This window comes from Hyla sarda, unplaced genomic scaffold, assembly GCF_029499605.1.
Source record: "Hyla sarda isolate aHylSar1 unplaced genomic scaffold, aHylSar1.hap1 scaffold_1125, whole genome shotgun sequence".
In the NCBI taxonomy this organism is placed as follows: domain Eukaryota; kingdom Metazoa; phylum Chordata; class Amphibia; order Anura; family Hylidae; genus Hyla; species Hyla sarda.
Genome location: NW_026607746.1, coordinates 45698 through 117786, shown reverse-complemented (window position 1 = coordinate 117786; position 72089 = coordinate 45698). Strand labels below are relative to the sequence as shown.

General features: G+C 46.0%; 1 protein-coding gene across 1 annotated transcript; it reads left to right on the top strand.

Annotated features, from left to right (window-relative positions):
- The first annotated feature begins 14934 nt into the window (after positions 1 to 14934).
- On the top strand, positions 14935 to 40721 carry LOC130301387 (zinc finger protein ZFP2-like). The gene is made up of 6 exons (XM_056551618.1): positions 14935 to 15056; positions 17388 to 17567; positions 18389 to 18515; positions 18613 to 18704; positions 18822 to 18930; positions 38688 to 40721. The coding sequence occupies exons 1-6, from the start codon at positions 14979 to 14981 to the stop codon at positions 40394 to 40396; spliced, it is 2295 nt and encodes a 764-aa protein (XP_056407593.1). The 5' UTR covers positions 14935 to 14978; the 3' UTR covers positions 40397 to 40721.
- The last annotated feature ends 31368 nt before the right edge of the window (positions 40722 to 72089 follow it).

The window sequence follows — 72089 nt, the reverse complement described above, 5'->3', positions numbered from 1 at the left end:
ACCACCTGACCGGTACGTCCTCCTCCTCCACCACCTGACCGGTACGTCCTCCTCCTCCACCACCTGACCGGTACGTCCTCCTCCTCCACCACCTGACCGGTACGTCCTCCTCCTCCACCACCTGACCGGTACGTCCTCCTCCTCCACCACCTGACCGGTACGTCCTCCTCCTCCACCACCTGACCGGTACGTCCTCCTCCTCCACCACCTGACCGGTACGTCCTCCTCCTCCACCACCTGACCGGTACGTCCTCCTCCTCCACCACCTGACCGGTACGTCCTCCTCCTCCACCACCTGACCGGTACGTCCTCCTCCTCCACCACCTGACCGGTACGTCCTCCTCCTCCACCACCTGACCGGTACGTCCTCCTCCTCCACCACCTGACCGGTACGTCCTCCTCCTCCACCACCTGACCGGTACGTCCTCCTCCTCCACCACCTGACCGGTACGTCCTCCTCCTCCACCACCTGACCGGTACGTCCTCCTCCTCCACCACCTGACCGGTACGTCCTCCTCCTCCACCACCTGACCGGTACGTCCTCCTCCTCCACCACCTGACCGGTACGTCCTCCTCCTCCACCACCTGACCGGTACGTCCTCCTCCACCTGACGGTACGTCCTCCTCCTCCACCACCTGACCGGTACGTCCTCCTCCTCCACCACCTGACCGGTACGTCCTCCTCCTCCACCACCTGACCGGTACGTCCTCCTCCTCCACCACCTGACCGGTACGTCCTCCTCCTCCACCACCTGACCGGTACGTCCTCCTCCTCCACCACCTGACCGGTACGTCCTCCTCCTCCACCACCTGACCGGTACGTCCTCCTCCTCCACCACCTGACCGGTACGTCCTCCTCCTCCACCACCTGACCGGTACGTCCTCCTCCTCCACCACCTGACCGGTACGTCCTCCTCCTCCACCACCTGACCGGTACGTCCTCCTCCTCCACCACCTGACCGGTACGTCCTCCTCCTCCACCACCTGACCGGTACGTCCTCCTCCTCCACCACCTGACCGGTACGTCCTCCTCCTCCACCACCTGACCGGTACGTCCTCCTCCTCCACCACCTGACCGGTACGTCCTCCTCCTCCACCACCTGACCGGTACGTCCTCCTCCTCCACCACCTGACCGGTACGTCCTCCTCCTCCACCACCTGACCGGTACGTCCTCCTCCTCCACCACCTGACCGGTACGTCCTCCTCCTCCACCACCTGACCGGTACGTCCTCCTCCTCCACCACCTGACCGGTACGTCCTCCTCCTCCACCACCTGACCGGTACGTCCTCCTCCTCCACCACCTGACCGGTACGTCCTCCTCCTCCACCACCTGACCGGTACGTCCTCCTCCTCCACCACCTGACCGGTACGTCCTCCTCCTCCACCACCTGACCGGTACGTCCTCCTCCTCCACCACCTGACCGGTACGTCCTCCTCCCTCCACCACCTGACCGGTACGTCCTCCTCCTCCACCACCTGACCGGTACGTCCTCCTCCTCCACCACCTGACCGGTACGTCCTCCTCCTCCACCACCTGACCGGTACGTCCTCCTCCTCCACCACCTGACCGGTACGTCCTCCTCCTCCACCACCTGACCGGTACGTCCTCCTCCTCCACCACCTGACCGGTACGTCCTCCTCCTCCACCACCTGACCGGTACGTCCTCCTCCTCCACCACCTGACCGGTACGTCCTCCTCCTCCACCACCTGACCGGTACGTCCTCCTCCTCCACCACCTGACCGGTACGTCCTCCTCCTCCACCACCTGACCGGTACGTCCTCCTCCTCCACCACCTGACCGGTACGTCCTCCTCCTCCACCACCTGACCGGTACGTCCTCCTCCTCCACCACCTGACCGGTACGTCCTCCTCCTCCACCACCTGACCGGTACGTCCTCCTCCTCCACCACCTGACCGGTACGTCCTCCTCCTCCACCACCTGACCGGTACGTCCTCCTCCTCCACCACCTGACCGGTACGTCCTCCTCCTCCACCACCTGACCGGTACGTCCTCCTCCTCCACCACCTGACCGGTACGTCCTCCTCCTCCACCACCTGACCGGTACGTCCTCCTCCTCCACCACCTGACCGGTACGTCCTCCTCCTCCACCACCTGACCGGTACGTCCTCCTCCTCCACCACCTGACCGGTACGTCCTCCTCCTCCACCACCTGACCGGTACGTCCTCCTCCTCCACCACCTGACCGGTACGTCCTCCTCCTCCACCACCTGACCGGTACGTCCTCCTCCTCCACCACCTGACCGGTACGTCCTCCTCCTCCACCACCTGACCGGTACGTCCTCCTCCTCCACCACCTGACCGGTACGTCCTCCTCCTCCACCACCTGACCGGTACGTCCTCCTCCTCCACCACCTGACCGGTACGTCCTCCTCCTCCACCACCTGACCGGTACGTCCTCCTCCTCCACCACCTGACCGGTACGTCCTCCTCCTCCACCACCTGACCGGTACGTCCTCCTCCTCCACCACCTGACCGGTACGGCCTCCTCCTCCACCACCTGACCGGTACGGCCTCCTCCTCCACCACCTGACCGGTACGTCCTCCTCCTCCACCACCTGACCGGTACGTCCTCCTCCTCCACCACCTGACCGGTACGTCCTCCTCCTCCACCACCTGACCGGTACGTCCTCCTCCTCCACCACCTGACCGGTACGTCCTCCTCCTCCACCACCTGACCGGTACGTCCTCCTCCTCCACCACCTGACCGGTACGTCCTCCTCCTCCACCACCTGACCGGTACGTCCTCCTCCTCCACCACCTGACCGGTACGTCCTCCTCCTCCACCACCTGACCGGTACGTCCTCCTCCTCCACCACCTGACCGGTACGTCCTCCTCCTCCACCACCTGACCGTACGTCCTCCTCCTCCACCACCTGACCGGTACGTCCTCCTCCTCCACCACCTGACCGGTACGTCCTCCTCCTCCACCACCTGACCGGTACGTCCTCCTCCTCCACCACCTGACCGGTACGTCCTCCTCCTCCACCACCTGACCGGTACGTCCTCCTCCTCCACCACCTGACCGGTACGTCCTCCTCCTCCACCACCTGACCGGTACGTCCTCCTCCTCCACCACCTGACCGGTACGTCCTCCTCCTCCACCACCTGACCGGTACGTCCTCCTCCTCCACCACCTGACCGGTACGTCCTCCTCCTCCACCACCTGACCGGTACGTCCTCCTCCTCCACCACCTGACCGGTACGGCCTCCTCCTCCACCACCTGACCGGTACGGCCTCCTCCTCCACCACCTGACCGGTACGGCCTCCTCCACCACCTGACCGGTACGGCCTCCTCCACCACCTGACCGGTACGGCCTCCTCCACCACCTGACCGGTACGGCCTCCTCCACCACCTGACCGGTACGTCCTCCTCCACCACCTGACCGGTACGTCCTCCTCCACCACCTGACCGGTACGTCCTCCTCCACCACCTGACCGGTACGTCCTCCTCCACCACCTGACCGGTACGTCCTCCTCCACCACCTGACCGGTACGTCCTCCTCCTCCTCCTCCTCCACCACCTGACCAGTATGTCCTCCTCCTCCTCCTCCACCACCTGACCAGTATGTCCTCCTCCTCCTCCTCCACCACCTGACCAGTATGTCCTCCTCCTCCTCCACCACCTGACCAGTATGTCCTCCTCCTCCACCACCACCTGACCAGTATGTCCTCCTCCTCCACCACCTGACCAGTATGTCCTCCTCCTCCACCAAGACCTGACCAGTATGTCCTCCTCCTCCACCACTACCACCTGACCAGTATGTCCTCCACCTCCACCACCTGACCAGTATGTCCTCCTCCTCCTCCTCCACCACCACCTGACCAGTATGTCCTCCTCCTCCACCACCACCTGACCAGTATGTCCTCCTCCTCCACCACCACCTGACCAGTATGTCCTCCTCCTCCACCACCTGACCAGTATGTCCTCCTCCTCCTCCACCACCACCTGACCAGTATGTCCTCCTCCTCCTCCACCACCTGACCAGTATGTCCTCCTCCACCACCACCACCACCACCAGTATGTCCTCCTCCTCCACCACCTGACCAGTATGTCCTCCTCCTCCTCCACCTGACCAGTATGTCCTCCTCCTCCTCCACCTGACCAGTATGTCCTCCTCCTCCTCCACCACCACCTGACCAGTATGTCCTCCTCCTCCACCACCACCTGACCAGTATGTCCTCCTCCTCCACCACCACCTGACCAGTATGTCCTCCACCTCCACCACCACCTGACCAGTATGTCCTCCACCTCCACCACCTGACCAGTATGTCCTCCTCCTCCACCACCACCTGACCAGTATGTCCTCCTCCTCCACCACCACCTGACCAGTATGTCCTCCTCCTCCACCACCACCTGACCAGTATGTCCTCCTCCTCCACCACCTGACCAGTATGTCCTCCTCCTCCTCCACCACCACCTGACCAGTATGTCCTCCTCCTCCTCCACCACCTGACCAGTATGTCCTCCTCCACCACCACCAGTATGTCCTCCTCCTCCTCCACCACCTGACCAGTATGTCCTCCTCCTCCACCACCTGACCAGTATGTCCTCCTCCTCCTCCTCCACCACCACCTGACCAGTATGTCCTCCTCCTCCACCACCACCTGACCAGTATGTCCTCCTCCTCCACCACCACCTGACCAGTATGTCCTCCACCTCCTCCACCACCTGACCAGTATGTCCTCCTCCTCCTCCACCACCTGACCAGTATGTCCTCCTCCTCCACCACCTGACCAGTATGTCCTCCTCCTCCACCACCACCTGACCGGTATGTCCTCCTCCACCTCCACCACCTGACCGGTATGTCCTCCTCCACCTCCACCACCTGACCGGTATGTCCTCCTCCACCTCCACCACCTGACCGGTATGTCCTCCTCCACCTCCACCACCTGACCAGTATGTCCTCCTCCTCCACCACCACCTGACCAGTATGTCCTCCTCCTCCTCCTCCTCCACCACCACCTGACCAGTATGTCCTCCACCACCACCACCTGACCAGTATGTCCTCCTCCTCCTCCACCACCTGACCAGTATGTCCTCCTCCTCCTCCACCACCACCTGACCAGTATGTCCTCCTCCACCACCACCTGACCAGTATGTCCTCCTCCACCACCTGACCAGTATGTCCTCCTCCTCCTCCACCACCTGACCAGTATGTCCTCCTCCTCCACCACCACCTGACCAGTATGTCCTCCACCTCCTCCACCACCTGACCAGTATGTCCTCCTCCTCCTCCACCACCTGACCAGTATGTCCTCCTCCTCCTCCACCACCTGACCAGTATGTCCTCCTCCTCCACCACCTGACCAGTATGTCCTCCTCCACCACCACCAGTATGTCCTCCTCCTCCACCACCTGACCAGTATGTCCTCCTCCTCCACCACCTGACCAGTATGTCCTCCTCCTCCACCACCTGACCAGTATGTCCTCCTCCTCCTCCTCCACCACCACCTGACCAGTATGTCCTCCTCCTCCACCACCACCTGACCAGTATGTCCTCCACCTCCTCCACCACCTGACCAGTATGTCCTCCACCTCCTCCACCACCTGACCAGTATGTCCTCCTCCTCCTCCACCACCTGACCAGTATGTCCTCCTCCTCCACCACCTGACCAGTATGTCCTCCTCCTCCACCACCACCTGACCAGTATGTCCTCCTCCTCCACCACCACCACCTGACCAGTATGTCCTCCTCCTCCACCACCTGAATAGTATGTCCTCCACCTCCACCACCTGACCAGTATGTCCTCCTCCACCACCACCACCTGACCAGTATGTCCTCCACCACCACCACCTGACCAGTATGTCCTCCTCCACCACCACCTGACCAGTATGTCCTCCTCCTCCTCCACCACCACCTGACCAGTATGTCCTCCTCCTCCTCCACCACCACCTGACCAGTATGTCCTCCTCCTCCTCCACCACCACCTGACCAGTATGTCCTCCTCCTCCTCCACCACCTGACCAGTATGTCCTCCTCCTCCACCACCTGACCAGTATGTCCTCCTCCTCCACCACCTGACCAGTATGTCCTCCTCCTCCTCCACCTGACCAGTATGTCCTCCTCCTCCTCCACCACCACCTGACCAGTATGTCCTCCTCCACCACCACCTGACCAGTATGTCCTCCTCCACCACCTGACCAGTATGTCCTCCTCCTCCTCCACCACCTGACCAGTATGTCCTCCTCCTCCACCACCACCTGACCAGTATGTCCTCCACCTCCTCCACCACCTGACCAGTATGTCCTCCTCCTCCTCCACCACCTGACCAGTATGTCCTCCTCCTCCTCCACCACCTGACCAGTATGTCCTCCTCCTCCACCACCTGACCAGTATGTCCTCCTCCACCACCACCAGTATGTCCTCCTCCTCCACCACCTGACCAGTATGTCCTCCTCCTCCACCACCTGACCAGTATGTCCTCCTCCTCCACCACCTGACCAGTATGTCCTCCTCCTCCTCCTCCACCACCACCTGACCAGTATGTCCTCCTCCTCCACCACCACCTGACCAGTATGTCCTCCACCTCCTCCACCACCTGACCAGTATGTCCTCCACCTCCTCCACCACCTGACCAGTATGTCCTCCTCCTCCTCCACCACCTGACCAGTATGTCCTCCTCCTCCACCACCACCTGACCAGTATGTCCTCCTCCTCCACCACCTGACCAGTATGTCCTCCTCCTCCTCCTCCACCACCACCACCTGACCAGTATGTCCTCCTCCTCCACCACCTGAATAGTATGTCCTCCACCTCCACCACCTGACCAGTATGTCCTCCTCCACCACCACCACCTGACCAGTATGTCCTCCACCACCACCACCTGACCAGTATGTCCTCCTCCACCACCACCTGACCAGTATGTCCTCCTCCTCCTCCACCACCACCTGACCAGTATGTCCTCCTCCTCCTCCACCACCACCTGACCAGTATGTCCTCCTCCTCCTCCACCACCACCTGACCAGTATGTCCTCCTCCTCCTCCACCACCTGACCAGTATGTCCTCCTCCTCCACCACCTGACCAGTATGTCCTCCTCCTCCACCACCTGACCAGTATGTCCTCCTCCTCCTCCACCTGACCAGTATGTCCTCCTCCTCCTCCACCACCACCTGACCAGTATGTCCTCCTCCTCCACCACCACCTGAATAGTATGTCCTCCTCCACCACCACCACCACCTGACCAGTATGTCCTCCACCACCTGACCAGTATGTCCTCCACCACCACCACCTGACCAGTATGTCCTCCACCACCACCACCTGACCAGTATGTCCTCCTCCTCCACCACCTGACCAGTATGTCCTCCTCCACCACCTGACCACTATGTCCTCCTCCACCACCACCTGACCAGTATGTCCTCCTCCACCACCACCTGACCAGTATGTCCTCCTCCACCACCACCTGACCAGTATGTCCTCCTCCACCACCACCTGACCAGTATGTCCTCCTCCACCACCACCTGACCAGTATGTCCTCCTCCACCACCACCTGACCAGTATGTCCTCCTCCACCACCACCTGACCAGTATGTCCTCCTCCACCACCACCTGACCAGTATGTCCTCCTCCTCCTCCTCCACCACCTGACCAGTATGTCCTCCTCCACCACCACCTGACCAGTATGTCCTCCTCCACCACCACCTGACCAGTATGTCCTCCACTACCTGACCAGTATGTCCTCCACCACCACCTGACCAGTATGTCCTCCTCCTCCACCACCACCACCTGACCAGTATGTCCTCCTCCTCCACCACCACCACCTGACCAGTATGTCCTCCTCCTCCACCACCACCTGACCAGTATGTCCTCCTCCACCACCACCACCTGACCAGTATGTCCTCCTCCACCACCTGACCAGTATGTCCTCCTCCACCACCTGACCAGTATGTCCTCCTCCACCACCTGACCAGTATGTCCTCCTCCACCACCTGACCAGTATGTCCTCCTCCACCACCTGACCAGTATGTCCTCCACCACCACCTGACCAGTATGTCCTCCACCACCACCTGACCAGTATGTCCTCCTCCACCACCTGACCAGTATGTCCTCCTCCACCACCTGACCAGTATGTCCTCCTCCACCACCTGACCAGTATGTCCTCCACCACCACCTGACCAGTATGTCCTCCACCACCACCTGACCAGTATGTCCTCCTCCACCACCTGACCAGTATGTCCTCCTCCACCACCTGACCAGTATGTCCCTCCACCACCACCTGACCAGTATGTCCTCCTCCACCACCACCTGACCAGTATGTCCTCCTCCACCACCACCTGACCAGTATGTCCTCCTCCTCCTCCTCCACCACCTGACCAGTATGTCCTCCTCCACCACCACCTGACCAGTATGTCCTCCTCCACCACCACCTGACCAGTATGTCCTCCACTACCTGACCAGTATGTCCTCCACCACCACCTGACCAGTATGTCCTCCTCCTCCACCACCACCACCTGACCAGTATGTCCTCCTCCTCCACCACCACCACCTGACCAGTATGTCCTCCTCCTCCACCACCACCTGACCAGTATGTCCTCCTCCACCACCACCACCTGACCAGTATGTCCTCCTCCACCACCTGACCAGTATGTCCTCCTCCACCACCTGACCAGTATGTCCTCCTCCACCACCTGACCAGTATGTCCTCCTCCACCACCTGACCAGTATGTCCTCCTCCACCACCTGACCAGTATGTCCTCCACCACCACCTGACCAGTATGTCCTCCACCACCACCTGACCAGTATGTCCTCCTCCACCACCTGACCAGTATGTCCTCCTCCACCACCTGACCAGTATGTCCTCCTCCACCACCTGACCAGTATGTCCTCCACTACCTGACCAGTATGTCCTCCTCCACCACTTGACCAGTATGTCCTCCTCCACCACCTGACCAGTATGTCCTCCTCCACCACCTGACCAGTATGTCCTCCTCCACCACCTGACCAGTATGTCCTCCTCCACCACCTGACCAGTATGTCCTCCTCCACCACCTGACCAGTATGTCCTCCTCCACCACCTGACCAGTATGTCCTCCTCCACCACCTGACCAGTATGTCCTCCTCCACCACCTGACCAGTATGTCCTCCTCCACCACCTGACCAGTATGTCCTCCACCACCACCTGACCAGTATGTCCTCCTCCACCACCTGACCAGTATGTCCTCCACCACCTGACCAGTATGTCCTCCTCCACCACCTGACCAGTATGTCCTCCACCACCACCTGACCAGTATGTCCTCCACCACCACCTGACCAGTATGTCCTCCTCCACCACCTGAACAGTATGTCCTCCTCCTCCTCCACCACCTGACCAGTATGTCCTCCTCCTCCACCACCTGACCAGTATGTCCTCCTCCTCCACCACCTGACCAGTATGTCCTCCACTACCTGACCAGTATGTCCTCCTCCTCCACCACCTGACCAGTATGTCCTCCTCCTCCTCCTCCACCACCTGACCAGTATGTCCTCCTCCACCACCTGACCAGTATGTCCTCCTCCACCACCTGACCAGTATGTCCTCCTCCACCACCACCTGACCAGTATGTCCTCCTCCACCACCACCTGACCAGTATGTCCTCCTCCACCACCACCTGACCAGTATGTCCTCCTCCACCACCACCTGACCAGTATGTCCTCCTCCTCCACCACCTGACCAGTATGTCCTCCTCCTCCACCACCTGACCAGTATGTCCTCCTCCTCCACCACCTGACCAGTATGTCCTCCATTACCTGACCAGTATGTCCTCCTCCTCCACCACCTGACCAGTATGTCCTCCACTACCTGACCAGTATGTCCTCCTCCACCACCTGACCAGTATGTCCTCCTCCTCCTCCACCACCTGACCAGTATGTCCTCCTCCACCACCACCTGACCAGTATGTCCTCCTCCTCCACCACCACCTGACCAGTATGTCCTCCTCCACCACCTGACCAGTATGTCCTCCTCCACCACCTGACCAGTATGTCCTCCTCCACCACCTGACCAGTATGTCCTCCTCCACCACCTGACCAGTATGTCCTCCTCCACCACCTGACCAGTATGTCCTCCTCCACCACCTGACCAATATGTCCTCCTCCACCACCTGACCAGTATGTCCTCCTCCACCACCTGACCAGTATGTCCTCCTCCACCACCTGACCAGTATGTCCTCCTCCTCCTCCACCACCTGACCAGTATGTCCTCCTCCTCCACCACCTGACCAGTATGTCCTCCTCCTCCTCCTCCACCACCACCTGACCAGTGTGTCGTCCTCCTCCTCCTCCTCCACCACCACCACCTGACCAGTATGTCCTCCTCCACCACCTGACCAGTATGTCCTCCTCCACCACCTGACCAGTATGTCCTCCTCCTCCTCCACCACCTGACCAGTATGTCCTCCTCCTCCACCACCTGACCAGTATGTCCTCCTCCTCCTCCACCACCACCTGACCAGTATGTCCTCCTCCTCCACCACCTGACCAGTATGTCCTCCTCCTCCTCCTCCACCACCACCTGACCAGTGTGTCGTCCTCCTCCTCCTCCTCCACCACCACCACCTGACCAGTATGTCCTCCTCCTCCACCACCACCTGACCAGTATGTCCTCCTCCACCACCACCTGACCAGTATGTCCTCCTCCACCACCACCTGACCAGTATGTCCTCCTCCTCCACCACCTGACCAATATGTCCTCCTCCACCACCTGACCAGTATGTCCTCCTCCTCCTCCTCCACCACCTGACCAGTATGTCCTCCTCCACCACCTGACCATTATGTCCTCCACCACCACCTGACCAGTATGTCCTCCTCCTCCACCACCACCTGACCAGTATGTCCTCCTCCTCCACCACCACCTGACCAGTATGTCCTCCTCCTCCACCACCACCTGACCAGTATGTCCTCCTCCTCCACCACCACCTGACCAGTATGTCCTCCTCCTCCACCACCACCTGACCAGTATGTCCTCCTCCTCCACCACCACCTGACCAGTATGTCCTCCTCCTCCACCACCACCTGACCAGTATGTCCTCCTCCTCCACCACCACCTGACCAGTATGTCCTCCTCCTCCACCACCTGACCAGTATGTCCTCCTCCTCCACCACCTGACCAGTATGTCTTCCTCCTCCTCCACCACCTGACCAGTATGTCCTCCTCCTCCACCACCTGACCAGTATGTCCTCCTCCTCCACCACCACCTGACCAGTATGTCCTCCTCCTCCACCACCACCTGACCAGTATGTCCTCCTCCTCCACCACCACCTGACCAGTATGTCCTCCTCCTCCACCACCACCTGACCAGTATGTCCTCCTCCTCCACCACCACCTGACCAGTATGTCCTCCTCCTCCACCACCTGACCAGTATGTCCTCCTCCACCACCTGACCAGTATGTCCTCCTCCACCACCTGACCAGTATGTCCTCCTCCACCACCTGACCAGTATGTCCTCCTCCACCACCTGACCAGTATGTCCTCCTCCACCACCTGACCAGTATGTCCTCCTCCTCCTCCACCACCTGACCAGTATGTCCTCCTCCTCCACCACCTGACCAGTATGTCCTCCTCCACCACCTGACCAGTATGTCCTCCACCACCACCTGACCAGTATGTCCTCCTCCTCCACCACCACCTGACCAGTATGTCCTCCACCACCACCTGACCAGTATGACCCCGCCCCTATTCTGTCCCCATCACGTGATTCCGAACGTTTTGTACATGTTCCGGTCTCCGCTCTTTATCCGACAGAAACAAAGGGAAAAATACTCAACGAGCGACACATTGTAACAAATCCTCTACAGAGAGACCTACCTCCCTGCAGCAGCTCCATAGATAATCCCCACCCACTGCGAGCACATGACTATGACATCATCAAAGGTCCTTTATTGTCCTGCTAATCTCCGCCTACTCCCAAATAATTGACGGAAATAAAGGTCCTTCAACCAAAATAACTTCCGCTATAAAGAGCTCCGCCCACTACTATCACGTGACAATACTTACAGGTCCTTCAACCACCATGTCTTCTACCATACAGAGCTCCGCCCACTACTATCACATGACAATACTCACAGGTCCTTCACCGCAACAGCTTTTATCGTGCTGAGCTCCACCCCCACAGATACTGGTCACATGATTATGACATCTTCACAGGTCCTATATAACGCACGTCTATCACATATAGAGTAGATCCCAATCACCAGTCATTGATAAAGAGGAGGAGGATTGTTACAGTGTGTCACCCCAGTAGTAAGGAGATTACATGAGGAGGAGGATTGTTACAGTGTGTCACCCCAGTAGTAAGGAGATTACATGAGGAGGAGGTTTGTTACAGTGTGTCACCCCAGTAGTAAGGAAATTACATGAGGAGGAGGTTTGTTACAGTGTGTCACCCCAGTAGTAAGGAGATTACATGAGGAGGAGGTTTGTTACAGTGTGTCACCCCAGTAGTAAGGAGATTACATGAGGAGGAGGTTTGTTACAGTGTGTCACCCCAGTAGTAAGGAGATTACATGAGGAGGAGGATTGTTACAGTGTGTCACCCCAGTAGTAAGGAGATTACATGAGGAGGAGGTTTGTTACAGTGTGTCACCCCAGTAGTAAGGAGATTACATGAGGAGGAGGTTTGTTACAGTGTGTCACCCCAGTAGTAAGGAGATTACATGAGGAGGAGGTTTGTTACAGTGTGTCACCCCAGTAGTGAGGGGATTACATGGGGAGGAGGTTTGTTACAGTGTGTCACCCCAGTAGTAAGGAGATTACATGAGGAGGAGGTTTGTTACAGTGTGTCTCCCCAGTAGTAAGGAGATTACATGAGGAGGAGGTTTGTTACAGTGTGTCACCCCAGTAGTGAGGGGATTACATGGGGAGGAGGTTTGTTACAGTGTGTCACCCCAGTAGTAAGGAGATTACATGAGGAGGAGGTTTGTTACAGTGTGTCACCCCAGTAGTAAGGAGATTACATGAGGAGGAGGTTTGTTACAGTGTGTCACCCCAGTAGTAAGGAGATTACATGAGGAGGAGGTTTGTTACAGTGTGTCACCCCAGTAGTAAGGAGATTACATGCGGAGGAGGTTTGTTACAGTGTGTCACCCCAGTAGTAAGGAGATTACATGAGGAGGAGGTTTGTTACAGTGTGTCACCTCAGTAGTAAGGAGATTACATGAGGAGGAGGTTTGTTACAGTGTGTCACCCCAGTAGTAAGGAGATTACATGAGGAGGAGGTTTGTTACAGTGTGTCACCCCAGTAGTAAGGAGATTACATGAGGAGGTTTGTTACAGTGTGTCACCCCAGTAGTAAGGAGATTACATGAGGAGGAGGTTTGTTACAGTGTGTCACCCCAGTAGTGAGGAGATTACATGAGGAGGAGGTTTGTTACAGTGTGTCACCCCAGTAGTAAGGAGATTACATGAGGAGGTTTGTTACAGTGTGTCACCCCAGTAGTAAGGAGATTACATGAGGAGGTTTGTTACAGTGTGTCACCCCAGTAGTAAGGAGATTACATGAGGAGGAGGTTTGTTACAGTGTGTCACCCCAGTAGTAAGGAGATTACATGAGGAGGAGGTTTGTTACAGTGTGTCACCCCAGTAGTAAGATTACATGAGGAGGAGGTTTGTTACAGTGTGTCACCCCAGTAGTAAGGAGATTACATGAGGAGGAGGTTTGTTACAGTGTGTCACCCCAGTAGTGAGGAGATTACATGAGGAGGAGGTTTGTTACAGTGTGTCACCCCAGTAGTGAGGAGATTACATGAGGAGGAGGTTTGTTTCAGTGTGTCACCCCAGTAGTAGGGAGATTACATGAGGAGGAGGTTTGTTACAGTGTGTCACCCCAGTAGTAAGGAGATTACATGAGGAGGAGGTTTGTTACAGTGTGTCACCCCAGTACTAAGGAGATTACATGAGGAGGAGGTTTGTTACAGTGTATCACCCCAGTAGTAAGGAGATTACATGAGGAGGAGGATTGTTACAGTGTGTCACCCCAGTAATAAGGAGATTACATGAGGAGGAGGATTGTTACAGTGTGTCACCCCAGTAGTAAGGAGATTACATGAGGAGGAGGTTTGTTACAGTGTGTCACCCCAGTAGTAAGGAGATTACATGGGGAGGAGGTTTGTTACAGTGTGTCACCCCAGTAGTAAGGAGATTACATGGGGAGGAGGTTTGTTACAGTGTGTCACCACAGTAGTAAGGAAATTACATGGGGAGGAGGTTTGTTACAGTTTGTCACCCCAGTAGTAAGGAGATTACATGAGGAGGAGGTTTGTTACAGTGTGTCACCACAGTAGTAAGGAGATTACATGGGGAGGAGGTTTGTTACAGTGTGTCACCCCAGTAGTAAGGAGATTACATGAGGAGGAGGTTTGTTACAGTGTGTCATCCCAGTAGTAAGGAGATTACATGAGGAGGAGGTTTGTTACAGTGTGTCACCCCAGTAGTAAGGAGATTACATGAGGAGGAGGATTGTTACAGTGTGTCACCCCAGTAGTAAGGAGATTACATGAGGAGGAGGTTTGTTACAGTGTGTCACCACAGTAGTAAGGAAATTACATGGGGAGGAGGTTTGTTACAGTTTGTCACCCCAGTAGTAAGGAGATTACATGAGGAGGAGGTTTGTTACAGTGTGTCACCCCAGTAGTAAGGAGATTACATGAGGAGGAGGTTTGTTACAGTGTGTCACCCCAGTAGTAAGGAGATTACACGAGGAGGAGGTTTGTTACAGTGTGTCACCCCAGTAGTGAGGAGATTACATGAGGAGGAGGTTTGTTACTGTGTGTCACCCCAGTAGTAAGGAGATTACATGAGGAGGAGGTTTGTTACAGTGTGTCACCCCAGTAGTAAGGAGATTACATGGGGAGGAGGTTTGTTACAGTGTGTCACCCCAGTAGTAAGGAGATTACATGAGGAGGAGGTTTGTTACAGTGTGTCACCCTCTTATCCAGCTGACCCAGTTGTCTCCTCTTCTCCTGAATGACCCCTAAGGATGGACAAGGACAGGAATGAGATGACTAAGAGAATATTACACTTCACCTTGGAGATCCTCCACCTGCTGACCGGAGAGGTGAGGTGACCCATCTACATTTCCACCTTTGTTGTCCCCATCTACACTTCCACCATTGTTGTCCCCCCCATCTACATTTCCACCATTGTTGTCCCCCCCATCTACACTTCCACCATTGTTGTCCCCCCCATCTACATTTCCACCATTGTTGTCCCCATCTACATTTCCACCATTGTTGTCCCCCCCATCTACACTTCCACCATTGTTGTCCCCCCCATCTACATTTCCACCATTGTTGTCCCCCATCTACATTTCCACCATTGTTGTTCTCTTATCTACATTTCCACCATTGTTGCCCCCATCTACATTTCCACCATTGTTGTCCCCCATCTGCATTTTCACCATTGTTGTCCCCATCTACATTTCCACCATTGTTGTCCCCATCTACATTTCCACCATTGTTGTCCCCATCTACATTTCCACCATTGTTGTCCCCATCTACATTTCCACCATTGTTGTCCCCCCATCTACATTTCCACCATTGTTGTCCCCATCTACATTTCCACCATTGTTGTCCCCATCTACATTTCCACCATTGTTGTCTCCATCTACATTTCCACCATTGTTGTCCCCATCTACATTTCCACCATTGTTGTCCCCCATCTACATTTCCACCATTGTTGTCCCCATCTACATTTCCACCATTGTTGTCCCCATCTACATTTCCACCATTGTTGTCCCCCATCTGCATTTCCACCATTGTTGTCCCCATCTACATTTCCACCATTGTTGTCCCCATCTACATTTCCACCATTGTTGTCCCCATCTACATTTCCACCATTGTTGTCCCCCATCTGCATTTTCACCATTGTTGTCCCCCATCTGCATTTTCACCATTGTTGTCCCCCCATCTACATTTCCACCATTGTTGTCCCCCCATCTACATTTTCACCATTGTTGTCCCCATCTACATTTCCACCATTGTTGTCCCCATCTACATTTCCACCATTGTTGTCCCCATCTACATTTCCACCATTGTTGTCCCCCATCTACTTTTCCACCATTGTTGTCCCCCCATCTACATTTCCACCATTGTTGTCCCCATCTACATTTCCACCATTGTTGTCCCCCCATCTACATTTCCACCATTGTTGTTCTCATCTACATTTCCATCATTGTTGTCCCATCTACATTTCCACCATTGTTGTCCCCCATCTACATTTCCACCATTGTTGTCCCCATCTACATTTCCACCATTGTTGTCCCCCCATCTACATTTCCACCATTGTTGTCCCCCATCTACATTTCCATCATTGTTGTCCCATCTACATTTCCACCATTGTTGTCCCCCCATCTACATTTCCACCATTGTTGTCCCCATCTACATTTCCACCATTGTTGTCCCCATCTACATTTCCACCATTGTTGTCCCCATCTACATTTCCACCATTGTTGTCCCCATCTACATTTCCACCATTGTTGTCCCCATCTACATTTCCACCATTGTTGTCCCCATCTACATTTCCACCATTGTTGTCCCTCCATCTACATTTCCACCATTGTTGTCTCCATCTACATTTCCACCATTGTTGTCTCCATCTACATTTTCACCATTGTTGTCCCCATCTACATTTCCACCATTGTTGTCCCCCATCTACATTTCCACCATTGTTGTCCCCCATCTACATTTCCACCATTGTTGTGTCCCCATCTACATTTCCACCATTGTTGTCCCCATCTACATTTCCACCATTGTTGTTCTCATCTACATTTCCACCATTGTTGTGTCCCCATCTACATTTCCACCATTGTTGTCCCCATCTACATTTCCACCATTGTTGTCCCCCATCTACATTTCCACCATTGTTGTGTCCCCATCTACATTTCCACCATTGTTGTGTCCCCATCTACATTTCCACCATTGTTGTGTCCCCATCTACATTTCCACCATTGTTGTCCCCCCATCTACATTTCCACCATTGTTGTCCCCCCATCTACATTTCCACCATTATTGTCCCCCCATCTACATTTCCACCATTGTTGTCCCCCCATCTACATTTCCACCATTGTTGTCCCCCCATCTACATTTCCACCATTGTTGTCCCCCCATCTACATTTCCACCATTGTTGTCCCCCCATCTACATTTCCATCATTGTTGTCCCCATCTACATTTCCACCATTGTTGTCCCCATCTACATTTCCACCATTGTTGGCTCCCATCTTTGGCCCCGCTCTATGTTCTGGATGTCTCTTTGTAGGTGAGGTCTCCAGAACAGACCCCAGTATTCCAGATGTGCTCACTAGAGCTCTATACAGGGGGCACAATCTCCTCTTTGTAGTGGGGGAGGAATACTGGGGTCAGTCCCCTCATTGTCTCTCTCCATACACAGGATTACACCATAGTGAAGAAGACATGGGGGGAGTGTGTGGCCCCCAGCAGCCATCTCCATGAGTCAGGAGGACAGAACAGGGCCCGGGGCCCCATCACGGAGCCTCCACCTCACTCACTGATACATGAGGAGAAGATCCTAGAACTCACCCACAGGATCACTGAGCTGCTGACTAGAGAGGTGACCCTGCTGGACATTATACAGTAATGGAGGGGTCTGGTGATGAGAGGTGACCCTGCTGGGACATTATACAGTAATGGAGGGGTCTTGTGATGAGAAGTGACCCTGCTGGGACATTATACAGTAATGGAGGGGTCTGGTGATGATTAGATAGGTGACACTGCTGGGACATTATACTGTAATGGAGGGGTCTGGTGATGATTACAGAGGTGACACTGCTGGGACATTATACAGTAATGGAGGGGTCTGGTGATGACTGGAGAGGTGACACTGCTGGGACATTATACAGTAATGGAGGGGTCTGGTGATGATTAGAGAGGTGACACTGCTGGGACATTATACAGTAATGGAGGGGTCTGGTGATGATTAGAGAGGTGACACTGCTGGGACATTATACAGTAATGGAGGGGTCTGGTGATGATTAGAGAGGTGACACTGCTGGGACATTATACAGTAATGGAGGGGTCTGGTGATGATTAGAGAGGTGACACTGCTGGGACATTATACAGTAATGGGTCTGGTGATGATTAGAGAGGTGACACTGCTGGGACATTATACAGTAATGGAGGGGTCTGGTGATGACTGGAGAGGTGACACTGCTGGGACATTATACAGTAATGGAGGGGTCTGGTGATGACTGGAGAGGTGACACTGCTGGGACATTATACAGTAATGGAGGGGTCTGGTGATGATTAGAGAGGTGACACTGCTGGGACATTATACAGTAATGGAGGGGTCTGGTGATGATTAGAGAGGTGACACTGCTGGGACATTATACAGTAATGGAGGGGTCTGGTGATGACGGTATCATTGTGTGTCAGGTTCCTATAAGGTGTCAGGATGTGGCGGTCTATTTCTCCATGGAGGAGTGGGAGTATGTAGAAGGACACAAGGATCTGTACCAGGACATAGTCATGATGGAGGATCACCGGCCCCTCACATCACAAGGTAAGAGGAGACATATATATAGATATCACTCTCACTACCTAGTAACATAGAAATCTATCCAGCTCTGATGTATTCATTCCCTGTGTGTTCCCCACAGATGGAGTCATTGATAGAAATCCACCCGAGAGGTGTCCCCGCCCTCTGTATTCCCAGGACTGTCCAGAGGGAAATGTTCCAGAGAAGCATCAGGTAGATGAGGCTGATCCTATATCTCTATAGGGGGGTCCTGCAGTCATAGATTTTGGGGGTCTCTGTTGCTCCTCCTGTCTGCTGTATTGTAGTGAATTGTTCTATATGTCACATCAGGGGGGAGATCTGACTAATAATAAAGTGGAGGATGAAGAAGAGAGGATGAGGGGCCATCACCCGTGTATGAGGGAAGTGAAGGAGGAAATTCCAGGAGGTGTTACCCCAGGTATGTAATAATGCCAGGAGGTGTTACCCCAGGTGTGTAATAATACCAGGAGGTGTTACCCCAGGTATGTAATAATGCCAGGAGGTGTTACCCTGGGTATGTAATAATGCCAGGAGGTGTTACCCTGGGTATGTAATAATGCCAGGAGGTGTTACCCTGGGTATGTAATAATGCCAGGAGGTGTTACCCCAGGTATGTAATAATTCCAGGAGGTGTTACCCCAGGTATGTAATAATTCCAGGAGGTGTTACCCCAGGTGTGTAATAATGCCGGGAGGTATTACCCCAGGGATGTAATAATGCCAGGAGGTGTTACCCCAGGTATGTAATAATGCCAGGAGGTGTTACCCCAGGTATGTAATAATGCCAGGACGTGTTACCCCAGGTATGTAATAATGCCAGGAGGTGTTACCCCAGGTATGTAATAATGCCAGGAGGTGTTACCCCAGGTGTGTAATAATGCCAGGAGGTGTTACCCCTTTAAGGACCCAGCCAATTTTCACTGTAGGACACGGCCATTTTTTGCACATCCGACCACTGTCACTTTAAGCATTAATAACTCTGATGCTTTTACTTTTCATTCTGATTCCGAGATTGTTTTTTCGTGACATATTCTATGATCTCTTATACTGATCACTATTATCCCATAGAAGAGATCAGTGTGATCAGTGTTATAGTCTCCTATGGGATAATAATGATCAGTATAAGAGATCAGTGTGATCAGTATTATAGTCCCCTATGGGATAACAATGATCAGTATAAGAGATCAGTGTGATCAGTATTATAGTCCCCTATGGGATAATAATGATCAGTATAAGAGATCAGTGTGTGCAGTGTTATAGTCTCCTATGGGATAACAATGATCAGTATAAGAGATCAGTGTGTGCAGTGTTATAGTCTCCTATGGGATAATAATGATCAGTATAAGAGATCAGTGTGTGCAGTGTTATAGGTCCCTATGGGATAATAATGATCAGTATAAGAGATCAGTGTGATCAGTATTATAGTCTCCTATGGGATAATAATGATCAGTATAAGAGATCAGTGTGATCAGTATTATAGTCCCCTATGGGATAATAATGATCAGTATAAGAGATCAGTGTGTGCAGTGTTATAGTCTCCTATGGGATAATAATGATCAGTATAAGAGATCAGTGTGTGCAGTGTTATAGGTCCCTATGGGATAATTATGATCAGTATAAGAGATCAGTGTGTACAGTGTTATAGGTCCCTATGGGATAACAATGATCAGTATAAGAGATCAGTGTGATCAGTATTATAGTCTCCTATGGGATAATAATGATCAGTATAAGAGATCAGTGTGATCAGTATTATAGTCTCCCATGGGATAATAATGGTCAGTATAAGAGATCAGTGTGATCAGTGTTATAGTCTCCTATGGGATAATAATGATCAGTATAAGAGATCAGTGTTATAGTCTCCTATGGGATAATAATGATCAGTATAAGAGATCAGTGTGATCAGTGTTATAGTCTCCTATGGGATAACAATGATCAGTATAAGAGATCAGTGTGTGCAGTGTTATAGTCTCCTATGGGATAATAATGATCAGTATAAGAGATCAGTGTGATCAGTATTATAGTGTCCTATGGGATAATAATGATCAGTATAAGAGATCAGTGTGTGCAGTATTATAGTCTCCTATGGGATAATAATGATCAGTATAAGAGATCAGTGTGTGCAGTGTTATAGGTCCCTATGGGATAACAATGATCAGTATAAGAGATCAGTGTGTGCAGTGTTATAGTCTCCTATGGGATAATAATGATCAGTATAAGAGATCAGTGTGATCAGTATTATAGTCTCCTATGGGATAATAATGATCAGTATAAGAGATCAGTGTGTGCAGTGTTATAGTCTCCTATGGGATAATAATGATCAGTATAAGAGATCAGTGTGTGCAGTGTTATAGTCTCCTATGGGATAATAATGATCAGTATAAGAGATCAGTGTGTGCAGTGTTATAGTCTCCTATGGGATAACAATGATCAGTGTGATCAGTGTTATAGTCTCCTATGGGATAATAATGATCAGTATAAGATCAGTGTGTACAGTGTTATAGTCTCCTATGGGATAATAATGATCAGTATAAGAGATCAGTGTGTGCAGTGTTATAGTCTCCTATGGGATAATAATGATCAGTATAAGAGATCAGTGTGATCAGTATTATAGTCTCCTATGGGATAATAATGATCAGTATAAGAGATCAGTGTGGGCAGTGTTATAGTCTCCTATGGGATAATAATGATCAGTATAAGAGATCAGTGTGTGCAGTGTTATAGTCTCCTATGGGATAATAATGATCAGTATAAGAGATCACTGTGTGCAGTGTTATAGTCTCCTATGGGATAATAATGATCAGTATAAGAGATCAGTGTGTGCAGTATTATAGTCTCCTATGGGATAATAATGATCAGTATAAGAGATCAGTGTGTGCAGTGTTATAGTCTCCTATGGGATAATAATGATCAGTATAAGAGATCAGTGTGATCAGTATTATAGTCTGCTATGGGATAATAATGATCAGTATAAGAGATCAGTGTGTGCAGTGTTATAGTCTCCTATGGGATAATAATGATCAGTATAAGAGATCAGTGTGTGCAGTGTTATAGTCTCCTATGGGATAATAATGATCAGTATAAGAGATCAGTGTGTGCAGTGTTATAGTCTCCTAAGGGATAATAATGATCAGTATAAGAGATCAGTGTGTGCAGTGTTATAGGTCCCTATGGGATAATAATGATCAGTATAAGAGATCAGTGTGTGCAGTGTTATAGTCTCCTATGGGATAATAATGATCAGTATAAGAGATCAGTGTGTGCAGTGTTATAGTCTCCTATGGGATAATAATGATCAGTATAAGAGATCAGTGTGTGCAGTGTTATAGGTCCCTATGGGATAATAATGATCAGTATAAGAGATCAGTGTGTGCAGTGTTATAGTCTCCTATGGGATAATAATGATCAGTATAAGAGATCAGTGTGTGCAGTGTTATAGTCTCCTATGGGATAATAATGATCAGTATAAGAGATCAGAGTGTGCAGTGTTATAGTCTCCTATGGGATAATAATGATCAGTGTGATCAGTGTTATAGTCTCCTATAAGATAATAATGATCAGTATAAGAGATCAGTGTGTGCAGTGTTATAGTCTCCTATGGGATAATAATGATCAGTATAAGAGATCAGTGTGTGCAGTGTTATAGTCTCCTATGGGATAATAATGATCAGTATAAGAGATCAGTGTGTGCAGTGTTATAGTCTCCTATGGGATAATAATGATCAGTATAAGAGATCAGTGTGTGCAGTGTTATAGGTCCCTATGGGATAATAATGATCAGTATAAGAGATCAGTGTGTGCAGTGTTATAGTCTCCTATGGGATAATAATGATCAGTGTAAGAGATCAGTGTGTGCAGTGTTATAGTCTCCTATGGGATAATAATGATCAGTATAAGAGATCAGTGTGTACAGTGTTATAGGTCCCTATGGGATAACAATGATCAGTATAAGAGATCAGTGTGTGCAGTGTTATGGTCTTCTATGGGATAATAATGATCAGTATAAGAGATCAGTGTGTACAGTGTTATAGGTCCCTATGGGATAACAATGATCAGTATAAGAGATCAGTGTTATAGTCTCCTATGGGATAATAATGATCAGTATAAGAGATCAGTGTGTGCAGTGTTATAGGTCCCTATGGGATAATAATGATCAGTATAAGAGATCAGTGTGTACAGTGTTATAGTCTCCTATGGAATAATAATGATCAGTATAAGAAATCAGTGTGATCAGTATTATAGTCTCCTATGGGATAATAATGGTCAGTATAAGAGATCAGTGTGTGCAGTGTTATAGGTCCCTATGGGATAACAATGATCAGTATAAGAGATCAGTGTGTGCAGTGTTATAGTCTCCTATGGGATAATAATGATCAGTATAAGAGATCAGTGTGTGCAGTGTTATAGGTCCCTATGGGATAATAATGATCAGTATAAGAGATCAGTGTGATCAGTATTATAGTCTCCTATGGGATAATAATGATCAGTATAAGAGATCAGTGTGATCAGTATTATAGTCTCCTATGGGATAATAATGATCAGTATAAGAGATCAGTGTGTGCAGTGTTATAGTCTCCTATGGGATAATAATGATCAGTATAAGAGATCAGTGTGTGCAGTGTTATAGTCTCCTATGGGATAATAATGATCAGTATAAGAGATCAGTGTGATCAGTATTATAGTCTCCTATGGGATAATAATGATCAGTATAAGAGATCAGTGTGTGCAGTGTTATAGTCTCCTATGGGATAACAATGATCAATATAAGAGATCAGTGTGATCAGTATTATAGTCTCCTATGGGATAATAATGATCAGTATAAGAGATCAGTGTGTGCAGTGTTATAGTCTCCTATGGGATAATAATGATCAGTATAAGAGATCAGTGTGTGCAGTGTTATAGGTCCCTATGGGATAATAATGATCAGTATAAGAGATCAGTGTGTGCAGTGTTATAGTCTCCTATGGGATAATAATGATCAGTATAAGAGATCAGTGTGTGCAGTGTTATAGTCTCCTATGGGATAATAATGATCAGTATAAGAGATCAGTGTGTGCAGTGTTATAGTCTCCTATGGGATAATAATGATCAGTATAAGAGATCAGTGTGTGCAGTGTTATAGTCTCCTATGGGATAATAATGATCAGTATAAGAGATCAGTGTGTGCAGTGTTATAGGTCCCTATGGGATAATAATGATCAGTATAAGAGATCAGTGTGTGCAGTGTTATAGGTCCCTATGGGATAATAATGATCAGTATAAGAGATCAGTGTGTGCAGTGTTATAGTCTCCTATGGGATAATAATGATCAGTATAAGAGATCAGTGTGTGCAGTGTTATAGGTCCCTATGGGATAATAATGATCAGTATAAGAGATCAGTGTGTGCAGTGTTATAGTCTCCTATGGGATAATAATGATCAGTATAAGAGATCAGTGTGTGCAGTATTATAGTCTCCTATGGGATAATAATGATCAGTATAAGAGATCAGTGTGATCAGTGTTATAGTCTCCTATGGGATAACAATGATCAGTATAAGAGATCAGTGTGTGCAGTGTTATAGTCTCCTATGGGATAATAATGATCAGTATAAGAGATCAGTGTGATCAGTATTATAGTCTCCTATAACACTGCAAAAAAAAAAGTTAATAAAAAAGTGTCATAGATCATTTAACCCCTTCCCTACTAAAGGTTTGAATCACCCCCCTTTTCCCATAAAAAATAAAAATAAACATATATGGTATCGCCGCGTGCGGAAATGTCCGAACTATAAACATATATCATTAATTAAACTGCACGGTCAATGGCGTAAATGCCAAAAAATTCCACAGTCCAAAAAAGCGTATTTTTGGTCACATTTTATACCATTAAAAAATGAATAAAAACTGATAAAAAAAATCCGATCAAAACAAAAATTATACCGATAAAAACTTCAGATCACGGCGCAAAAAATGAGCCCTCATACCGCCCTGTACGTGGAAAAATAAAAAAGTTATAGGGGTCAGAAGATGACCTTTTTAAACGTATACATTTTCCTTCATGTAGTTATGATTTTTTCCAACCTATATAATTCGGGGATCATTATAACCGTATGGACCTACAGAATAAAGAGAAGGGGGCATTGTTACCGAAATATGCACTGCGTAGAAACGGAAGCCCACAAAAGTTACAAAATGGCGTTTTTTCTTCAATTTTGTCTCACAATGATTTTTTTTCCGTTTTGCCGTAGATTTTTGGGTAAAATGACTGATGTCACCGCAAAGTAGAATTGGTGGCGCAAAAAATAAGCCATAATATGGAATTTAGGTGCAAAATTGAAAGGGTTACGATTTTTAAAAGGTAAGGAGGAAAACAAGAAAGTAAAAAAACTGAAAAACCCCGAGTCCTTAAGGGGTTAAACACCTGTGGGGTATTAAGGCTCACTATACCCCTTGTTACGTTCCGTGAGGGGTGTAGTTTCCAAAATGGGGTCACATGTGGGTGTTTCTTTTTTTGTGTTTATGTCAGAACCGCTGTAAAATCAGCCGCCCCTGTGCAAATCACCAGTTTAGGCCTCAAATGTACATAGTGCTCTCACTCCTGAGCCTTGTTGTCCGCCCGCAGAGCATTTTATGCCCACATATGGGGTATTTCCGTACTAAGGAGAAATTGCTTTACAAAGGTTGGGGGTCTTTACTTTTTATTTTCACAAGAGGTAAAAGGAAAAAAAAAGGGCAACACCAGCATGTTAGAGTAAACATTTTTCTTTTTTTTACACTAACAGGCTGGTGTAGACCCCAACTTTTCCTTTTCATAAGGGATAAAAGAAGAAAAAGCCCCCAAAATTTGTAGTGTAATTTCTCCCGAGTACGGAGATACCCCATATGTGGCCCTAAACTGTTTCCTTGAAATACGACAGGGCTCCAAAGTGAGAGAGCGTCATGCGCATTTGAGGACTACATTAGGGATTGCATAGGGGTGGACATAGGGGTATTCTACGCCAGTGATTCCCAAACAGGGTGCCTCCAGCTGTTGCTAAACTCCCAGCATGCCTGGACAGTAAGTGGCTGTCTGGAAATGCTGGGAGTTGTTGTTTTGCAACAGCTGGAGGCTCCGTTTGGGAAACACTTCCGTACAATACGTTTTTTATTTTTATTGGGGGGGGGGGGGGGACAGTGTAAGGGGGTGTATATGTAGTGTTTTACCCTTTATTATGTGTTAGTGTAGTGTATATGTAGTGTTTTACCCTTTATTATGTGGTAGTGTAGTGTATATGTAGTGTTTTACCCTTTATTATGTGTTAGTGTAGTGTATATGTAGTGTTTTACCCTTTATTATGTGTTAGTGTAGTGTATATGTAGTGTTTTACTCTTTATTATGTGTTAGTGTAGTGTAGTGTATATGTAGTGTTTTACCCTTTATTATGTGGTAGTGTAGTGTATATGTAGTGTTTTACCCTTTATTATGTGTTAGTGTAGTATAGTGTATATGTAGTGTTTTACCCTTTATTATGTGTTAGTGTAGTGTAGTGTATATGTAGTGTTTTACCCTTTATTATGTGTTAGTGTAGTGTAGTGTATATGTAGTGTTTTACCCTTTATTATGTGTTAGTGTAGTGTATATGTAGTGTTTTACCCTTTATTATGTGTTAGTGTAGTGTATATGTAGTGTTTTACCCTTTATTATGTGTTAGTGTAGTGTAGTGTATATGTAGTGTTTTACCCTTTATTATGTGGTAGTGTAGTGTATATGTAGTGTTTTACCCTTTATTATGTGGTAGTGTAGTGTAGTGTATATGTAGTGTTTTACCCTTTATTATGTGTTAGTGTAGTGTATATGTAGTGTTTTACCCTTTATTATGTGTTAGTGTAGTGTAGTGTATATGTAGTGTTTTACCCTTTATTATGTGTTAGTGTAGTGTAGTGTATATGTAGTGTTTTACCCTTTATTATGTGTTAGTGTAGTGTAGTGTATATGTAGTGTTTTACCCTTTATTATGTGTTAGTGTAGTGTAGTGTATATGTAGTGTTTTACCCTTTATTATGTGTTAGTGTAGTGTAGTGTATATGTAGTGTTTTACCCTTTATTATGTGTTAGTGTAGTGTAGTGTATATGTAGTGTTTTACCCTTTATTATGTGTTAGTGTAGTGTAGTGTATATGTAGTGTTTTACCCTTTATTATGTGTTAGTGTAGTGTAGTGTATATGTAGTGTTTTACCCTTTATTATGTGTTAGTGTAGTGTAGTGTATATGTAGTGTTTTACCCTTTATTATGTGTTAGTGTAGTGTATATGTAGTGTTTTACCCTTTATTATGTGTTAGTGTAGTGTAGTGTTTTACCCTTTATTATGTGGTAGTGTAGTGTATATGTAGTGTTTTACCCTTTATTATGTGTTAGTGTAGTGTAGTGTATATGTAGTGTTTTACCCTTTATTATGTGGTAGTGTAGTGTAGTGTATATGTAGTGTTTTACCCTTTATTATGTGTTAGTGTAGTGTATATGTAGTGTTTTACCCTTTATTATGTGTTAGTGTAGTGTATATGTAGTGTTTTACCCTTTATTATGTGTTAGTGTAGTGTATATGTAGTGTTTTATCCTTTATTATGTGTTAGTGTAGTGTATATGTAGTGTTTTACCCTTTATTATGTGTTAGTGTAGTGTAGATGTATATGTAGTGTTTTACCCTTTATTATGTGGTAGTGTAGTGTATATGTAGTGTTTTACCCTTTATTATGTGTTAGTGTAGTGTATATGTAGTGTTTTACCCTTTATTATGTGGTAGTGTAGTGTAGTGTATATGTAGTGTTTTACCCTTTATTATGTGTTAGTGTAGTGTAAATGTAGTGTTTTACCCTTTATTATGTGTTAGTGTAGTGTAGTGTATATGTAGTGTTTTACCCTTTATTATGTGTTAGTGTAGTGTAGTGTATATGTAGTGTTTTACCTTTTATTATGTGTTAGTGTAGTGTATATGTAGTGTTTTACCCTTTATTATGTGGTAGTGTAGTGTATATGTAGTGTTTTACCCTTTATTATGTGTTAGTGTAGTGTATATGTAGTGTTTTACCCTTTATTATGTGTTAGTGTAGTGTAGTGTATATGTAGTGTTTTACCCTTTATTATGTGTTAGTGTAGTGTAGTGTATATGTAGTGTTTTACCCTTTATTATGTGTTAGTGTAGTGTAGTGTAGTGTATATGTAGTGTTTTACACTTTATTATGTGTTAGTGTAGTGTAGTGTATATGTAGTGTTTTACCCTTTATTATGTGTTAGTGTAGTGTAGTGTATATGTAGTGTTTTACCCTTTATTATGTGTTAGTGTAGTGTAGTGTATATGTAGTGTTTTACCCTTTATTATGTGTTAGTGTAGTGTAGATGTATATGTAGTGTTTTACCCTTTATTATGTGTTAGTGTAGTGTATATGTAGTGTTTTATCCTTTATTATGTGTTAGTGTAGTGTAGTGTATATGTAGTGTTTTACCCTTTATTATGTGGTAGTGTAGTGTATATGTAGTGTTTTACCCTTTATTATGTGTTAGTGTAGTGTAGTGTATATGTAGTGTTTTACCCTTTATTATGTGTTAGTGTAGTGTATATGTAGTGTTTTACCCTTTATTATGTGGTAGTGTAGTGTATATGTAGTGTTTTACCCTTTATTATGTGGTAGTGTAGTGTATATGTAGTGTTTTACCCTTTATTATGTGTTAGTGTAGTGTAGTGTATATGTAGTGTTTTACCCTTTATTATGTGTTAGTGTAGTGTAGTGTATATGTAGTGTTTTACCCTTTATTATGTGTTAGTGTAGTGTATATGTAGTGTTTTACCCTTTATTATGTGTTAGTGTAGTGTAGTGTATATGTAGTGTTTTACCCTTTATTATGTGTTAGTGTAGTGTAGTGTATATGTAGTGTTTTACCCTTTATTATGTGTTAGTGTAGTGTAGTGTATATGTAGTGTTTTACCCTTTATTATGTGTTAGTGTAGTGTAGTGTATATGTAGTGTTTTACCCTTTATTATGTTGTAGTGTAGTGTAGTGTATATGTAGTGTTTTACCCTTTATTATGTGTTAGTGTAGTGTATATGTAGTGTTTTACCCTTTATTATGTGTTAGTGTAGTGTAGTGTATATGTAGTGTTTTACCCTTTATTATGTGTTAGTGTAGTGTATATGTATATGTAGTGTTTTACCCTTTATTATGTGTTAGTGTAGTGTAGTGTATATGTAGTGTTTTACCCTTTATTATGTGGTAGTGTAGTGTATATGTAGTGTTTTACCCTTTATTATGTGGTAGTGTAGTGTAGTGTTTTACCCTTTATTATGTGGTAGTGTAGTGTATATGTAGTGTTTTACCCTTTATTATGTGTTAGTGTAGTGTATATGTAGTGTTTTACCCTTTATTATGTGGTAGTGTAGTGTAGTGTTTTACCCTTTATTATGTGGTAGTGTAGTGTAGTGTTTTACCCTTTATTATGTGTTAGTGTAGTGTATATGTAGTGTTTTACCCTTTATTATGTGGTAGTGTAGTGTAGTGTTTTACCCTTTATTATGTGGTAGTGTAGTGTATATGTAGTGTTTTACCCTTTATTATGTGTTAGTGTAGTGTAGTGTATATGTAGTGTTTTACCCTTTATTATGTGTAGTGTAGTGTAGTGTAGTGTATATGTAGTGTTTTACCCTTTATTATGTGTTAGTGTAGTGTATATGTAGTGTTTTACCCTTTATTATGTGGTAGTGTAGTGTATATGTAGTGTTTTACCCTTTATTATGTGTTAGTGTAGTGTATATGTAGTGTTTTACCCTTTATTATGTGTTAGTGTAGTGTATATGTAGTGTTTTACCCTTTATTATGTGTTAGTGTAGTGTATTGTATATGTAGTGTTTTATCCTTTATTATGTGTTAGTGTAGTGTAGTGTATATGTAGTGTTTTACCCTTTATTATGTGTTAGTGTAGTGTAGGTGTATATGTAGTGTTTTACCCTTTATTATGTGTTAGTGTAGTGTAGTGTATATGTAGTGTTAACCCTTTATTATGTGTTAGTGTAGTGTAGTGTATATGTAGTGTTTTACCCTTTATTATGTGTTAGTGTAGTGTAGTGTAGTGTATATGTAGTGTTTTACCCTTTATTATGTGTTAGTGTAGTGTAGTGTATATATAGTGTTTTACCCTTTATTATGTGTTAGTGTAGTGTATATGTAGTGTTTTACCCTTTATTATGTGTTAGTGTAGTGTAGTGTATATGTAGTGTTTTACCCTTTATTATGTGTTAGTGTAGTGTAGTGTATATATAGTGTTTTACCCTTTATTATGTGTTAGTGTAGTGTATATGTAGTGTTTTACCCTTTATTATGTGTTAGTGTAGTGTATATGTAGTATTTTACCCTTTATTATGTGTTAGTGTAGTGTCGTGTATATGTAGTGTTTTACCCTTTATTATGTGTTAGTGTAGTGTAGTGTATATGTAGTGTTTTACCCTTTATTATGTGTTAGTGTAGTGTATATGTAGTGTTTTACCCTTTATTATGTGTTAGTGTAGTGTAGTGTATATGTAGTGTTTTACCCTTTATTATGTGTTAGTGTAGTGTATATGTAGTGTTTTACCCTTTATTATGTGTTAGTGTAGTGTATATGTAGTGTTTTACCCTTTATTATGTGTTAGTGTAGTGTATATGTAGTGTTTTACCCTTTATTATGTGTTAGTGTAGTGTATATGTAGTGTTTTACCCTTTATTATGTGTTAGTGTAGTGTAGTGTATATGTAGTGTTTTACCCTTTATTATGTGTTAGTGTAGTGTATATGTAGTGTTTTACCCTTTATTATGTCTTAGTGTAGTGTAGTGTATATGTAGTGTTTTACCCTTTATTATGTGTTAGTGTAGTGTAGTGTATATGTAGTGTTTTACCCTTTATTATGTGTTGGTGTAGTGTAGTGTATATGTAGTGTTTTACCCTTTATGTGTTAGTGTAGTGTATATGTAGTGTTTTACCCTTTATTATGTGTTAGTGTAGTGTAGTGTTTTACCCTTTATGTGTTAGTGTAGTGTATATGTAGTGTTTTACCCTTTATTATGTGTAGTGTAGTGTAGTGTAGTGTATATGTAGTGTTTTACCCTTTATTATGTGTTAGTGTAGTGTAGTGTTTTACCCTTTATTATGTGTTAGTGTAGTGTAGTGTATATGTAGTGTTTTACCCTTTATTATGTGTTAGTGTAGTGTATATGTAGTGTTTTACCCTTTATTATGTGTTAGTGTAGTGTAGTGTATATGTAGTGTTTTACCCTTTATTATGTGTTAGTGTAGTGTAGTGTATATGTAGTGTTTTACCCTTTATTATATGTTAGTGTAGTGTATATGTATATGTAGTGTTTTACCCTTTATTATGTGTTAGTGTAGTGTAGTGTATATGTAGTGTTTTACCCTTTATGTGTTAGTGTAGTGTATATGTAGTGTTTTACCCTTTATTATGTGGTAGTGTAGTGTAGTGTATATGTAGTGTTTTACCCTTTATTATGTGTTAGTGTAGTGTAGTGTATATGTAGTGTTTTACCCTTTATTATGTGGTAGTGTAGTGTATATGTAGTGTAGTGTTCTACCCTTTATTATGTGTTAGTGTAGTGTATATGTAGTGTTTTACCCTTTATTATGTGGTAGTGTAGTGTATATGTAGTGTTTTACCCTTTATTATGTGTTAGTGTAGTGTAGTGTATATGTAATGTTTTACCCTTTATTATGTGTTAGTGTAGTGTAGTGTATATGTAGTGTTTTACCCTTTATTATGTGTTAGTGTAGTGTATATGTAGTGTTTACCCTTTATTATGTGTTAGTGTAGTGTAGTGTATATGTAGTGTTTTACCCTTTATTATGTGGTAGTGTAGTGTATATGTAGTGTTTTACCCTTTATTATGTGTTAGTGTAGTGTAGTGTATATGTAGTGTTTTACCCTTTATTATGTGTTAGTGTAGTGTAGTGTAGATGTACTGTTTTACCCTTTATTATGTGTTAGTGTAGTGTAGTGTATATGTAGTATTTTACCCTTTATTATGTGGTAGTGTAGTGTAGTGTAGTGTATATGTAGTGTTTTACCCTTTATTATGTGTTAGTGTAGTGTAGTGTATATGTAGTGTTTTACCCTTTATTATGTGTTAGTGTAGTGTAGTGTATATGTAGTGTTTTACCCTTTATTATGTGTTAGTGTAGTGTAGTGTAGATGTACTGTTTTACCCTTTATTATGTGTTAGTGTAGTGTAGTGTATATGTAGTGTTTTACCCTTTATTATGTGTTAGTGTAGTGTAGGTGTATATGTAGTGTTTTACCCTTTATTATGTGTTAGTGTAGTGTAGTGTATATGTAGTGTTTTACCCTTTATTATGTGTTAGTGTAGTGTATATGTAGTGTTTTACCCTTTATTATGTGTTAGTGTAGTGTAGTGTATATGTAGTGTTTTACCCTTTATTATGTATTAGTGTAGTGTAGATGTATATGTAGTGTTTTACCCTTTATTATGTGTTAGTGTAGTGTAGTGTATATGTAGTGTTTTACCCTTTATTATGTGTTAGTGTAGTGTAGTGTAGATGTAGTGTTTTACCCTTTATTATGTGTTAGTGTAGTGTAGTGTATATGTAGTGTTTTACCCTTTATGTGTTAGTGTAGTGTATATGTAGTGTTTTACCCTTTATTATGTGTTAGTGTAGTGTATATGTAGTGTTTACCCTTTATTATGTGTTAGTGTAGTGTAGTGTATATGTAGTGTTTTACCCTTTATTATGTGGTAGTGTAGTGTATATGTAGTGTTTTACCCTTTATTATGTGTTAGTGTAGTGTAGTGTATATGTAGTGTTTTACCCTTTATTATGTGTTAGTGTAGTGTAGTGTAGATGTACTGTTTTACCCTTTATTATGTGTTAGTGTAGTGTAGTGTATATGTAGTATTTTACCCTTTATTATGTGGTAGTGTAGTGTAGTGTAGTGTATATGTAGTGTTTTACCCTTTATTATGTGTTAGTGTAGTGTAGTGTATATGTAGTGTTTTACCCTTTATTATGTGTTAGTGTAGTGTAGTGTAGATGTACTGTTTTACCCTTTATTATGTGTTAGTGTAGTGTAGTGTATATGTAGTGTTTTACCCTTTATTATGTGTTAGTGTAGTGTAGGTGTATATGTAGTGTTTTACCCTTTATTATGTGTTAGTGTAGTGTAGTGTATATGTAGTGTTTTACCCTTTATTATGTGTTAGTGTAGTGTATATGTAGTGTTTTACCCTTTATTATGTGTTAGTGTAGTGTAGTGTATATGTAGTGTTTTACCCTTTATTATGTATTAGTGTAGTGTAGATGTATATGTAGTGTTTTACCCTTTATTATGTGTTAGTGTAGTGTAGTGTATATGTAGTGTTTTACCCTTTATTATATGTTAGTGTAGTGTATATGTAGTGTTTTACCCTTTATTATGTGTTAGTGTAGTGTAGTGTAGATGTAGTGTTTTACCCTTTATTTTGTGTTAGTGTAGTGTAGTGTATATGTAGTGTTTTACCCTTTATGTGTTAGTGTAGTGTATATGTAGTGTTTTACCCTTTATTATGTGTTAGTGTAGTGTAGTGTTTTACCCTTTATTATGTGTTAGTGTAGTGTATATGTAGTGTTTTACCCTTTATTATGTGTTAGTGTAGTGTAAGTGTAGTGTAGTGTTTTACCCTTTATTATGTGTTAGTGTAGTGTATATGTAGTGTTTTACCCTTTATGTGTTAGTGTAGTGTATATGTAGTGTTTTACCCTTTATTATGTGTAGTGTAGTGTAGTGTATATGTAGTGTTTTACCCTTTATTATGTGTTTGTGTAGTGTAGTGTATATGTAGTGTTTTACACTTTATTATGTGTTAGTGTAGTGTATATGTAGTGTTTTACCCTTTATTATGTGGTAGTGTAGTGTATATGTAGTGTTTTACCCTTTATTATGTGTTAGTGTAGTGTAGTGTATATGTAGTGTTTTACCCTTTATTATGTTAGTGTAGTGTAGTGTATATGTAGTGTTTTACCCTTTATTATGTGTTAGTGTAGTGTAGTGTATATGTAGTGTTTTACCCTTTATTATGTGTTAGTGTAGTGTAGTGTATATGTAGTGTTTTACCCTTTATTATGTGTTAGTGTAGTGTAGTGTATATGTAGTGTTTTACCCTTTATTATGTGTTAGTGTAGTGTAGATGTATATGTAGTGTTTTACCCTTTATTATGTGTTAGTGTAGTGTAGTGTATATGTAGTGTTTTACCCTTTATTATGTGGTAGTGTAGTGTATATGTAGTGTTTTACCCTTTATTATGTGGTAGTGTAGTGTATATGTAGTGTTTTACCCTTTATTATGTGTTAGTGTAGTGTAGTGTATATGTAGTGTTTTACCCTTTATTATGTGTTAGTGTAGTGTAGTGTATATGTAGTGTTTTACCCTTTATTATGTGTTAGTGTAGTGTAGTGTATATGTAGTGTTTACCCTTTATTATGTGTTAGTGTAGTGTATATGTAGTGGTTTACCCTTTATTATGTGTTAGTGTAGTGTAGTGTATATGTAGTGTTTTACCCTTTATTATGTGGTAGTGTAGTGTTTTACCCTTTATTATGTGTTAGTGTAGTGTATATGTAGTGTTTTACCCTTTATTATGTGTTAGTGTAGTGTAGTGTATATGTAGTGTTAACCCTTTATTATGTGTTAGTGTAGTGTATATGTAGTGTTTTACCCTTTATTATGTGTTAGTGTAGTGTAGTGTATATGTAGTGTTTTACCATTTATTATGTGTTAGTGTAGTGTAGTGTAGTGTATATGTAGTGTTTTACCCTTTATTATGTGGTAGTGTAGTGTAGTGTATATGTAGTGTTTTACCCTTTATTATGTGTTAGTGTAGTGTAGTGTTTTACCCTTTATTATGTGTTAGTGTAGTGTATATGTAGTGTTTTACCCTTTATTATGTGGTAGTGTAGTGTAGTGTATATGTAGTGTTTTACCCTTTATTATGTGGTAGTGTAGTGTATATGTAGTGTTTTACCCTTTATTATGTGTTAGTGTAGTGTAGTGTATATGTAGTGTTTTACCCTTTATTATGTGTTAGTGTAGTGTATATGTAGTGTTTTACCCTTTATTATGTGTTAGTGTAGTGTATATGTAGTGTTTTACCCTTTATTATGTGTTAGTGTAGTGTATATGTAGTGTTTTACCCTTTATTATGTGTTAGTGTAGTGTATATGTAGTGTTTTACCCTTTATTATGTGTTAGTGTAGTGTAGTGTATATGTAGTGTTTTACCCTTTATTATGTGTTAGTGTAGTGTAGTGTATATGTAGTGTTTTACCCTTTGTTATGTGTTAGTGTAGTGTATATGTAGTGTTTACCCTTTATTATGTGTTAGTGTAGTGTAGTGTATATGTAGTGTTTTACCCTTTATTATGTGTTAGTGTAGTGTAGTGTATATGTAGTGTTTTACCCTTTATTATGTGTTAGTGTAGTGTATATGTAGTGTTTTACCCTTTATTATGTGTTAGTGTAGTATAGTGTATATGTAGTGTTTTACACTTTATTATGTGTTAGTGTAGTGTATATGTAGTTTTTTACCCTTTATTATGTGTTAGTGTAGTGTAGTGTATATGTAGTGTTTTACCCTTTATTATGTGTTAGTGTAGTGTATATGTAGTGTTTTACCCTTTATTATGTGTTAGTGTAGTGTAGTGTATATGTAGTGTTTTACCCTTTATTATGTGGTAGTGTAGTGTATATGTAGTGTTTTACCCTTTATTATGTGTAGTGTAGTGTAGTGTATATGTAGTGTTTTACCCTTTATTATGTGTTAGTGTAGTGTAGTGTATATGTAGTGTTTTACACTTTATTATGTGGTAGTGTAGTGTATATGTAGTGTTTTACCCTTTATTATGTGTTAGTGTAGTGTAGTGTATATGTAGTGTTTTACCCTTTATTATGTTAGTGTAGTGTAGTGTATATGTAGTGTTTTACCCTTTATTATGTGGTAGTGTAGTGTATATGTAGTGTTTTACCCTTTATTATGTGTTAGTGTAGTGTTTTACCCTTTATTATGTGGTAGTGTAGTGTATATGTAGTGTTTTACCCTTTATTATGTGTTAGTGTAGTGTATATGTAGTGTTTTACCCTTTATTATGTGTTAGTGTAGTGTATATGTAGTGTTTTACCCTTTATTATGTGTTAGTGTAGTGTAGTGTATATGTAGTGTTTTACCCTTTATTATGTGTTAGTGTAGTGTAGTGTATATGTAGTGTTTTACCCTTTATTATGTGTTAGTGTAGGTGTATATGTAGTGTTTTACCCTTTATTATGTGTTAGTGTAGTGTAGTGTATATGTAGTGTTTTACCCTTTATTATGTGGTAGTGTAGTGTAGTGTATATGTAGTGTTTTACCCTTTATTATGTGTTAGTGTAGTGTAGTGTATATGTAGTGTTTACCCTTTATTATGTGTTAGTGTAGTGCAGTGTTTTTAGGGTACATTCACACTGGCGGAGGTTTACTGTGAGTTTGCGCTGCGGCTAATACTTGAAGCAGGAAACTTGCTTTAAACCTGCATGTGTGAATGTACAGGGTACAGGGTACATTCATATGGGGGGGGCAAACCTCCAGCTGTTTCAAAACTACAACTCCCAGCATGTACTGACAGACCGTGCATGCTGGGAGTTGTACTTTTGCAACAGCTGGAGGCACACTGGTTGGAAAACCTTCAGTTACCTAACTCGGTATTTTCCAACCATTGTGCCTCCAGATGTTGCAAAACTACCAATCCCAGCATGTACTGATCTCCGAAGGGCATGCTGGGAGATGTAGTTATGCAACAGCTGGAGGGCTACAGTGTAGAGACCACTGTATAGTGGTCTCAAACTGTAGCCCTCTAGATGTTGCTAGGCAACTCACCGGCTTCCGTCGGATTCAGGGAGCCAGCCGGGTGACATTGCCCCTCACCGCAGCCTCCACCAACAGGTAAGTGGATCTTCGGTTTCCCCGTTCTGCCTCGCCTATTGTGGGTGTGCAGAATGGGGAAACCGAAAGTCAACCCCCCCGATCTGCTATTGGTCGTCGCTTTTGACGTAGGCACCCCAGCCACCTCACTCCTATCCCTTCAGGGGGATCGTAGGTGTCTTAGACAACCCCCATCCCCCTTATATTCCGGGTCACCATAGACCCGTATGACCCGGAATAGGCGCAAATCGTAAGGTAGAATTCACTTGCGACTTGCGCCGATCGCCGACATGGGGGGTGGTCTGATGACCCCCCCCCTGGGCATTTGCGCGGGATGCCTGCTGATCGACATCAGCAGGCATCCCGGTCCGGTCCCCGCCCGGCGCATGGCGGGGACCGAAATTCTCCATGACGTACGCGTACGCCCTGGGTCCTGTACGGGATAATAATGCCAGGAGGTGTTACCCCAGGTATTTAATAATTCCAGGAGGTGTTACCCCAGGTGTGTAATAATGCCAGGAGGTGTTGTCCCAGGTGTGTAATAATGCCAGGAGGTGTTGTCCCAGGTGTGTAATAATGCCAGGAGGTGTTGTCCCAGGGGTGTAATAATGCCGGGAGGTGTTACCCCAGGTATTTAATAATTCCAGGAGGTGTTACCCCAGGTATGTAATAATGCCAGGAGGTGTTGTCCCAGGTATGTAATAATTCCAGGAGGTGTTGTCCCAGGGGTGTAATAATGCCAGGAGGTGTTGTCCCAGGGGTGTAATAATGCCAGGAGGTGTTGTCCCAGGGGTGTAATAATGCCAGGAGGTGTTGTCCCAGGGGTGTAATAATGCCAGGAGGTGTTGTCCCAGGGGTGTAATAATGCCAGGAGGTGTTGTCCCAGGGGTGTAATAATGCCAGGAGGTGTTGTCCCAGGGGTGTAATAATGCCAGGAGGTGTTGTCCCAGGGGTGTAATAATGCCAGGAGGTGTTGTCCCAGGGGTGTAATAATGCCAGGAGGTGTTGTCCCAGGGGTGTAATAATGCCAGGAGGTGTTGTCCCAGGGGTGTAATAATGCCAGGAGGTGTTGTCCCAGGGGTGTAATAATGCCAGGAGGTGTTGTCCCAGGGGTGTAATAATATATTACAGAGGTAATTCAGAGGTTTCTTCAGGGGAGGCTCCACCTTAGATCTACATTACATTAACCCTTCAGGCCCCAGTGATCCCTGTGTTATGTATAGTCAGGACCTGAGGGAGGTCTATATACAGGACTGACGGGTTTCGGTTCCTCTGATCACATGGTTGTTATAGTAACTTCCTGCAGACATTTGATTATATTAGAAATGGCGCCATGATCACATGTTAGGAGGAGGCGGGGTCATGTTACATAGTAAATATTGTTAGCAAACAAAGGATTCCCTTTACACTCGTAATAACCCCGCGCTGCAAGGGAAATCTATGAACTGGCAAAAGAAAGCGTTTACCAGGGATCACAAAATATTAAAATACATCATTCCTGAGAACAGGAGTCAAAAGATTTAAAGCAGCAGAGACTGGAGCGTTAGTAAAGGCTCAAAACAAAAATATTACATAAGTGCATATAATAATGACATATATAGTAAAAAAGACAATGTAATAGTATATATATATATACCCTGTGATACACAGCCGACGTTTCGCCAGCAGGACCGGCTTCTTCTCAGAAGAGGAGGGAGGGGGCGCCCCAGAAGAAGCCGGTCCTGCTGGCGAAACGTCGGCTGTGTATCACAGGGTATATATATATATACTATTACATTGTCTTTTTTACTATATATGTCATTATTATATGCACTTATGTAATATTTTTGTTTTGAGCCTTTACTAACGCTCCAGTCTCTGCTGCTTTAAATCTTTTGACTCCTGTTCTCAGGAATGATGTATTTTAATATTTTGTGATCCCTGGTAAACGCTTTCTTTTGCCAGTTCATAGTATCGTAAATATTGGGAGTATAATCAGAACTCGGGTCTCTAGAAATAATCCTGGGAATGGATGTCAGACGTTCCAGCGGATCACAGGAGTTTGGCGCTAGTCTGGGGCAGCGGGCGATCCTGCCGTATCCAAAATCACGGTCATTATTATGTCCGGAATCACACGGATAATGATCGACCCCTCCTGGGCTCCAACCTAATAAACATGTTATAAAATGTATCTAAATGTATCATCTAAGTGTAGCTACAGTGTAACATATATAATACAAAAGTCTCATCATCCCTACAGGAAATCCCAGTGAGATCCGCGAGGGAAACGTCATGTTATCTGTGAGTGATAAAGATGGAGAGATCATGGAGCGCTGCTCAGGAGAAGATGGAGAGATCATGGAGCGCTGCTCAGGAGAAGATGGAGAGATCATGGAGCGCTCCTCAGGAGAAGATGGAGAAATCATGGAGCGCTCCTCAGGAGAAGATGGAGAGATCATGGAGCGCTCCTCAGGAGAAGATGGAGAGATCATGGAGCGCTCCTCAGGAGAAGATGGAGAGATCATGGAGCGCTCCTCAGGAGAAGATGGAGAGATCATGGAGCGCCCCTCAGGACAAGATGGGCAGATCAGGGAGCGCTCCTCAGCAGAAGATGGAGAGATCATGGAGCGCTCCTCAGGAGAAGATGGAGGGATCATGGAGCGCTCCTCAGGAGAAGACCTCCTTACCCCTAATGTCCATCCAGATCTATCATATAATAATCCCCCTGATCATCAGGAACCTTCTCCTCACCAATCACACATTGTTACCACAAGGACAGAGAAGAAAGGGATCCAATGTGATGAATGTGGGAAATGGTTTACACAAAGATCAGGTCTTTTTATTCACAGGCGAACTCACACAGGAGAGAAGCCGTATTCATGTTCAGAATGTGGGAAATGTTTTACATGTAAATCAACTCTTGTTGTACATCAGAGAAGTCACACAGGAGAGAAGCCATATTCATGTTCAGAATGTGGGAAATGTTTTGCACAAAATTCAGATCTTGTTGTACATAAGAGAATTCACACAGGAGAGAAGCCATATTCATGTTCACAATGTGGGAAATGTTTTACAGATAAATCAGGTCTTGTTAGACATGAGAGAAGTCACACAGGAGTGAAGCCATATTCATGTTCAGAATGTGAGAAATGTTTTGTACAAAATTCGTCTCTTGTTCAACATGAGAGAAGTCACACAGGAGAGACTGTATGTTCATGTTTAGAATGTGGGAAATGTTTTGCATATAAATCTGCTTTTGATATACATAAGAGAATACACACAGGAGAGAAGCCATATTCATGTTCAGAATGTGGGAAATGTTTTACAAGTAAATCAACTCTTGTTGTTCATCAGAGAAGTCACACAGGAGAGAGACCATATTCATGTTCAGAATGTGGGAAATGTTTTGCACAAAATTCAGATCTTGTTATACATAAGAGAATTCACACAGGAGAAAAGCCATATTCATGCTCACAATGTGGGAAATGTTTTACAAATAAATCAGCTCTTGTTATACATGAGAGAATTCACACATCAGTGAAGCCATATTCCTGTTCAGAATGTGGGAAATGTTTTGCACAAAATTCAGCTCTTGTTCAACATGAGAAAAGTCACACAGGAGAGAATGTATATTCATGTTCAGATTGTGGGAAATTGTTTACATGTAAATTACATTTTGTTATACACAAGAAAATTCACACAGGAGAGAAGCTATATTCTTGTTTAGAATGTGGGAAATGTTTTGCGTATAAATCTGCTCTTGATGTACACAACAGAATTCACACCGGAGAGAAGCCATATTCATGTGTAGAATGTGGGAAATGTTTTACAAATAAATCAACTCTTGTTGTACATAAGAGAATTCACACCGGAGAGAAGCCATATTCATGTTTAGAATGTGGGAAATGTTTTACAAATAAATCAGATCTTGTTAAACATAAGCGGATTCACATAAGAGGGAAACCATAATGTGAAAAAAAAATATATATACACACACACACACCTACCTATGTATACACCATATACACACACACAGAAGTTCTTACCTTCACAATGGGACAAGCACCGGATGGAATTTGGGGCGGACTTAGACCTGAGGCCTTCATTTTATTATCACCATAATGCTATATATTACTGTCTGTATACCCCTGTATATTGTCTGTATACACCTGTACATTACTGTCTGTATATACCTGTATATTGTCCGTATAGACCTGTACATTACTGTCTGTATACCCCTGTACATTGTCTGTATATACCTGTATACTGTCTGTACATCCTAAAAACTTCTCACAATGCAATAAACCTTCTTAATTATTAAAGGGGTACTCCGGTGAAAACCTTTTTTCTTTTAAATCAACTGGTGGCAGAAAGTTAAACATATTTGTAAATTACTTCTATTAAACAATCTTAATCCTTCCTGTACTTATTAGCTTCTGAATAGTACAGAGGAAATTCTTTTCTTTTTGGTATGCTCTCTGATGACATCACGACCACAGTTCTCTCTGCTGACGTTATTATTATAATAATAACGCTTTATTTATTGTTGTCCTTAGTGGGATTTGAACCCAAGTCCCAGCACTGCAAGGCAGCAGTGCTAACCACTAAGCCACCATGCTGCCCTTAGCATACATCTGCTATGCATGGTTGCTGAAATGGACAGAGATGTCAGCAGAGAGCACTGTGCTTGTGATGTCATCAGTGTTCCAAAAAGAAAGGAATTTTCTCTGTAGCATTCAGCAGCTAATAAGTACTGGAAGGATTAAGATTTTTTAATAGAAGTAATTTACAAATATGTTTAACTTTCTGCCACCAGTTGATTTAAAAGAAAAAAGGTTTTCACCGGAGTACCCCTTTAACTATTTTCTTTCGTCTATATGTGTCCTATATAGGGTTTTTTGGGGTGATGGGAGGAAGTTATGATGCCCCCCCCCCCTGCTGCCTACCTGCGAGCCGAAGCCTCAGATGTGTCTGGCAGGTCGGTCATCGCATTATAAGTCATGGAGAGATGGACTACAAGTCCCAGCCATGAGCGCTGCCTATAGCAGGACTGTAAATGTGCGCAGCCGAGATAGTGATCAGCACAACGCCTGGTGTGCATCTCTTAAAGGGGTACTCTGGTGAAAAACGAATTATTTTAAATTAACTGGTGCGAGGAAGTTAAATAGATTTGTAAATGACTTCTATATAAAAATCTTAACCCTTCCAGTACTTATCAGCTGCTGAATGCTCCACAGGAAGTTGTAGTTCTTTCCAGTCTGACCACAGTGCTCTCTGCTGACACTCTTTTTATTATAAAAATACAAAACTAATCCAATACAGAAAGAAAAAGAAAACAAGCTTAACCAGCTATAACCTAAATGAAAAACAAAACCCTGCCTAACCGGCCCGCCCAGCGTAACAGAAAACTAAATAAACCCACTTACCTAACCAAACTATCTCAACAGCTCACTGACACACACATAGCGGAAATGAACATAAAAATAGCACAACTTGGCTTAAAAAAAAATAAAATTAGCACTTCCCGGCTGTAACTCAAAAACATCCATACTCTGGAAACACACAAGAAGAAAACATAGCAAGTACACCACTGCAAAAAATATATATATATAAATTAAGCTGTAATAAACCACATATCAACTGAAATAAACCAAATTAACCACATATCAACCTAACTGTTCCGACTGCCAAAACAATCTAGAATATAAATAAACAAATATATTAACACATAAATAAACACATATATAAGCATATAAATAAACATATAAATAAACACATAAATAAACATATAAATAAACACATAAACATATAAATAAACATATAAATAAACACATAAATAAACACATAAATAAACATATAAATAAACATATAAATAAACACATATATAAGCATATAAATAAACATATAAATAAACACATAAATAAACACATAAATAAACATATAAATAAACACAAATAAGCATATAAATAAACATATAAATAAACACATAAATAAACATATAAATAAACACATAAATAAACATATAAATAAACATATAAATAAGCATATAAATAAACAAATATATAAACACATAAATAAACACATAAATAAACACATATATAAACATATAAATAAACATATGCACTACAGAAACCCTTTTTACAAAATCAGCAGAAAACCCTAGGAAAAAAAAATAGAAAAAACCCTACACTAAAAATGCCCTCGCCCACACCACCCCTCCTGCACATGGGTCAGAGTCCATACAGTTCACAAAGTCCTGTCCCTAACTGACCCATGTCAGGTCCCCCCCCCCCCCCAAAGCAAACAAATAATCAAAAACACCACCACCCACAAATACACCCTCCTACCTAGCACTCCTCCCAACCAACTTACACACAAACTTATGTACACTAAACCACAACCCACTTTAGGCCCAGGTTTGGTCGCCTGTAAGCCCTTCATAACATATTAGCTTAAAACAAAACAAAAAGCTAGCGTGCACATGCATTAGCCCACCACCGGGAAGAAAGATGGCAGACTATATACATTCAAAATAATTTTACACTCGTTCCCTAACTCCCCCTACAATTCTCCCTAATTCTATCCTTCCATTAAAACTGACCCTGCTCTCACCCTATCACTATCCCTATAACACTGTCCCTAACCAAAATAAAGGTACTCTACCCAAAAGGTCTAATACCTAGGGCACATCAAAAGAAAACCCTCTCCACAGGAGAGAAGCCCTACTGGTACCAAGACTGCCATACTCCAAAGACCTGATCTTCCCGAGGTCACCAGTGATATTCCTACAGACCTCCACCTCGGAGAGGATTTTCTGTTGGGTCGATATTAAACACTGTGCGTTCCACGTGTAGTACCTAACCACTAAGCTAAGAATAAAGTGCCCCGGTCTTGGCCACCCAGGGTCCTGAATGCCCCATAAGCCCACTCCGGATAGGTAAGGCTGGCAAGTTGACTCCAGCCGTTGGAAGCGCCCACCCTGTTGTAGACCCCTATATTAAAGGGACAATGAAGCAGGAAATGGTCCATGCTTTCCAGCGTGTCCCCGCACTCTTCTCGGGGACATCCCCGGTCATCAGATCTCCTACACTTCAGATTGTCCCTCACATATAACTTCCCCTGAAAGCAGCGCCAGGCCAAGTCCCAAAACTTCTGGTGGATCCTTTTCATGTTTAAAAGGTACAACCCCACCCTCAGATCCCGACCTGGGCAGTCTCTGAGCGCCAGAGGCTTTTGGAAGTGGGTCAACAGAACCCGTTTGTCAAGGAAACGCCTTGACTGGGTCCTGATCTCCCACACTCCCAGACCCCACCGACGTATCGCCTTCAGAGTCGGGGTAGCCTAAGCCGGAAGATATCCATGGGGCGTACGGAGGTCCTTCACTTGCCCTCCTGTCTCCCATTCCTGGAAGAAAGGCCGAAACCATTCCCTGCAGGAGAGTACCCACGGAGGAGCCCTCTCTGACCAGAGGTTTGAGATGTTGGCTTTCAAGAAGGTGTTCGTTAAGAACACCACAGGGTTTACCATAGATAAACCCCCTAGTCTCCTCGTGTGGTACGTAACCTCCCTCTTGACTAGGTTCATCCTGTTCCCCCATAACAGTTGGAAAAACAGGCTGTAGATCCTAGTATAGTAAGCCTCTGGTAAGATACATACACTGCCCAGATAGATAAACAAGGGGAGCAGGTACGATTTGATCAGGTGTACCCTTTCCCTGAGGGTCATAGACCAACCCTTCCACTGGTCCACCTTCTGAGTGGCATCATGGAGCTTACCGTCCCAGTTTTTGGTGGGATAATCATCTTGGCCGAATGTGATGCCTAAGACTTTTGCTGACTCTTGGGGCCCTGGAAGGGTGTCCGGGAGATCAAACGTGGGATCTCCCCGTCCCAGCCAAAGACTTTCACATTTATCCCGGTTGATCTTAGACCCGGATGCCTCCGAGTAGCGTTCCACCTCCGACATCACCACATCGATCTCCCCCTCGAGGACACGAAAATAGTGACATCATCAGCGTACGCCACCACTCTCTGGGCAACATTCAACTCCGCCAGACTCATCCCGACTCCCGCCAACGACCCACAATCTACCCTCCGGACGAAGGGATCGATTGCGAACACGTATAACAGCGGGCTCAAAGGACAACCCTGACGGACTCCGGACCCCACCTCAAAAGAGCGTCCAGACCACCCGTTCACCAGCGGGAAACTCTCTGCCCCTGCATACAAGATCTTAAGCCAATTAACAAAAGTACTCGGTAAGCCATATCTCTGGAGGACAGACCAGTGGTACTCATGGTTCACCCGATAAAACGCTTTGGCCTGATCCAGGGACAGCATGTACCCCCTCCAGAGACCCGCACTACTCCGCTCCACTGCCTCCCTGACACTGAGGACAGCACATAAGGTGCTTCGGCCTGAGACAGAGCAGTGCTGAGCCCCCAAAGGAGCCGGGGTGCAAACTTCACCAGCCGATTAAACAGTATCTTGGCCAGAAGCTTCCTGTCCGTATTGAGAAGAGCTATGGGTCTCCAATTCTCAATATGGCTGGGATCTTTACCCTTTGAGAGAAGAATTAGGGCTGACCTCCTCATTGACTTCGGCAGAGTGCCCGAGGAGAGACACTCAGTCAAGAGGGGAGCTAAAGACTCTTTAAAGGTTGTTACGCCGAGCGCTCCGGGTCCCTGCTCCTCCCCGTAGCGCTTGCGGCGTTCTTCTCTGTGCAGTGCCCCGGTCAGACCCGCTGACCGGGAGCACTGCACTGGTGTCACCGGCGGGGATGCGATCCACGTAGTGGGACGCGCCCGCCTGCGGGTCGCATCCCAATCTCCTCAGCTGCCCCGTCCTCTTGCTGTTCTGTCCCGGCGCGCGCGGCCCCACTCTCTATGGCGCAAGCGCCGGCTCTCTGAGATTTAAAGGGCCAGTGCACAATTAATTGGTGCCTGGCCCAATCAGTACCTACACCGGCGCCATGTGTATAAAAACCCACTTCCCCTTCCTATCCTTGCCGGATCTTGTTGCCTCGTGCCCTGTGAAAGCATTTAGTGTGTTCCCAAGCCTGTGTACCCAGACCTTCTGCTGTTGCCCCTGACTATGACTCTTGCTGCCTGCCCTGACCTTCTGCTACGTCCGACCTTGCTCTTGCCTTGTCCCTGTGTACCGCACCTGTCTCAGCTGTCAGCTGGGGTTGAGTCGCTATCGGGTGGAACAACCTGGGGGTTACCTGCCGCTGCAAGTCCATCCCGCTTTGCGGCAGGCTCTGGTGAAAAACAGTAACCCCTTAGACTCCGTTCCACTGGTACGGCCCACGCCATCACCCCACTGACACAGAGGATCCACCACCAGTGTCCTCGCTGCATACCAGTCCGGATCCTGACAGTAGATCCGGCCATGGATCCCGCTGAGGTCCCGCTGCCTAGTGTCGCTGACCTTACCACGGTGGTCGCCCAGCAATCACAACAGATCGCGCAACAAGGACAGCAGCTGACTCAACTGACCGTCATGCTGCAACAGCTTCTGCCGCAATTACAGCAATCATCTCCTCTGCAGCGAGTGGCCGCTCCCAGCTTCCGCCTGTCTCTACCGGACAAGTATGATGGGGACTCTAAACAGTGCCGTGGATTCCTGTCCCAGTGTTCCCTACACCTGGAGATGATGTCGGACCAATTCCCTACTGAACGGTCTAAGGTGGCTTTCGTGGTCAGTCTCCTGTCTGGAAAGGCCTTGTCACACAGCTCTGGGACCACAACGATCCCGCCACCGCTACTATCCAGTCCTTCTTCTCTGAAGTACGTAGTGTCTTTGAGGAGCCAGCCCGGGCCTCCTCAGCCGAGACTGCTTTGCTGAACCTCGTCCAAGGGAGTTCTTCTGTGGGTGAATACGCCATCCAGTTTCGTACCCTCGCCTCAGAGCTATCCTGGAACAATGAGGCCCTCTGCGCGACCTTCAAGAAAGGCTTATCCAGTAACATCAAAGATGTACTGGCCGCACAAGAAATTCCTGCAAATCTGTCTGAACTAATCCATTTGGCCACCCGCATCGACATGCGTTTCTCTGAAAGACGCCAGGAACTTCAACAGGAAAAGGATCTTGTTCGCACCAGGCGATTTCTCTCCCAGGCTCCTCTCTTCCAATGTCCTTTGCAATCTGTTCCTGAGCCTTCTGCCGAGGAGGCTATGCAGGTGGATCGGTCCCGCCTGACCCTACAAGAGAGGACTCGCCGCCGTAACGAAAATCTGTGCCTATACTGTGCTAGTACCGAACATTTCCTAAAAGACTGTCCTATCCGCCCTCCAGGTCAGGAGAAACGCACTCCATTACTTCACAAGGGTGAGACGACTCTTGGTGTGAATTCTGCCTCTCCACGTCTGACTGTACCTGTGTGGATTTCTCCTTCCGCCAATTCCTCCTTCTCAGCTGTGGCCTTCTTGGACTCTGGTTCTGCAGGAAACTTTATTTTGGCCTCTTTCGTTAATAGGTTCAGCATCCCAGTGACCCGTCTCGTCAAAACGCTCTATATCTCTTCTGTTAACGGAGAAAAATTGGACTGCACTGTGCGCTACCGCACTGAACCCCTGCCTATGAGCATTGGACTGCACCATGCAAAAATTGAATTTTTTGTTCTGCCCAACTGCACGTCTGAAGTTCTTCTCGGTCTGCCGTGGCTCCAACGTCATGCTCCTACCCTCGACTGGACCACCGGGGAGATCAAAAGTTGGGGTCCTTCTGGTCTCAAACGATGCCTCACATCTGCTCCCACTTGTCAAAACCCTGTGGCTCCACCTATATCGGGCCTTCCCAAGGCCTACCAGGACTTTTCAGATGTTTTCTGCAAAAAGCAAGCAGAGATCTTACCACCTCATAGGCCTTACAATTGTCCCATTGACCTCCTTCCTGGTACCACTCCCCACCGGGGCAGGATCTACCCTCTGTCTGCCCCAGAGACTCAAGCCATGTCTGAGTATATCCAAGAGAACCTAAAGAGAGGTTTTATTCGGAAGTCCTCATCCCCTGCTGGGGCAGGGTTCTTCTTTGTTTCTAAAAAGGATGGATCCTTACAACCATGCATTGACTACCGCGGTTTAAATAAAATTACCATCAAAAACCGCTATCCCCTGCCTTTGATCTCTGAACTCTTTGACCGTCTTCGCAGAGCTAATATATTCACTAAATTGGACTTAAGAGGCGCGTATAATCTTATTCGCATCAGGAAAGGTGATGAGTGGAAGACCGCGTTCAATACCAGAGATGGACATTTTGAATATCTAGTTATGCCCTTTGGGCTCTGCAACGCCCCTGCAGTCTTCCAGGACTTCGTTAATGAGATCTTTTGGGACTTATTGTATACCTGTGTTGTGGTTTACTTGGACGACATCTTGATTTTTTCCCTCTAACTTAGAGGAACACCGTCGTCATGTCCGTCAAGTGCTCCAAAGACTCCGTGAAAACCACCTGTACGCTAAAATTGAAAAATGTTTCTTTGAATGCAACAGTCTTCCTTTCTTAGGTTATCTAGTCTCTGGCCAAGGGCTTCAAATGGATCCAGATAAACTGTCGGCTGTTTTGGATTGGCCACGCCCTTCTGGACTCCGCGCTATCCAACGCTTCCTGGGATTTGCCAACTATTACCGACAGTTTATTCCCCACTTCTCCGCCATTGTGGCCCCTATTGTGGCCCTGACCAGGAAGAATGCTAATCCTAAGTCGTGGCCTCCACAAGCGGATGAGGCCTTCAATCGCCTCAAAGCTGCCTTCGCTTCTGCACCAGTTCTGTCCAGACCTGATCCATTGAAGCCATTCTTCCTGGAAGTTGACGCTTCCTCAGTCGGAGCCGGAGCCGTACTTCTGCAAAAAAAAAAACGCTACCGGACGTAACATTATTTGTGTTTTTTTCTCTAAAACTTTCTCTCCGGCAGAAAAGAATTACTCCATTGGAGATCGTGAACTTCGGGCCATCAAGTTAGCACTCGAGGAGTGGAGGCATCTATTGGAGGGTTCCAAACACCCCATTGTCATTTACACTGACCACAAGAATCTCTCGTACCTCCAGTCCTCTCAGCATCTGAAACCTCGCCAGGCTAGATGGTCGTTGTTTTTTTCCCGCTTTAACTTCGAGATACACTTCCGTCCCGCAGACAAAAATGTCAGAGCTGACGCCCTTTCTCGTTCCTCTGATGCCACCGAATCTGAAACCCCTCTGCAACATATCGTACCACCTGAGTGCCTGGTCTCCTCTGCTCCAGCCTCACTGGGACAAACCCCCCCTGGAAAGACTTTTGTTCCTCCACGCCTTCGCTTCAAGATGCTCAAATGGGGGCATTCCTCTCACCTGGCTGGCCATGCTGGCATTAAAAAGTCCATTCAGCTAATCTCCCATCTGTATTGGTGGCCTACACTAGAGGGTGACGTTACTGATTTTGTTCGGGCCTGTACTGTTTGTGCCCGGGACAAGACCTCTCGCCAGAAGCCTGCTGGACTCCTCCTTCCTTTGTCCGTCCCTGAGCAACCATGGTCCCAAATTGCCATGGATTTCATTACTGATCTGCCCGTATCCCATGGCAACACCGTTATCTGGGTGGTCGTTGATCGTTTTTCCAAAATGGCACACTTCATTCCGTTTCCAGGTCTTCCTTCTGCGCCACAGTTGGCGAAGCAATTTTTTCTGCACATTTTTCGTCTTCACGGGCTTCCCATGCATATCGTCTCGGATAGAGGCGTTCAATTTGTGTCGGAATTTTGGAGAGCTCTCTGTAACCAATTAAAAATCAAATTTAAATTTCTCGTCCTCCTATCACCCCCAATCCAATGGATAAGTAGAGAGAGTAAACCAGATTCTTGGTGACTATTTGCGACATTTTGTCTCCTCCCGCCAAGACGATTGGGTCGACCTTCTGCCCTGGGCTGAATTCTCGTACAATTTCAAAAATTAGGAATCCTCTGCCAAATCCACATTCTTTGTGGTGTACGGCCGTCACCCTCTGCCCCCCCCTCCCCGTTCCCACTTCTTCTGCATTGCCTGCTGTTGATGAAGTTACCCGGGACTTCTCTGTTATCTGGAAGGAGGCTCAAAAGTCGCTCCTACTGGCCTCGTCTCGTATGAAGAGACATGCAGATAAGAAGAGAAGAGAGAGGGGGAGACCAAAGGGGGGGGGTACTGTTACGCCGAGCGCTCCGGGTCCCTGTTCCTCCCCAGAGCGCTTGCGGCGGTCTTCTCTGTGCAGCGCCCCGGTCAGACCCGCTGACCGGGAGCGCTGCACTGGTGTCACCGGCGAGGATGCGATCCACGTAGCGGGGCGCGCCCGCCCGCGGGTCGCATCCCAATCTCCTCAGCTGCCCCGTCCTCTTGCTGTTCTGTCCCGGCGCGCGCGGCCCGGCTCTCTGAAATTTAAAGGGCCAGTGCACCATTAATAGGTGCCTGGCCCAATCAGTGCCTACACCTGCGCCATGTGTATAAAAACCCACTTCCCCTTCCTGTCCTTGCCGGATCTTGTTGCCTTGTGCCCTGTGAAAGCGTTTAGTGTGTTCCCAATCTGTGTACCCAGACCTTCTGCCGTTGCCCCTGACTACGACTCTTGCTGCCTGCCCTGACCTTCTGCTATGTCCGACCTTGCTCTTGCCTTGTCCCTGTGTACCGCGCCTGTCTCAGCTGTCAGCTTGGGTTGAGTCGCTATCGGGTGGAACGACCTGGGGGTTACCTGCCACTGCAAGTCCATCCTGCTTTGCGGCGGGCTCTGATGAAAACCAGTAACCCCTTAGACTCCGTTCCCCTGGTACGGCCCACGTCATCACCCCACTGACACAGAGTATCCACCACCAGTGTCCTCGCTGCATACCAGTCCGGATCCTGACAAAGGTCCTGTACCTGGCGACTTCTTGGGGGCGAGCCCCTTGATCGCCAGTCTCACTTCCTCTTCCCTGATTTCTTCTGCCAAAACACCAAGAGAGGGGTCTACCCCTGGCTCAGGAATGGTTTCAGCCAGGAAAGCCGACATCCCGTCTCGATCTAGATCCTTCCTCCCCAAGAGGTGCGAGTAGAAGGATCTGACGACCTCCAAGATCCCTGATCTGGACCAATTCAGAGATCCCGTACTATCAATCAGTCCTGAGACCACTTTACTACTCACTGACATCTTACAGTTTCTGTAAGGGTCGGGCGAGCGTTACTTCCCGAAATCCCTCTCAAAAACCAAAGATGCGTGCCTATCGTACTGACACTTCATCAGCAAGGACTTCACTCTGGACATATCCTCTCGGCTACCTCCAGTTGAGACGAGAAGCTCAAGTTTCCTCCTCAGACCCTGATACAAGCGATACCTGTTCAGGGACCTGAGGCTCGAGAGCTGGCAGAAGAACACCGCAACCCACTTCTTGAATATCTCCCACCACTCCAGCTTATTACTACAAAGATCCAGTAAAGGTACCTGACTCTGAAGAAAATCCTCAAAGGACTGTCTTACCTCCGCTTCCTCCAGGAGGGACGAATTCAGCTTCCAATAACCTTTACCCATCCGGGGGGTCTCTGAAACATTCAGGGAAAACAAAATCATACAGTGATCGGAGAACTCATGTGTCACAAAGACCGGGATCGCCGAACAGTGTGTTGTCTGCCTGGCGCACGAGTTCGGCACATCGCGGATCGGGTTGACAGGTTGCTGGGTGGGGCTGGAGAGGACCCAGCAGTCATGGTACATATTGGCACCAATGACAAAGTAAGAGGTAGGTGGAGTGTCCTTAAAAATGATTTCAGGGACTTAGGCCACAAGCTTAAGGCAAGGACCTCCAAGGTAGTATTTTCTGAAATATTCCCTGTACCACGAGCCGCACCAGAGAGACAGCGGGAGATCAGGGAGGTAAACAAGTGGCTCAGAAGATGGTGGAGGAAGGAGGGGTTTGAGTTCATGGAGAACTGGGCCAACTTCGCTGTCGGTTACCGGCTCTACCGTAGGGACGGGCTACACCTCAATGGGGAGGGGGTGCTGTGCTTGGGGAGAAGATGGCTAGAAGGTTGGAGGAGTGTTTAAACTAGGGACTTGGGGGGAGGGAATCTACAGCAAAGAGGGGGAAGATAGTGTAGATAGAGAGGTGGGACTTATAAATGTACCTGGGGGTGGAGCGGGGGAGGGGTTAGAATAGTTAATAGGGATAGGAGCGTGGGAGGGAATAGGCTTCATAGGAAAAAAAACTTACACCCTTGAATCCCATTAACCCCAATAACATAAAGGATGGAAATGTAAAGTGTATGTTCACAAATGCCAGAAGCCTAGCAAATAAAATGGGGGAGCTTGAGGCCTTGATACTGGGGTCACTGAGACATGGCTGGTGATATAGTTGGGGTCACTGAGACATGGCTGGTGATATAGTTGGGGTCACTGAGACATGGCTGGTGATATAGTTGGGGTCACTGAGACATGGCTGGTGATATAGTTGGGGTCACTGAGACATGGCTGGTGATATAGTTGGGGTCACTGAGACATGGCTGGTGATATAGTTGGGGTCACTGAGACATGGCTGGTGATATAGTTGGGGTCACTGAGACATGGCTGGTGATATAGTTGGGGTCACTGAGACATGGCTGGTGATATAGTTGGGGTCAATGAGACATGGCTGGTGATATAGTTGGGGTCACTGAGACATGGCTGGTGATATAGTTGGGGTCACTGAGACATGGCTGGTGATATAGTTGGGGTCACTGAGACATGGCTGGTGATATAGTTGGGGTCACTGAGACATGCCTGGTGATATAGTTGGGGTCACTGAGACATGCCTGGTGATATAGTTGGGGGTCACTGAGACATGGCTGGTGATATAGTTGGGGTCACTGAGACATGGCTGGTGATATAGTTGGGGTCACTGACATGGCTGGTGATATAGTTGGGGTCACTGAGACATGGCTGGTGATATAGTTGGGGTCACTGAGACATGGCTGGGGATATAGTTGGGGTCACTGAGACATGGCTGGTGATATAGTTGGGGTCACTGAGACATGGCTGGTGATATAGTTGGGGTCACTGAGACATGGCTGGTGATATAGTTGGGGTCACTGAGACATGGCTGGACTCCTCAAATGACTGGGCCGTTAATCTGCAGGGGTTTACATTGTTTTGCAAGGATAGAATGAACAGAAAAGGTGGTGGAGTCTGTCTGTATGTAAGAAGTGGTATGAAAGTCAGTGTGAACGATGCCATAGTGTGTGATGATTCTGAGGAGGTGGAATCACTGTGGGTAAAATTACAAAAGGAGGGAAATACTGAAAAATAATATTTGGTGTAATCTACAGACCCCCTAATATCACTGAAGAGATAGAAGGTCGGCTGTATAAACAAATAGAGAGGCCGCCCGGGCAGGTACAGTGGTAATAATGGGAGATTATAACTATCCAGATATAGATTGGGGTCCGGGGTTGGCTAAAACTACAAAGGGGCGACAATTCCTAAATTTATTGCAGGATAATTTTATGGGCCAGTTTGTGGAGGACCCAATAAGAAGTGATGCCTTGTGGGATCTGATCATTTCCAACAACGCAGAGCTGGTTGGTAATGTAACTGTGCGGGAAAACCTTGGGAATAGCGACCACAATATAGTTACTTTTCACTTAAAATGTAGAAAACAAAGACAGACGGGGAAAGCAAAAACATATAACTTTAAAAAGGCAAATTTCCCTGGGCTGAGATCTGCACTACAGGACATAGACTGGGGGAGGGGTTCTCAAATACTGATACAGAAGGTAAATGGGACATCTTTATATCAACTCTAAATAAATATACAGCTAAATATATACCAAAGGGGAACAAATATAAACGACTAAAACTAAATCCTACATGGCTGACAAATGATGTTAAAAGAGCAATAAACAACAAAAAAATAGCCTTCAAAAAATACAAATCTGATGGGTCAGCGATAACATTTAAACAGTACAAGGAGCTTAATAAAATCTGTAAAAATGTAATAAAAACAGCAAAAATTCAAAATGAGAGACAGGTGGCCAAAGAAAGCAAAACTAATCCTAAATATTTTTTTAGATATATAAATGCAAAAAAAACCAAGGACAGAGCATGTAGGACCCCTTAATAATGATAATGGGGAGGTTGTCACGGGCGATCAAGAGAAGGCGGAGCTACTGAATGGGTTCTTTAGTTCTGTATATACTATGGAAGGAGCTGACATTGGCCAGGTCAGTGCTGGTAACACATCATGTACAGGTCAGTGCAGGTAACACATCATGTACAGGTCAGTGCTGGTAACACATCATGTACAGGTCAGTGCTGGTAACACATCATGTACTGGTCAGTGCTGGTAACACATCATGTACAGGTCAGTGCTGGTAACACATCATGTACAGGTCAGTGCTGGTAACACATCATGTACAGGTCAGTGCTGGTAACACATCATGTACAGGTCAGTGCTGGTAACACATCATGTACAGGTCAGTGCTGGTAACACATCATGTACAGGTCAGTGCTGGTAACACATCATGTACAGGTCAGTGCTGGTAACACATCATGTACAGGTCAGTGCTGGTAACACATCATTAACAGGTCAGTGCTGGTAACACATCATGTACAGGTCAGTGCTGGTAACACATCATGTACAGGTCAGTGCTGGTAACACATCATGTACAGGTCAGTGCTGGTAACACATCATGTACAGGTCAGTGCTGGTAACACATCATGTACAGGTCAGTGCTGGTAACACATCATTAACAGGTCAGTGCTGGTAACACATCATGTACAGGTCAGTGCTGGTAACACATCATGTACAGGTCAGTGCTGGTAATACATCATGTACAGGTCAGTGCTGGTAACACATCATGTACAGGTCAGTGCTGGTAACACATCATGTACAGGTCAGTGCTGGTAACACATCATTAACAGGTCAGTGCTGGTAACACATCATGTACAGGTCAGTGCTGGTAACACATCATGTACAGGTCAGTGCTGGTAATACATCATGTACAGGTCAGTGCTGGTAACACATTATGTACAGGTCAGTGCTGGTAACACATCATGTACAGGTCAGTGCTGGTAACACATCATGTACAGGTCAGTGCTGGTAACACATCATGTACAGGCCAGTGCTGGTAACACATCATAGTTACATAGTTACATAGTTAGTACGGTCGAAAAAAGACATATGTCCATCAAGTCCAACCAGGGAAATAAGGGGTAGGGGTGCGGCGCGATATTGGGGAAGGGATGGGATTTTATATTTCTTCATAAGCATTAATGTTATTTTGTTCCAGGAATTTATCTAATCCTGTTTTAAAGCTGTTAATTGTTCCTGCTGTGACCAGTTCCTGAGGTAGACCGTTCCATAAATTCACAGTCCTCACGGTAAAGAAGGCGTGCCGCCCCTTTAGACTAAACCTTTTCTTCTCCAGACGGAGGGAGTGCCCCCTCGTCCTTTGGGGGGGGTTTAACCTGGAACAGTTTTTCTCCATATTTTTTGTATGGGCCATTTATATACTTAGATACGTTTATCATATCCCCCCTTATACGTCTCTTCTCAAGACTAAACAATTGTAACTCCTTTAATCGCTCCTCATAGATAAGATGTTCCAGGCCCCATATTAGTTTAGTCGCGCGTCTCTGCACCCTTTCCAACTCCGCAGTGTCCCTTTTATGTACAGGCGACCAAAACTGACCAGCATATTCCAGGTGAGGCCGTACCAATGCTTTATAAAGGGGGAGTATTATACACTATAGACTGTACCAATGCTTTATAAAGGGGGAGTATTATACACTATAGACTGTACCAATGCTTTATAAAGGGGGAGTATTATACACTATAGACTGTACCAATGCTTTATAAAGGGGGAGTATTATACACTATAGACTGTACCAATGCTTTATAAAGGGGGAGTATTATACACTATAGACTGTACCAATGCTTTATAAAGGGGGAGTATTATACACTATAGACTGTACCAATGCTTTATAAAGGGGGAGTATTATACACTATAGACTGTACCAATGCTTTATAAAGGGGGAGTATTATACACTATAGACTGTACCAATGCTTTATAAAGGGGGAGTATTATACACTATAGACTGTACCAATGCTTTATAAAGGGGGAGTATTATACACTATAGACTGTACCAATGCTTTATAAAGGGGGAGTATTATAGACTATAGACTGTACCAATGCTTTATAAAGGGGGAGTATTATACACTATAGACTGTACCAATGCTTTATAAAGGGGGAGTATTATACACTATAGACTGTACCAATGCTTTATAAAGGGGGAGTATTATACACTATAGACTGTACCAATGCTTTATAAAGGGGGAGTATTATACACTATAGACTGTACCAATGCTTTATAAAGGGGGAGTATTATACACTATAGACTGTACCAATGCTTTATAAAGGGGGAGTATTATACACTATAGACTGTACCAATGCTTTATAAAGGGGGAGTATTATACACTATAGACTGTACCAATGCTTTATAAAGGGGGAGTATTATACACTATAGACTGTACCAATGATTTATAAAGGGGGAGTATTATACACTATAGACTGTACCAATGCTTTATAAAGGGGGAGTATTATACACTATAGACTGTACCAATGCTTTATAAAGGGGGAGTATTATACACTATAGACTGTACCAATGCTTTATAAAGGGGGAGTATTATACACTATAGACTGTACCAATGCTTTATAAAGGGGGAGTATTATGTCCCTGTGCCTCTTTTTATACATGACAATATCCTGCCGGCCTTGGAAGCAGCAGCCTGACATTGTGCTATTCTGTAGTCTGTGATCTACAAGTCCCCCAGATCCTTCTCTACCAGTGACTCTGACAGTTTAATCCCCCCTAAGACATACGACGCTGCAGGTTATTAGTATACACAGCCCCCCCTCTATATACACAGCCCCCCTCTATATACACAGCCCCCCTCTATATACACAGCCCCCCCTCTATATACACAGCCCCCCCCTCTATATACACAGCCCCCCCTCTATATACACAGCCCCCCTCTATATACACAGCCCCCCCTCTATATACACAGCCCCCCCTCTATATACACAGCCCCCCTCTATATACACAGCCCCCCCTCTATATACACAGCCCCCCTCTATATACACAGCCCCCCCTCTATATGTACACAGCCCCCCCCCTCTATATACACAGCCCCCCTCTATATACACAGCCCCCCTCTATATATACAGCCATTCCTCTATATACACAGCCCCCCCTCTATATACACAGCCATTCCTCTATATACACAGCCCCCCCTCTATATATACACAGCCCCCCTCTATATATACACAGCCCCCCTCTATATACACAGCCCCCCTCTATATATACAGCCATTCCTCTATATACACAGCCCCCCCTCTATATACACAGCCATTCCTCTATATACACAGCCCCCCTCTATATATACACAGCCCCCCTCTATATATACACAGCCCCCCTCTATATACACAGCCCCCCTCTATATACACAGCCCCCCTCTATATACACAGCCCCCCCCTCTATATACACAGCCCCCCTCTATATACACAGCCCCCCCTCTATATACACAACCCCCCTCTATATACACAGCCCCCCTCTATATACACAGCCCCCCTCTATATACACAGCCCCCCCTCTATATACACAGCCCCCCTCTATATACACAGCCCCCCCTCTATATGTACACAGCCCCCCCCCTCTATATACACAGCCCCCCTCTATATACACAGCCCCCCTCTATATATACAGCCATTCCTCTATATACACAGCCCCCCCTCTATATACACAGCCATTCCTCTATATACACAGCCCCCCCTCTATATATACACAGCCCCCCTCTATATATACACAGCCCCCTCTATATACACAGCCCCCCTCTATATATACAGCCATTCCTCTATATACACAGCCCCCCCTCTATATACACAGCCATTCCTCTATATACACAGCCCCCCTCTATATATACACAGCCCCCCTCTATATATACACAGCCCCCCTCTATATACACAGCCCCCCTCTATATACACAGCCCCCCTCTATATACACAGCCCCCCCTCTATATACACAGCCCCCCTCTATATACACAGCCCCCCCTCTATATACACAGCCCCCCTCTATATACACAGCCCCCCCTCTATATACACAGCCCCCCTCTATATACACAGCCCCCCCTCTATATACACAGCCCCCCTCTATATACACAGCCCCCCTCTATATACACAGCCCCCCCTATATACACAGCCCCCCTCTATATACACAGCCCCCCCTCTATATACACAGCCCCCCCTCTATATACACAGCCCCCCTCTATATACACAGCCCCCCCTCTATATACACAGCCCCCCCTCTATATACACAGCCCCCCTCTATATACACAGCCCCCCTCTATATACACAGCCCCCCTATATACACAGCCCCCCTCTATATACACAGCCCCCCTCTATATACACAGCCCCCCTCTATATACACAGCCCCCCCTCTATATACACAGCCCCCCTCTATATACACAGCCCCCCTCTATATTCACAGCCCCCCCTCTATATACACAGCCCCCCTCTATATACACAGCCCCCCCTCTATATACACAGCCCCCCTCTATATACACAGCCCCCCCTCTATATACACAGCCCCCCTCTATATACACAGCCCCCCTCTATATACACAGCCCCCCCTCTATATGTACACAGCCCCCCCCTCTATATACACAGCCCCCCTCTATATACACAGCCCCCCTCTATATATACAGCCATTCCTCTATATACACAGCCCCCCCTCTATATACACAGCCATTCCTCTATATACACAGCCCCCCCTCTATATATACACAGCCCCCCTCTATATATACACAGCCCCCCTCTATATACACAGCCCCCCTCTATATATACAGCCATTCCTCTATATACACAGCCCCCCCTCTATATACACAGCCATTCCTCTATATACACAGCCCCCCTCTATATATACACAGCCCCCCTCTATATATACACAGCCCCCCTCTATATACACAGCCCCCCTCTATATACACAGCCCACCTCTATATACACAGCCCCCCTCTATATACACAGCCCCCCCCCTCTATATACACAGCCCCCCTCTATATACACAGCCCCCCCTCTATATGTACACAGCCCCCCCCTCTATATACACAGCCCCCCTCTATATACACAGCCCCCCTCTATATATACAGCCATTCCTCTATATACACAGCCCCCCCTCTATATACACAGCCATTCCTCTATATACACAGCCCCCCCTCTATATATACACAGCCCCCCTCTATATATACACAGCCCCCCTCTATATACACAGCCCCCCTCTATATATACAGCCATTCCTCTATATACACAGCCCCCCCCTCTATATACACAGCCATTCCTCTATATACACAGCCCCCCTCTATATATACACAGCCCCCCTCTATATATACACAGCCCCCCTCTATATACACAGCCCCCCTCTATATACACAGCCCCCCTAAGACATACGACGCTGCAGGTTATTAGTGCCCAGATGCAGAACTTTACATTTATCCACATTGAACCTCATTTGCCAAGTGGATGCCGAGACACTTAGTCTATCCAAGTCATCATGTAACTTATATACATCCTCTATATATACAGCCCCCCTCTATATACACAGCCCCCCCTCTATATACACAGCCCCCCTCTATATACACAGCCCCCCTCTATATACACAGCCCCCTCTATATACACAGCCCCCTCTATATACACAGCCCCCTCTATATACACAGCCCCCTCTATATACACAGCCCCCCTCTATATACACAGCCCCCCCTATATACACAGCCCCCCTCTATATACACAGCCCCCCTCTATATACACAGCCCCCCTCTATATACACAGCCCCCCTCTATATACACAGCCCCCCTCTATATACACAGCCCCCCCTCTATATACACAGCCCCCCCTCTATATACACAGCCCCCCTCTATATACACAGCCCCCCTCTATATACACAGCCCCCCTCTATATACACAGCCCCCCTCTATAGACTGTACCCCCCCTCTATATACACAGCCCCCCTCTATATACACAGCCCCCCTCTATATACACAGCCCCCCTCTATATACACAGCTCCCCTCTATATACACAGCCCCCCCTCTATATACACAGCCCCCCTCTATATACACAGCCCCCCCTCTATATACACAGCCCCCCTCTATATACACAGCCCCCCCTCTATATACACAGCCCCCCTCTATATACACAGCCCCCCTCTATATACACAGCCCCCCCTCTATATACACAGCCCCCCCTCTAGATACACAGCCCCCCTCTATATACACAGCCCCCCCTCTATATACACAACCCCCCTCTATATACACAGCCCCCCCTCTATATACACAGCCCCCCCCTCTATATACACAGCCCCCCCTCTAGATACACAGCCCCCCTCTATATACACAGCCCCCCCTCTATATACACAGCCCCCCCTCTATATACACAGCCCCCCCTCTATATACACAGCCCCCCTCTATATACACAGCCCCCTCTATATACACATCCTCTATATACACAGCCCCCCTCTATATACACAGCCCCCCTCTATATACACAGCCCCCCCTCTATATACACAGCCCCCCCTCTATATACACAACCATTCCTCTATATACACAGCCCCCCTCTATATACACAGCCATTCCTCTATATACACAGCCCCCCCTCTATATACACAGCCCCCCTCTATATATACACAGCCCCCCTCTATATACACAGCCCCCCCCTCTATATACACAGCCCCCCTCTATATACACAGCCCCCCCCTCTATATACACAGCCCCCCTAAGACATACGATGCTGCAGATTATTAGTGCCCAGATGCAGAACTTTACATTTATCCACATTGAACCTCATTTGCCAAGTGGAGGCCGAGACACTTAGTCTATCCAAGTCATCATGTAACTTATATACATCCTCTATATATACAGCCCCCCTCTATATACACAGCTCCCCTCTATATACACAGCCCCCTCTATATACACAGCCCCCCTCTATATACACAGCCCCCCTCTATATACACAGCCCCCCCTATATACACAGCCCCCCTCTATATACACAGCCATTCCTCTATATACACAGCCCCCCCTCTATATACACAGGCCCCCTCTATATACAGAGCCCCCCTCTATATACACAGCCCCCCCCTATATACACAGCCCCCCCTCTATATACACAGCCATTCCTCTATATACACAGCCCCCCTCTATATACACAGCCATTCCTCTATATACAGAGCCCCCCCTCTATATACACAGCCCCCCTCTATATACACAGCCCCCCCTCTATATACACAGCCCCCTCTCTATATACACAGCCCCCCTCTATATCCACAGCCCCCCCTCTATATACACAGCCCCCCTCTATATACACAGCCCCCCTCTATATACACAGCCCCCCCCTCTATATACACAGCCCCCCCCTCTATATACACAGCCCCCCCTCTATATACACAGCCATTCCTCTATATACACAGCCCCCCCACTATATACACAGCCCCCCTCTATATACACAGCCCCCCCTCTATATACACAGCCATTCCTCTGTCAAGGCTTCTACTCACCTCTTCATAAAAGCAGATTAGATTGGTGACACCTTCTATCCTTAGTAAACCCCTGCTGGCTATCACTTATAATACAATTATCCCCTATGTATTCCTGTATGTAATCCCTTATAAGTCCTTCAAACAATTTACCCACAATGCACGTTAGACTTACCGGTCTATAGTTTCCTGGGGAAGACCTAGAGCCCTTTTTGAAGATTGGTATCACATTCGCCTTGCGCCAGTCCCTTGGCACAATACCAGACACCAGAGAATCTCTAAATATCATGAACAGGGGTACAGATATTACTGAACTTACCTCTCTAAGAACTCTTGGGTGTAGTCCATCCGGCCCTGGAGATTTGCTTACATTTATATCACTTAACTTACCTTGTACCATCTCTACATTAAGCCAGTTCAGTACATTACATGATGTGTTACCAGCACTGACCTGTACATGATGTGTTACCAGCACTGACCTGTACATGATGTGTTACCAGCACTGACCTGTACATGATGTGTTACCAGCACTGACCTGTACATGATGTGTTACCAGCACTGACCTGTACATGATGTGTTACCAGCACTGACCTGGCCAATGTCAGCTCCTTCCATAGTGTATACAGAACTAAAGAACCCATTCAGTAGCTCCGCCTTCTCTTTATCGCCTGTGACAACCTCCCCATTATCATTATTAAGGGGTCCTACATGCTCTGTCCTTGGTTTTTTTGCATTTATATATCTAAAAAAATATTTAGGATTAGTTTTGCTTTCTTTGGCCACCTGTCTCTCATTTTGAATTTTTGCTGTTTTTATTACATTTTTACAGATTTTATTAAGCTCTTTGTACTGTATAAATGTTATCGCTGACCCATCAGATTTGTATTTTTTGAAGGGTATTTTTTTGTTGTTTATTGCTCTTTTAACCTCATTTGTCAGCCATGTAGGATTTAGTTTTAATGGTTTATATTTGTTCCCCTTTGGTACATATTTAGATGTATAGTTATTTAGAGTTGATATAAAGGATAAAATTATCCTGCAATAAATTTAGGAATTGTCGCCCCTTTGTAGTTTTAGCCAACCCCGGACCCCAATCTATATCTGGATAGTTATAATCTCCCATTATTACCACTGTACCTGCCCGGGCGGCCTCTCTATTTGTTTATACAGCCGACCTTCTATCTCTTCAGTGATATTACGGGGTCTGTAGATTACCCCAAATATTATTTTTTCAGTATTTCCCTCCTTTTGTAATTCTACCCACAGTGATTCCACCTCCTCAGAATCATCACACACTATGGCATCGTTCACACTGACTTTCATACCACTTCTTACATACAGACAGACTCCACCACCTTTTCTGTTCATTCTATCCTTGCGAAACAATGTAAACCCCTGCAGATTAACGGCCCAGTCCTTGCCTTAAGCTTGCGGCCTAAGTCCCTGAAATAATTTTTAAGGACACTCCACCTACCTCTTACTTTGTCATTGGTGCCAATATGTACCATGACTGCTGGGTCCTCTCCAGCCCCGCCCAACAACCTGTCAACCCGATCCGCGATGTGCCGAACTCGTGCGCCAGGCAGACAACACACTGTTCGGCGATCCCGGTCTTTGTGACAGATTGCCCTGTCTGTCCCCCTAATAATTGAGTCCCCCACCACTAGTACCTGTCTGGCCTGCCCTGTACTCCTCCCTCCCTCCTTACTGGAGCAGACACCCCCCTGGCGGTCAGAGGCGGTATCCTGCTGCAGTTCTGCTAGCTCTGTAATGGCATCCCCCTCATCTGCCAAGCGGGCAAACTTGTTGGGGTGTGCCAGTTCAGGACTAGCCTCCCTGACACTTTTTCCCCTACCCCTCTTTCTAACTGTAACCCAGCTAACTGCCTGACTGTCCTGCAACTCCGTCCCACTGTCCTCCCCCACCTCTATTCCCGAGAGTGCCTGCTCAGTGAGCAGGAGACTCCTCTCCATGTTGTTAATGCTTCTCATTGTTGCCAGTCGCCCCTCTAGATGCAGGATCTGGGCTTCCAAACGGACAACTAGCGCACATCTCGCACAACAATATGCACCTCACACTGCTGGTCAAGGATTGTATACATTGTGCAGGGTATATACCGGACTGCATGGTCCAACATGGAGGCCATCTAGTTATGGGGATTTCACAAATGTATAGGAAAAAACAGACAGTCAAAATTACACTTAAAATTTTTTGTAGACCTTGTGGGTTCAAAAATTAAAACTCACAGCGATCTCAACCTCCTGCTTTCAAACTCCAGTTTTTGAAACTCCTCTTTCACGCCCCCTCTTACACAGCAACACTCAGAAGAGCAAGATCTCAATAAGAGTCCCAAGCTAAGATTTATACACCTGTGCCCAATCTACTCCTCCTCCCCCTAGAGGTGGAACAGAGAAAAAAAAAAAAATGAAAAAGGGTGTTTAAACTCTAACAGTTATCCCACTATGTGCAAAAGAGAAAAACTTACCCAAAATATGAATGTGGGCTATAGGCAGTCGCACCCACTCCACAGATTCACTCCGCACAACAGATAATCACAGTTTTTGAAACTCCTCTTTCACGCCCCCTCTTACACAGCAACACTCAGAAAGAGCAAGCAGGTCAGTGCTGGTAACACATCATGTACAGGTCAGTTCTGGTAACACATCATGTACAGGTCAGTGCTGGTAACACATCATGTACAGGTCAGTGCTGGTAACACATCATTAACAGGTCAGTGCTGGTAACACATCATGTACAGGTCAGTGCTGGTAACACATCATGTACAGGCCAGTGCTGGTAACACATCATGTACAGGCCAGTGCTGGTAACACATCATGTACAGGTCAGTGCTGGTAACACATCATGTACAGGTCAGTGCTGGTAACCCATCATGTACAGGTCAGTGCTGGTAACACATCATGTACAGGTCAGTGCTGGTAACACATCATGTACAGGTCAGTGCTGGTAACACATCATTAACAGGTCAGTGCTGGTAACACATCATGTACAGGTCAGTGCTGGTAACACATCATGTACAGGCCAGTGCTGGTAACACATCATTAACAGGTCAGTGCTGGTAACACATCATGTACAGGCCAGTGCTGGTAACACATCATTAACAGGTCAGTGCTGGTAACACATCATGTACAGGTCAGTGCTGGTAACACATCATGTACAGGTCAGTGCTGGTAACACATCATGTACAGGTCAGTGCTGGTAATACATCATGTACAGGTCAGTGCTGGTAACACATCATGTACAGGTCAGTGCAGGTAACACATCATGTACAGGTCAGTGCTGGTAACACATCATGTACAGGTCAGTGCTGGTAACACATCATGTACAGGCAGGGACGTGCACAGACATTGTAGAGGGCAGGGGCTTAAGTAAAAAAAGAGGGCATTTCTCATCATTTAAAAAAACGTCTGCCAGACTTAATGGGCTGCGGCCCAGGGACACAGTGGACTCCCCCCCGGCCCCCTTGACATTCCCATAAAAGTTGGTGCTTTTGTAAAATAAAGTCAAGAACAGTTTCTCTGAGGTTGGCCATGTCTATATACACTTTGTCTGTGCTGTCATCTTATTTACAGAAAACATGTGACAGCTGCCCTATAATATACTGTATTATAGAGGAGATTTATCAAAACCTGTGCAGAGAAAGAGCGGTGCAGTTGTCCATAGCAACCAATCAGATCGCTGCTTTCATTTTGCAGAAGGCTTTTCCTCTGCAAAGGTTTTACTAAATCTCCCCCTATATGCCCCGGTCTGACCTCTATATGACAGAACGTGCACTGTACCCAGCCTCACCCAGCACCAATCACCCAGCACCCATCCCCAATCACCCAGCACCCATCACCCATCCCCAATCACCCATCCCCAATCACCCAGCACCCATCCCCAATCACCCAGCACCCATCACCAATCACCCATCCCCCAGCACCCATCCCCAATCACCCAGCACCCATCCCCAATCACCCAGCACCAATCACCCAGCACCCATCCCCAATCACCCAGCACCAATCACCCAGCACCCATCCCCAATCACCCAGCACCCATCCCCAATCACCCAGCACCAATCACCCAGCACCCATCCCCAATCACCCAGCACCCATCCCCCAGCACCCATCCCCAATCACCCAGCACCCATCCCCAATCACCCAGCACCCATCCCCAATCACCCAGCACCAATCATTCAGCACCCATCCCCAATCACCCAGCACCCATCCCCATTCACCCAGCACCAATCACCCAGCACCCATCACCCATCCCCAATCACCCAGCACCCATCACCCAGCACCCATTCCCAATCACCCAGCACCCATCCCCAATCACCCAGCACCAATCACCCAGCACCCATCACCCAGCACCCACCTTATGCAGGAATCTCCACACAGCTCTGGTTCTTACACTGAAGAGATGGACACTACACTAATATATACTTACATGCTGCAATATACAAGTTGGCAAAAAAAGAATTATAAATATACAAAGACTGCCGGGCATAGCACAGCATACAGGATGGAGGCAGGGAAGCTCCGCCTCCATTACGCACAAGACTGACTTCGCATTCTAGCAATGTGGGGCAATACCTAGAAAACGGCTGCTCCACGTTTAGTAAGTATAAGATTATCTCCTGTTCTCCTGCTCTGTAACCTGGTGTATTGGGTTTAGTGCGAGTAAACAGCCTGTCAGTTTCCCTTTAATTATATACCGTACCCCCCTCAATGATCTATATACTGTGCCACCATTCATCTATTAATTCCCTATATACTGTGCCACCATTCATCTATTAATTCCCTATATACTGTGCCACCATTCATCTATTAATTCCCTATATACTGTGCCACCATTCATCTATTAATTCCCCATATACTGTGCCACCATTCATCTATTAATTCCCTATATACTGTGCCACCATTCATCTATTAATTCCCTATATACTGTGCCACCATTCATCTATTAATTCATTATATACTGTGCCACCATTCATCTATTAATTCCCTATATACTGTGCCACCATTCATCTATTAATTCCCTATATACTGTGCCACCATTCATCTATTAATTCCCTATATACTGTGCCACCATTCATCTATTAATTCCCTATATACTGTGCCACCATTCATCTATTAATTCCCTATATACTGTGCCATCATTCATCTATTAATTCCCTATATACTGTGCCACCATTCATCTATTAATTCCCTATATACTGTGCCACCATTCATCTATTAATTCCCTATATACTGTGCCACCATTCATCTATTAATTCCCTATATACTGTGCCACCATTCATCTATTAATTCCCTATATACTGTGCCACCATTCATCTATTAATTCCCTATATACTGTGCCACCATTCATCTATTAATTCCCTATATACAGTGCCACCATTCATCTATTAATTCCCTATATACTGTGCCACCATTCATCTATTAATTCCCTATATACTGTGCCACCATTCATCTATTAATTCCCTATATACTGTGCCACCATTCATCTATTAATTCCCTATATACAGTGCCACCATTCATCTATTAATTCCCTATATACTGTGCCACCATTCATCTATTAATTCCCTATATACTGTGCCACCATTCATCTATTAATTCCCTATATACTGTGCCACCATTAATGAACTATATACTGTGCCACTATTATTTAACTATACTGTGCCACCATTAACCCTTTAAGGACCCGGGCTTTTTCCATTTTTTAATTTTAAATTTTTCCTCCTTAACTTTAAAAAATCATAACTCTTAAAAATTTTCACCTAAAATTCTATATGATGGCTTATTTTTTGCGTCACTAATTCTAATTTGTAATGACATTAGTCATTTTACCCAAAAATCTATGGTGAAACGGGGGAAAAAAACAATGTGCGACAAAATTGATGAAAAAACACAATTTTATAAGTTTTGGGGGGCTTCCGTTTTTACGCAGTACATTTTTCGGTAACAATGACACCTTATCATTATTCTGTAGGTCCATACGGTTAAAATGATCCCCGACTTATATAGGTTTGATTTTGTATCACTTCACTATGACGCCGGGCCCGCCGCGATATGATGCGGGGTCACCGTGTGACCCTGCCTTATATCGCAGGACCGGGACTCAGGGCGTAAGTTTGCACCATGGGTCCTTAACAGGTTAAGGATCTATACACAGTGCCAGAATACATAAAAATATAATGTTCCAATATAAATAAAATATATACTGTGCTTCCATAAATTCTCTATATACTGTGCTTCCATAAATTTCCTATATACTGTGCTTCCATAAATTCTCTATATACTGTGCTTCCATAAATTTCCTATATACTGTGCTTCCATAAATTCTCTATATACTGTGCTTCCATAAATTCTCTATATACTGTGCTTACATTCCTCTATTAATTCCCTAATAATGTGCTTCATACAATACATACAAACACATAACATAAAGACACATTGTTACGCCGAGCGCTCCGGGTCCCCGCTCCTCCCCGGAGCGCTCGCAACATCCTCGCTACGGCAGCGCCCCGGTCAGATCCACTGACCGGGTGCGCTGCGATACCGCCTCCAGCCGGGATGCGATTCGCGATATGGGTGGCGCCCGCTCGCGATGCGCACCCCGGCTCCCGTACCTGACTCGCTCTCCGTCGGTCCTGTCCCGGCGCGCGCGGCCCCGCTCCCTAGGGCGCGCGCGCGCCGGGTCTCTGCGATTTAAAGGGCCACTGCGCCACTGATTGGCGCAGTGATTCTAATTAGTGTGTTCACCTGTGCACTCCCTACTTATACCTCACTTCCCCTGCACTCCCTCGCCGGATCTTGTTGCCATTGTGCCAGTGAAAGCGTTTCCTTGTGTGTTCCTAGCCTGTGTTCCAGACCTCCTGCCGTTACCCCTGACTACGATCCTTGCTGCCTGCCCCGACCTTCTGCTACGTCCGACCTTGCTCTTGTCTACTCCCTTGTACCGCGCCTATCTTCAGCAGTCAGAGAGGTTGAGCCGTTGCTAGTGGATACGACCTGGTTACTACCGCCGCTGCAAGACCATCCCACTTTGCGGCGGGCTCTGGTGAATACCAGTAGTAACTTAGAACCGGTCCACTAGCACGGTCCACGCCAATCCCTCTCTGGCAGAGAGGATCCACCTCCTGCCAGCCGAAGCGTGACAGTAGATCCGGCCATGGATCCCGCTGAAGTACCTCTGCCAGTTGTCGCCGACCTCACCACGGTGGTCGCCCAGCAGTCACAACAGATAGCGCAACAAGGCCACCAGCTGTCTCAACTGACCGTGATGCTACAGCAGCTACTACCACAGCTTCAGCAATCATCTCCTCCGCCAGCTCCTGCACCTCCTCCGCAGCGAGTGGCCGCTTCCGGCCTACGACTATCCTTGCCGGATAAATTTGATGAGGACTCTAAGTTTTGCCGTGGCTTTCTTTCACAATGTTCCCTGCACTTGGAGATGATGTCGGACCAGTTTCCTACTGAAAGGTCTAAGGTGGCTTTCGTAGTCAGCCTTCTGTCTGGAAAAGCCCTGTCTTGGGCCACACCGCTCTGGGACCGCAATGACCCTGTCACTGCCTCTGTACACTCCTTCTTCTCGGAAATTCGAAGTGTCTTTGAGGAACCTGCCCGAGCCTCTTCTGCTGAGACTGCCCTGCTGAACCTGGTCCAGGGTAATTCTTCCGTTGGCGAGTATGCCATACAATTCCGTACTCTTGCTTCCGAACTATCCTGGAATAATGAGGCCCTCTGCGCGACCTTTAAAAAAGGCCTATCCAGCAACATTAAAGATGTTCTGGCCGCACGAGAAATTCCTGCTAACCTACATGAACTCATTCATCTAGCCACTCGCATTGACATGCGTTTTTCCGAAAGGCGTCAGGAGCTCCGCCAGGATATGGACTTTGTTCGCACGAGGCGTTTTTTCTCCCCGGCTCCTCTCTCCTCAGGTCCTCTGCAATCCGTTCCTGTGCCTCCCGCCGTGGAGGCTATGCAAGTTGACCGGTCTCGCTTGACACCTCAAGAGAGGACACGACACCGCATGGAGAATCTTTGCCTGTACTGTGCCGGTACCGAACACTTCCTGAAGGATTGTCCTATCCGTCCTCCCCGCCTGGAAAGACGTACGCTGACTCCGCACAAAGGTGAGACAGTCCTTGATGTCAACTCTGCTTCTCCACGTCTTACTGTGCCTGTGCGGATATCTGCCTCTACCTTCTCATTCTCTACTATGGCCTTCTTGGATTCCGGATCTGCAGGAAATTTTATTTTGGCCTCTCTCACCAACAGGTTCAACATCCCGGTGACCAGTCTCGCCAGACCCCTCTACATCAATTGTGTTAACAATGAAAGATTGGACTGTACCATACGTTACCGCACGGAGCCCCTTCTAATGTGCATCGGACCTCATCACGAAAAAATTTAGTTTTTGGTCCTCCCCAATTGCACTTCCGAAATTCTCCTTGGACTACCGTGGCTTCAACGCCATTCCCCAACCCTTGATTGGTCCACAGGGGAGATCAAGAGCTGGGGTACCTCTTGTTTCAAGGACTGCCTTAAATCGGTTCCCAGTACTCCCTGCCGTGACCCTGTGGTTCCCCCTGTAACCGGTCTCCCTAAGGCCTATATGGACTATGCTGACGTATTTTGCAAAAAACAAGCTGAGACTTTACCTCCTCACAGGCCTTATGACTGTCCTATTGACCTCCTCCCGGGCACTTCTCCACCCCGGGGCAGAATTTATCCTCTGTCCGCCCCAGAGACTCTTGCTATGTCTGAGTACATCCAGGAAAATTTAAAAAAGGGGTTTATCCGCAAATCCTCCTCTCCTGCCGGAGCTGGATTTTTCTTTGTGTCCAAAAAAGATGGCTCCCTACGTCCTTGCATTGACTACCGCGGACTTAATAAAATCACGGTAAAGAACCGCTACCCCCTACCTCTTATCTCTGAACTCTTTGATCGCCTTCAAGGTGCCCACATCTTCACTAAATTGGACTTAAGAGGTGCTTATAATCTCATCCGCATCAGGGAGGGGGACGAATGGAAAACTGCATTTAACACTAGAGATGGACACTTTGAGTATCTGGTCATGCCCTTTGGCCTGTGCAACGCCCCTGCCGTCTTCCAAGACTTTGTTAATGAAATTTTTCGTGATCTCTTATATTCCTGTGTTGTTGTGTATCTGGACGATATTCTGATTTTTTCTGCCAACTTAGAAGAACACCGCCAGCATGTCCGCATGGCTCTTCAGAGACTTCGAGACAATCAACTTTATGCCAAAATGGAGAAATGTCTGTTTGAATGTCAATCTCTTCCTTTCCTAGGATACTTGGTCTCTGGCCAGGGACTACAAATGGACCCAGATAAACTCTCTGCCGTCTTAGATTGGCCACGCCCCTCCGGACTCCGTGCTATCCAACGTTTTTTGGGGTTCGCCAATTATTACAGACAATTTATTCCACATTTTTCCACCATTGTGGCTCCTATCGTGGCTTTAACCAAGAAGAATGCCAATCCTAAGTCCTGGACTCCTCAAGCGGAAGACGCTTTTAAACGGCTCAAGTCTGCCTTTTCTTCTGCTCCCGTGCTCTCCAGACCTGACCCATCTAAACCCTTCCTATTGGAGGTTGATGCCTCCTCAGTGGGAGCTGGAGCGGTCCTTCTACAAAAAAATTCTTCCGGGCATGCTGTTACTTGTGGTTTTTTTCTCTAGGACCTTCTCTACGGCGGAGAGGAACTACTCCATCGGGGATCGAGAGCTACTGGCCATTAAATTAGCACTTGAGGAATGGAGGCATCTGCTGGAGGGATCAAAATTTCCAGTTATTATTTACACCGATCACAAGAATCTCTCCTATCTCCAGTCTGCCCAACGGCTGAATCCTCGCCAGGCCAGGTGGTCTCTGTTTTTTGCCCGTTTTAATTTTGAAATTCACTTTCGCCCTGCCGACAAGAACATTAGGGCCGATGCTCTCTCTCGTTCCTCGGATGCCTCGGAAGTAGAGCTCTCTCCGCAACACATCATTCCTCCTGACTGCCTGATCTCCACTTCTCCAGCCTCCATCAGGCAAACTCCTCCAGGGAAGACCTTCGTCTCTCCACGCCAACGCCTCGGAATCCTCAAATGGGGTCACTCCTCCCACCTCGCAGGCCATGCGGGCATCAAAAAATCCTTGCAACTCATCTCTCGATTTTATTGGTGGCCGACTCTGGAGACTGATGTTGTTGATTTTGTGCGAGCCTGCACTGTCTGTGCCCGGGATAAGACTCCTCGCCAGAAGCCCGCTGGTCTTCTTCATCCTCTGCCTGTCCCCGAACAGCCTTGGTCTCTGATTGGTATGGACTTTATTACAGACTTACCCCCATCCCGTGGCAACACTGTTGTTTGGGTGGTCGTTGATCGATTTTCCAAGATGGCACATTTTATTCCTCTTCCTGGTCTTCCTTCAACGCCTCAGTTGGCAAAACAATTTTTTGTACACATTTTTCGTCTTCACGGTTTGCCCACGCAGATCGTCTCGGATAGAGGCGTCCAATTCGTGTCAAAATTCTGGAGGGCCCTCTGTAAACAACTCAAGATTAAATTAAACTTTTCTTCTGCTTATCATCCTCAATCCAAGGGGCAAGTAGAAAGAATTAACCAGGTCCTGGGTGACTATTTACGGCATTTTGTTTCCTCCCGCCAGGATGACTGGGCAGATCTTCTACCATGGGCCGAATTCTCGTACAACTTCAGAGTCTCTGAATCTTCTTCCAAATCCCCATTTTTCGTGGTGTACGGCCGTCACCCTCTTCCCCCCCTCCCTACTCCCTTGCCCTCTGGTTTGCCCGCTGTGGATGAAATAACTCGTGATCTTTCCACCATATGGAAAGAGACCCAAAATTCTCTCTTACAGGCTTCATCGCGCATGAAAAAGTTTGCCGATAAGAAAAGAAGAGCTCCCCCCATTTTTTCTCCCGGAGACAAGGTATGGCTCTCCGCTAAATATGTCCGCTTCCGTGTCCCCAGCTACAAATTGGGACCACGCTATCTTGGTCCTTTCAAAATCTTGTGCCAAATTAATCCTGTCTCTTACAAACTTCTTCTTCCTCCTTCTCTTCGTATTCCTAATGCCTTTCATGTCTCTCTTCTTAAACCACTCATCATCAA

What these genes read in the sequence shown, in the direction of transcription:
- LOC130301387 (XM_056551618.1), top strand. Translation starts at nt 14,979, where the DNA reads ATGGACAAGGACAGGAATGAGATGACTAAGAGAATATTACACTTCACC. An exon ending in CTGAGCTGCTGACTAGAGAG is followed by an intron (nt 17,568 to 18,388) that starts GTGACCCTGCTG and finishes ATTGTGTGTCAG; the next exon opens with GTTCCTATAAGGTGTCAGGA. An exon ending in CCGGCCCCTCACATCACAAG is followed by an intron (nt 18,516 to 18,612) that starts GTAAGAGGAGAC and finishes TGTTCCCCACAG; the next exon opens with ATGGAGTCATTGATAGAAAT.